This window comes from Calypte anna, chromosome 1 (assembly GCF_003957555.1).
Source record: "Calypte anna isolate BGI_N300 chromosome 1, bCalAnn1_v1.p, whole genome shotgun sequence".
NCBI lineage: Eukaryota > Metazoa > Chordata > Aves > Apodiformes > Trochilidae > Calypte > Calypte anna.
This window is the reverse complement of record NC_044244.1, coordinates 115,732,423-115,804,511: the sequence shown is the minus strand read 5'-3', so window position 1 is coordinate 115,804,511 and position 72,089 is coordinate 115,732,423. Positions and strand designations below refer to the sequence as shown.

The 72,089-nt window shown below is 37.9% G+C and overlaps 1 long non-coding RNA gene across 1 annotated transcript; it reads right to left on the bottom strand.

Annotated features, from left to right (window-relative positions):
• Window positions 1-31,689: 31,689 nt before the first annotated feature.
• Window positions 31,690-55,514, bottom strand: LOC115600435. Its single transcript, XR_003988957.1, has 3 exons — window positions 55,438-55,514; window positions 48,150-48,265; window positions 31,690-31,929 (listed from the first exon to the last, which is right to left on the bottom strand). It is a non-coding gene; the product is annotated as an uncharacterized LOC115600435 (long non-coding RNA).
• Window positions 55,515-72,089: the final 16,575 nt, after the last annotated feature.

Genomic DNA, 72,089 nt, shown 5'->3' with positions numbered 1-72,089 from the left:
ACCATGCTTATAAGTTTCCCTCCTGCTGGGGTCTGATTGCTTCAGTTTTTTGGCATAACTCAGCATGGCCTGCCAGATGGCTTGCTCACAGAGGGAATTTCCTCTGTACCTTCAGACAGATTCTGGGATTTTTATAATGACAACCCTCTTTTAGTTCTGGGTATTTCTGAGGCCTTCCAGTTCACTTTATAAATATGAAAAAAAAAACAAACCAACCCTGTTAAATCATAGAATCATAGAATTGGCTAGGTTGGAAGGGACCTCAGAGATCATCCAGTCCAACCCTTGAACCACCATTGTGGTTGCTAGACCATGGCACTGAGTGCCACATCCAGTCTCTTTTTAAATATCTCCAGGGACAGAGAATCCACTACTTCCCTGGGCAGCCCATTCCAATGCTTGATCACCCTCTCCGTAAAGAAATTCTTTCTAATATCCAACCTAAACCTCCCCTGGCACAACTTAAGACCATGCCCTCTTGTCTTGCTGAGAGTTGCCTGGGAAAAGAGCCCAACCCCCACCTGGCTCCAACCTCCTTTCAGGGAGTTGTAGAGAGTGATGAGGTCTCCCCTGAGCTGCCTCTTCTTTAGGCTGAACAACCCCAGCTCTCTCAGCTTCTCCTCATAGGGTCTGTGGTGTGCAGTGTTGTCTTTTGCAATCAGCTAATATGAGTTTCTTTTTAAAAGAATTATCCACCACCCCCAAAAAATTAAATAATAATAAAAAAACCCCACAGATAATTTGCACGCTACTCCAATTATCTACATTAACAATTAAGAAATGAAAAAACTTAGCTTTCCTCTAAACCTGTTTCTGCAGAGATAATTAAAACATTTTCTCTAGCAAACTTTAGAAAATTGACTTCTGTCAGAATGTCTGCCTGCATTTCCTTAGAACTCACATCTCTCTAAAGATTTCTCATTTACTTCTCTGTCCAAAGCCCACTATCCTTTATGTTTTGTAGATATTCTTTGATGATTGTAAGGGGATGTCTGTAGTTTCTTATGAGTAGACTTCTGGGCCACAGGGAATACTAACTTTGTACATTCCCTGTATTTGGAAAGCACTTCTTTTACAGTTGCTGTGCAGTTTTGGGTTCTGTCTCAAAATATGGATTTTGAGGTTTTTAATTATTTTCTTCTTTCACATATAATTAAGATAGTTATGCATGATTATATCAATCATAGTGCTTACTTTAAAAAGTCTTTTTATCTGAACATTAACTTTTCAAACATTTACACAAGATGAATGTGCAAGTGGGAGCAAGATTTTAAGAAAACAACTGAAAGATGAAGAAGCAAGAAAGAATCCCCTTGAGGATACTAAAATTTTAGTGCTCCATGGTTTGGTTCCCTAGTATTCCAAACCTTTTCTATTTGTTGGGTTTCCATTCAAAGTTGAAAGTTGCATTCCTTGGTTTTTTTTTTTTTAAAACCAAGCAACCAACCGAAAAATATCTAAATCAGGCTGCTCAAAAACCTTGGGAAATACCAAGGTTCTTCTAGTGCCTTTTCTGGTACACAAGGTGAAGAAAAAAGAAGTTTAATTTCCTGCTGGGAGATGGAGAACACTAGATCATAGTTCTTGATTGTGGGCTAAGTCATCTGAATGTGCTAGTCTGATGTTGTGACCACACTGAGCAGCATCACAACTAGTGAAGATATTATGAAGGGAGAGTCCCTTAAAAAAAAATCTCTAGAAGATAGACTTAGAGCCCCCTACTTATCTGATATGTCTGTAGATTTGCTGGAGTTGAACAAGCTCTTCTAAAATTTCAAATTTTTTAATGGATACCTTAGAAGTGTGCCATTATTTGCTTTAAAATTGCTTCTTTGCCATAGCTGTTACTGATCTTACAGAAAAATTCACTTTTTTTTGGTTAGGCACTTATTCTTTCTAGGAGAGTAACATCATTAAATGAATGGGTGATGGTAGGGATTGAAAACATAATTAATACTTAGTTCTGCAGCTCAACAGCACTGTCTGAATTATCTCCATTTTAGGCAATAATAACAATTACTCTCTATTCACAAATCTAGTGAGCAAAAATTGAAATGGAAATTACTTATGTAAGAAAAGTAGCATTAATAGTAATAATAATGTCTGTCAGTCACAAACAAGGCTCATAGTCACAAAAGTCAGAGTGAGCTCTTAATCATTAACTGTTAACAGGCTACTCTACAATTTCTTAACATTTATTCATATATATTAATTTTTACTTTATCAAATCATCATTCTACCTAAAGGAACTCATCTTTCCAAAATTAATATTTAATAAGGAAAAATGAATACCAACTCTCAGACTAAAATTACATCTCAGAGACTACAAATTGCATGTGTGGATATTCCCTCTGAAAATGGTTGCTTCTTTGTCATAATTTTCCTTGGTTCCCAAGGACCCAAGCAGACTTCATAGCAAAGACTTCTGAACACAGACTGGTTTTATCTGTGTGCTGCACAGTCTATTGAACTCCCGTTCCAGCTCTTGGCCTCCCATCTATTGGGCCTCTTGCTTCACAAATATGCCTGGAGCATTTTTTGGAAGGCACAAATAAATAGTCTGAGTCTTCCCTTGCTTCAGGGAGTCCATTGTGAACATAAACCTTTTGCTCAAGGACCCATGGTTTCAGTGAGGTAAAGGATAATATTTTCTCTTTCCTTTCCTGCAGTGTTTCATCTGTACAGCAGTGTGTCTTTAAACAAAGCAAGAAAGGTAAATAAGATTTGGAGTAGGGGCACACAAAAATTGTACCTGCATAAGCTTGGCAAACACATTTGCTTTTCCTGATCTAAAGAAACTCCAGATATTAAAATGTGATCATCACAGGACCACAGAAATAAATTAAACAGATAGCTGCTCTCTCTGTGAGTATCCAGATTCACACATACAAAAGAACAGTCACCTGCTAACAAGAGTGCTTGTCATTTGTCATTAATCTATCTTAAAATCTTGTATATACCCATCATGAAGAGTGAAGTTTATCCTGGAAGTTTAGGGACCAATGACACGTGAGTAAGTTTAGTTCAGGATCAGACATGAGCCTATTCTGCCTGAGCTCCAAGCCAAGCAGAAGCTGGGTAGTCAGTTTGCTGCAGTCCCAACTTTGAAACAGTATGTTCTGCTTCTCAAACTTTACAAGCTAAGAATGCTAACCTTGACTCTAGGTTTCTTTGAAGGATATGCAACATGATCTCTTGTCCTGCAAAAGGCTTAAGAAGTGCTTCCAGGTTGCCCAGTCTAGACATGATGTTAACAGCTCTGCTTTGGATCTGTCTCATCAAATCTGATTTACCACAAGAAGCTTTCTTTGAGTTTAATACTCCAAAAAATTAAGTGATAGCATCAGAATTGCCGTATGTCTTTGATAAGTATCTAAGATTATGTGATTGTTCTAGGAATGCTGGACTAATGCAGCAAATAGATTCCCTTGTTATGTCATAACCAACTAGCATGAGTACAGGAGAATTTCTGGACACTATTAATCCAGTGTATGACCTTAGTGTTAGATAGAGCACTAGAACACTAGTCCTTTTCTATTACTCTAGTATTCCAGATTATCTCATTTAATGTTCTAGCCCTTCTCTTCATTATCCACTGAGTCGTCCATCTGTCAAGTCCACATGTCTCCAATTTAGAGACAAGGATGTCATGTGGGAAAGTGTCAAATGCCTTCCACAAGTCCAGGTAGATGACATCAGTTGCTCCTCCATTCTTCCGCAATTCTGTGACCCTGTCATAGGAAGCCACCAATCTTGTCAGGCAAGTTTTGCCCTTAGTGTATCCACGTTGACTGTCAAAAATGACATCCCTATTTTCCATGTGCCTTAGCAGAGATTACAGGAGGATCTTCTTCATGGTCTGCTTGCTGTGCACATAAGTGATACTGATAAGCCTGTAGTTCTCTGGATCTTCCTTTTCCCCATTTTTGAAAACAAGGCTTACGTTTCCCCTTTTCCAGTCAGTGGGAACTTCACTGACTGTCATGTCTTCTCAAATATGATGAATAGTGACTCAGAATGTCATCCACCAGTTCCCTCAGGACCCATGGCTGTTTCTGACCAGGTCCCATTGTGTGCTTTCAGGTTCTTCAGATGGTCTCAAACCTAACCATAAAGAACCACAGATGGTTCTTCATTCTCCCAGTCCCTGCTTCTGCCTTCTGTGACATGGGAAGTTTGGCCTGAGAACTTGCCAGTGAAGATTGAGGCTAAAAAGTCACTGAGTATCTCAGCCCTCTCCAAATCCTGGGTAACAAGGTCTCATGTTTGTTTCTGGAGAGAGCTCACATTTTCCCTAGTCTTCATTTTATCAGTGGCTTTTCTTTATCAGTGACTATCAGAAACTTTTCTTGTTGCCCTTGAAGTTCCTGACCCAGATTTAATTCTAACAGGGGTTTAGCTTCCCTAACCTGATCACTGGTTGCTCAAACAATTTCACTGTATTTCTTTCAGACTCCTTGTCCTTGCTTCCAACCTTTGTAGGTTTCCTTTTTGTGTTTGAGTTTGTCCAGGAGCTTCTTTTTTATCCATGAAGGCCTCTTGGTGCTTTTACCTGACTACCTCTTTGTTGGGGTGTATTGCTCCTGAGCTTGGAGGAAGAGATCCTTGAATATTAACCAGCTTGCTTGGGATCCTTTTCCTTCCAGGGTTTTATCCCAGGATACTCTACCAAGGAGGTGCCTGAAGAGTCCAAAGTCTGATAACCTAAAGACCAGGGTAACAAGCTTGCTATGTGGCCTCTTAGATGCCCTAAGGATCTTGACCATCTTGACCATTTCATGGTCACGGCAGCCAAGGCTGCCTTTTAGTTTCACATGCCAAGCCCCATCCGATCTGGCCTTGAACACTTCCACAGACAGCACTTTCCTGGGCCCACATTTTCAAGTGTCTCACCACCCCATAGAAAAGAACTTCTTCCTAAAAAGAGTGTCTGTTGTCCATCTCTCATCTGCATTTGAAACACAGATAAGGGCATTCAGGATCTGATAAAATGAACAGGCGACTCTCAGCAAGACAAGAGGGCACAGTCTTAAGTTGTGCCGGGGGAAGTTTAGGTTGGAGATTAGAAAGAATTTCTTTGCGGAGAGGGTGATTAGGCATTGGAATGGGCTGCCCAGGGAAGTAGTGGATTCTCCATCCCTGGAGATATTTAAAAAGAGACTGGATGTGGCACTCAGTGCCATGGTCTAGTAACTGCAGCAGTAATGGATCAAGGGTTGAACTTGATGATCTCTGAGGTCCCTTCCAACCCAGCCAATTCTCTGATTCTCTGATTCTATGAACATCTGAGTTCTGGGTGGTGGGAAGCAGGGGGTGCTCTGAAGCCACTGTGCCCCTCAGGCAATGAACAGAGAACTGCACCAGCAGTGCCTCTATAGCCACATCCCAAGAGTGGATGAGCTGGGAAAAATGAACACCATCAGGAGAGGACTTCTTGTCAGGTATCTCATTGATGGTAACCCCCTGATCCTTCTGTGCAGCTCAGTGCAGTAGGGAGTATGGGAGGGAGTGTAGGGACACCTCTGAGGAAATGGCAGAGCTGATACTACTTCATAGAAGAGCAGCAACCCAAAAGCTGGTTACTGGGAAGGACCCTTTACTCATCCATTCAGCTGAGGGTGGCACAGAGCTTCTGGGTTTACAGTGTCATGTAGAGATGGGCCTGGAGCTAGGGCCAGAGTGGAAGTATCTAGGGAAACACATTGCCCCATTCCCTTCTCAAGACTGGAAGAAGACCGATGTGAAGTCTGTTGCCAGGACATCCTGGAGTTAGAGTCTTCAAATGAGAAGTTCCTCATCTACTCAGTACTGTTCAATGCTATATGTCCTGACTTGACTTTGCTTTTCTGTCCCCTGTCCCTGCCCATCCTTCAATCCTGACCCATAAGCTCCTCCTTGGGGCACCCAAGCAGAACTCCATGCACTGGTCCAGCTCGTCATCGACTTAAGAGGGAAACATCCCCTCTTTCGCTCTCCTACCTGTCCTTCCTAAAGAGCTTAGGTCCTTCCATTCCAACTCTCCAGCCATAGGAGCCATCCCACCAGATCTCCATGATGCCAACAAGATGCAGGAATGTTCATGTCTCTAACTCCTGTATCAAAAGCTTTTTTCCCCAGATAGTAAACATAGCCTTTTAATGTAACTAAAGAGAAGCATTTTCTCCATGACTTGGAATGCTCATAAAAACCGCTGGCCCTGGCAACACTCTCAAGTTTAGTAAGTACATTTACATGCCCTCTGGGTGTGGGTGATGGTGGTTTAGTTAATATTTATATTATAGATAAACAACACCTGCAAAAAGTGAAATAAAATCTTCCACTGTGTGTAAGAGTGTGAGGACTAGCGCCCAGACCAAAGAGCACTTTAAAAATGGCACTATTCCAATTTTATTTTTGCAGTATTTCATAAAGTGGAATCACGATGGTCAATTCATTACTTGAGCAGTAGTCACAAATGAGACAAGACAGAAAAAGCTTTTTTTGGAAAAAAAAAATCAGTATTTTCATATATTCTTTATTCAAATATGACACATAGCCTGTCTCCTTGCAAAAATTCACAAATCATTATTATTACTCTTTCAGTAATCAATCCCAAGAAAGTGGCACTGAAAAAATGAGGGGCCTGCTATAAGCAGGGACTAGGACTAATAAAATTTCCCCTTGTAGATCTGTTATTGTACTTTACCTTTAGTCATGTCTCATATTATTTCTCTTCCTGGTTGCTCAGAAGTCCAAGGGAGACAAATCGCTGCTGCAGACCCATGTTTCAGGGCCTCTAACAGATTTTTTTGTGCTTCAATTAAAACCTGGAATTTTCTTTAAAATAAAAGTAATATATTAATCTGTTTTACCAGAAAGAATTTTTTCTGGTGGAATCCTTCATTTAATGTCAATTTTTAGTTTTTCTGTGCTTTGATAAATGCAAACACATTTCTCTTACTACTTAATCCTTCTTTAGATTCACTTCAATGGCTTTTTCTACAAATTGAGTATCTTTCACACTACTGCAGCACTATGACACCTCTTTCTGTCCACTATGTCCAGTAAACAAAACATTGTAGAAGAACTAGCTATAGTTATGTGAAATTGACTGAATCAAGGATTTGGTCTCATTGTTATGTATAAAAAAGACAAAATATGTGTTGCTGTACACAGAATGAATTTTCTGATAATTTGTATGTAAATCCTTTAATTAGTTTATGATTAAAATTAATGGTAAATATTGCCTTTTAGAAAATTAACACCTGCTGTGCTTTTCCTCATATCAACATCACTGGAAACATTCTTCAGGCCATAACTTCTTATTAATGTCAAAAAACCCCCATATAGGAATCCTTTTTTAAGCAAGTTTTCCTCCTTTCCTTTTTCTTTTCCTCTCCTTTCTTCTCCTCTCCTTTCCCAGACATAATTTGGCCACCACTGTTGTATCACAGTAATGTCCTCTCTTCCTTTTGAAGGCTGGGGAGTGCTGTTTTTCTCAACAGCAGATGATTTTCTCACCTTTTTGGGGAACAACAAAAGGCTACTGTTTTTTTGGAAATAAAATTTGGTAAGCAATATTTTTGAGAGAGGTCAGCACAGCCCAGGTTTCCCTCAAGGAGGATTCTTTATCCTATTGCAATTACAGGACATCTATATACAACAACTGACAGACAGCATAACCTCACTGTAGATCTTAACTGTTTAGTTTTAGAAATTTTTATTGACAGTTCAGCCCCCCAGTGTGGCTCATTGTATCTTTATCATGATTGAGTGCATCCTTACTAAGCTTGCACATGACACCAAGCCGGGCAGGACTCTTCATATGCTTGAGGGTAGGAAGGCTCAGCAGAGGGATCAGGACAGGCTGGACCAATGGGCCAAGGCCAATTCTATGAAGTTCAGAAAGTCCAAGTGCCAGGTCCTGCACTTGGGTCACAAGAGCCCCACACAAAACTACAGGCTTGGGTAAGAGTGGCTGAAAAGCTACCCAGAGGAAAAGGGCTTGGGGGTGTTAGTTGGCAGGTGAACGAATATTAGCCAGCAGTGTGACCAGGTGTCCAAGAAAGCCAACAGCATCCTGGTTTGTATCAGAAATAGTGTGGCCAGCAGGACTAGGGAAGTGATCATCCCTCTGCTCTTAGCACTGATGAGGCTGCGCCTTGAATCCTGTGTTCAGTTTTGGGCCCCTCACTACAAGAAGGACATGGAGGTGCAGGAGCATGTCCAAAGAAGGGCAATATAGCTGGTGAAGGGTTTGGAGAGTAAGTCGTGTGAGGAGTGTCTGAAGGCACTGGGGTTGCTGAGTGTGGAGAAAAAGAGGCTGAGGGGAAACCTCACCCCTCTCTACAACTGCCTAAAGCAGGTTGTGGCAAGGAGGGTGTTGGACTCTTCTCCCAAGTAATAAGCAACAGAACAAGAGAAAATTTCCTCAAGGTGTGCCAGGGGAGGTTTAGATTGGATATTAGGAAAGATTTCTTCACCAAAGGGTTGTGAAGCCTTGGAACAGAATGCCCAGGGAAATGGTGGCGTCACTGCCCCTGGAGTGCAAGCAAATAACCAGGGAAATTTTGGAAAAAAAGACTCTCAAGGTATTCACCATTACACATTATTGACAAAGATCCACTGAGAAGCTAAATCTGCCAATCAAACTAATTGGATTTAGCAGCAAATGATGGATTGAAGATGTATGAAAATAACCATCAGCATGACTGAAAAATGAAATGCCAAGTAAATTTACAGTAGCAGTAACAGTTAGTGTATTAGCTTCCTGTCTGCCTAACCCAGAGAGCATAAATCATGAGTTTTGAGCTCGTCTGCCAAGACAGGAACACCAACTACATATAGCCTGGAGGTCCTGTTATGAGTAAATGTAACTTCTGACATAATTTTTGGTAAACTCTGCAAAATTGTGTATTCCAGTATTAGATTGGTAGCCAATGTTCATGTCATTGAAATGATAAAATTATGTTAAACTGCTCTGTCAATCAAACAACCTAATTTTGTAATATCTGGGAGGTTTTGAGTTTCTGCTGCTCGTTCACCATGCTGTTGCATATTTTAATGTGCTCAGAGCAAAGGAATATCTTAGTATCATTATGAAGTTAATTTTATTTTAAAAATGGTAATTATCAATTTTATTGTGGCAACCATTGCATATTTTTATGTTGTGTTTCTTGTAGAGATTCATTAGAGCAGCCTTAATTATTACACCATCTTTTAGTTTTCATTAGAAAACTGAAATGAGACATGCAATTGTTTCTTTAAAAGAAAAATTGTAGTTCAATGATTGTTGAAGTATCAGCCCAAAACAACCCATGTGGTTCATTCTCTTTGTGTACAAGGCAATAGGTGCTCATTCCACAGTTACATTTTATGATCAGTGTAGGTATAGCAACTCATTTTTCCTGAGTTTCCAGCCCAGAATTAGTATCAGGGTGCCTTCAGTATTAAGACTAATCTAGCTTTTAGCTCCTAGTTCTTCCATCAGCTTTCTTTGATTTTTTACAACACAAGAGAAGACTCTCAGAATTTGACTTAATTAACCCACTACAACTAAAAAATTTAAGCAAGAATTGCATATATATAGTTGCTAGCACTGAAAGTCTTTGTTTCCATTAAGCTAATATTTTTTTTACTTTATTTTTCAAGACCTGCATTCCACTGGAAAAGAAACTTCCCAAATGTTGGGCAGAACACTGAGCTTTTCTCTGAACTGTCATACCACAATATTTCTGAATAAAAATGCTTTTTCTTACCAAAGAAATCTTAAAATTGACTTTCATAATTCTGCTTGGAACCCAACATGTTCATTTTCACTAAAATAACTACTTTAAAAATCCTTACACACTCATTAGCAAATCAAGGTTGCAGAATGCTTGTACTGCTTTTTTTATACCAACCTTGATAATACATTCAAGTAGTTGTTATGTATATGTTGCTTATAAATTGTGTTTTCTTACAAAAAAAGCCAAACAAGAATAATCTATATTATCATGTAGACAAAGTTAGTTCTATATAGATGCTATATAGCAGATATATACTGTAACAGTATATGCATAGGTGAATATTATAGGTTTTACGATGTGTAGCATGCATCTCTAGGATAGTATATATACTATAGTATGCATATAGTATGTATCTATACATATATAATACACATAAAGTGCTTATGCATTATATAGTGTACATAGTGTATTACATACATGTAATGCATTTATGCACATTCTACTTGAATAACCATTTATGCTTTCTTTCTATTTTTTAGAATAGGAAGAGGTAGAATCGACCAAGCTAAATCAAACCAAACCAACAGAAAGTCTGCCAGTAAACCCATGCCTACAGCCAAGAGCTACCAAGTAACTCCAATTTCGAATTTTTTGCATGGCTTTGCACTCACAAAGCAACAGCACTGCAAATGATGATATTGAGAAGGTGGTCACATATTTAGTGAAACATGCTGATTATAAAGTGTACACATTATCTAAACATTGCGATTTATGTAGTAATTACTGACCACATCACCAGTCAACAGCAAATTAAATGCTAGGAGAAAGAGAAAAATATTCGAGGCACTGTTACTGAATTTAGTTCTTACGGTGCTGTATTAAATCTAATGGCACTCTCATGGCACCAGAATGATGAACTGTGATTGCCCATGACAGACCTACAGTTCTCTTAATGGACATGAAAGTAGCAATGACAGTAATGATTGTTTCAAGAAAATAATTCTACCCCATAGGCCAAGTCATCAGGAGAATTACTGCCAGGTCAGTCACAGCTATGTAAGGTGTTGGGAGATTCAAACATCAGAAACACAAAAAGGAGCAGCTATACTTGCACTTCTCTCTGCTCTTCTACTTCTCCACATGCTCTGAAGGAATTTAAGATCATGATCTATCCATCTTGGAATGAGTTCATCTAAATTTTTCTTGTCATGCATCAGATGACTTTTCCTGTACTTGAATGGAACCACAGTGAGATCAAGAGGAGAGACAGTAAACCACAGGCAAACATGCTTTAAATTTAGTGAGACAGATGGTCTCAATTACCATATCTTGTTACTTGTGCCCTATGTTCTCCATTTACTCTTAGACAGTTTGTGTATTTCCAATGAGAAAGTTGGGTTGATTTTAAATTTTATTTTGGTAACTTTTCTGAAAGTTTTGTTTTAATAGATGGCTTTAAATTCCTTTTTATAGGAAGAAAAAACAATATGAAACAAAGGCATTTTTTTGGACAACTGGAAAATATGTCTGTGAAACAAGCCAGTATCCTACTGTTAATGAGCAAAGTTTACACTTGATCTGAAGCAGGTTTTTTTCTTCTGTAGAAAAAATCCTGAGCTTTTGACTAACATCTAAATGTAGCAGTGGATGAGAAATAGATTTTGTAACATGAAGGATTTTCTCTCTAGATACTTGAAAGTTATGTAGCACTTGAGAAGCTCTAGTTGATTATAGAACAATAGCTTCACTAAGAGCTTCAGAAAAGGTTTTACCCAGATTAATTTGGATGTATGTGTCTGTATTTTGTATAGCACTGGTTTTGTCAAAGCATTTTGACTGACTCTAGACCACGAAGAATTACATTAGTGTTGCATTTATTAGCATTAAATTGTATGCAATTAATATAAAAGGTTAAAATAATAATACTAGTTCCTGGATATGACACTGCTCTGCTCCTATATAAATTGCTGTCTGTAAATGCATACGTGGTATCACAGTTCTGCCACTTATAAATCATTTAGCATTGCCTCATTTAGAAAACCACAGCATCTTGTATATTTTTTTAAGTACAAAAATGTAATTTTCAATCACATGAAGGTATAAAATAGTACCTTCATGAGATTATGTAGTTATCCATTATACTGTAAGTCCATTGTCAGAAAATGTTATGCACAATTTATTAAAGGTTTGTTTATGCACAATTTATTAAAGGTTTGTTTAAAAAAATTAATCAATCAACTTGCGGAAGAAATGCATTTATGACTTCTTTTTTGGCATTACATTTAATTTGCTGAAAAATGATGTAATTTACTGGCTGCTACAATGTCTTTTATTTCTTTAAACTGAATATAATGAATGTAAAATACCATAAAACCAGGTGTGTGTGCATGTTGTGGTAAGTTTTTTATGGTTTGTCACTTCTGTTTCTTCTTGTTTTGTTTTTTCTTTGTAAGTCATAAGCAGTGCTGTGCCTAACTTCATCAAATGGAACAGAAAGTAGAGGTATTTCTACTTTATTATTTTGCAATAGAAAAAGCAAATTAGTGGCATGAAATGGATCTCTTATTGAATAAGTAAGAACTTTCAGAAATCTGTAATGATGGAACTCGTATCAAATGTTCATAAAAATATTTGCAAGGTTCTGTCATGAATAATCATATCAGCTTGTTTTGTAGTTTGGTGGGATTTTTTGCTTAGTATTTTTGTTTTGTTTTGTTTGGGATTTTTGTTTGTTTGTTTTGTTTGTTGTTGTTGGTTTTTTTAATCTCTGTAAAATTAATCTCTGTTCTCCCTGCCCCTTTTCTTATTTTATCATTTGGGGGTTCAATGCGGATGTATTTCCCAATATGCCAGATTGTAGAAGAAATGAAGGTACTATCACCTTTCCTGAAACTTACAAAAAAATGAATGCACAAACTGAGATCAAACTAAAATCAAAGGGAAAAAACCTCACAATAGCCTTCGTAAACACGCAAAATGCAAAAAAGGGGAGAATTGGTAGAAAGAAAAAGTGTTGCAAGAGGAATGGTAAAGTCTCCTACTGTTTATGACATTTCAAGAATTATTTTATTTTTATTTGTGGTGTTCAAATGTGATGTTTCTTAGGGAGGTAAAGAACAGAGCCCGAGATGCAAATATAGGCTTATTCCTGAGATATAACCTTTCAGTTAAACTATTAAGGAAATAGGTATCCTGCTTCTTTTGCTTTCCATTGTTTTTAAGCTATGGTTCTCACCTTCCTCAAATTTATTGTAATACACATTTCACAGAACTTGTCTTCATTTTGACTTAATTGCACAGAATAATTTGGAAGAACACAGGGTACCTCACCAGAGCTCTGCTCTGTTATAGTTCAGTAGCATTCAATATTTAATACCTTCTGTTTTTTAGAAGTTTTCTTCAGAAGATGAAGATGAGAGCTTAGGGAATCAAATAGAATATAGAAACTCAAGGCTTCAAGCCACAGTCAGAAAAAATCCCTAACTGTAATTAGTAGTTGTCATTTTTTGCTGAGCAGTTGAGGACTCTTTGTGAAATGATCAAAATAGTTCAGATCTGGCCTTTAGTTATTAATACTTACTGTTACTGCTGCTATTTCATAATTAAAATAGTTGGAAGTGTACAACAAAAAAGGACAATATCTGAGTCTAGAAAACCTACTTTGAAGCCACATAACATTTGTTAGATCTTTAAATTTTATTACTGATCAAACATAGTACAGCTACTTATATCTCAAGGTTGGTTTTCTGCTTTGGGAGAACCAGGACTCTTTATGAATCTGATGGATATTTGCTCATGCTGTTTAAAACCTGAATCTAAAGCAGACCTCAACAGTACCATTTTTTTCTTAAGTAAAGAGTCCTTTGTGTCTCTTACCTCACTATTAGAGGAGGTTCTTGAGGGCATGCAGAGATACATGGTGAAGGTAGTTTTCTAAAGGTTATGTTGCTTCTGCTGTGTTTCATTTTGCATATGGATAAAATTAAAAGGCTGCAACTCCCAGTCACTCAGGGTATGATGTACTAACAACACTTTAAAAAGTTCACTTTAACAGTTGCAAACTTTCACTTGAGATGTGGCATTTTTGTGTGAAGTTCGAGAAAGTTCACAGCAACTGTTGAAGACAGTAAGAAAATGAACAGTATGTAATTTTAAAGCCTCAGCTTCATTTGACAGCTATATACTTCAGGAATCAACACTTCTTCCCCCCCCCCCCTGTAGGCAACACACAGTCTATGAATTCACTAGTTCTAGACCTGACACTTATTCATTGCATTGCTCTTCTTCAATTATGTATTTGGCAATTGCTCATTCTCAGCTTTGGAAATGGGAGACATTGTGTGAGAGCAAATAAATGTAAGTTAGGAAATGAAGGTTATCTCCTGTGGCTTTTAAAATACATGTAATAGAATCTTTATCTTCCCACCGGACAGGCAGAATCTCATTCAGAGAAAAAAACTCCCTAAAATGCTACATTTCCCATTTGAAGCACCATCAAATGGAATCAGAGATGGGACATAACAGTTACTTCAGAAGTGGTTCATCAAATCCAGATTTGGCTGTCAGTGAGGTCGTTATATATGTTTCAGAAGAATGCCAAATGGCAGGAGAGGCAATGGGAACCATTTTTTATGTACTTGTGTCTCTTCTTTACCTCTTTCTGAGGCTGGTTTGTGCCATAAGCATGATGTGTATTTTTTTTCAAATTTAAGGTTGCGGACTAATAAAACATATCTTTTGCTAGGAAAATTAATGTCCAGTATATGCTTTTCACAGGGACAAATAACACAGTCTATTTTTCTAATACTTTCTAAGAGTGAATAGACATATTGTGTTAGATAATTACTTTTTATTGTTTCTATTAGTATTGCTTTCAGTCTCACTAAATCTTCCTTTCCTTTTTTTCCTTAGGAAACATAAAGTAAGTACAACAAAAGGAACATTACGAAGTTTCAACTGTTACTGATTATAATATGTTCTAAACAGCACCTCCAGTAACATATCTGTCCAGCTCTAAGATGCTGAAGAAACTCAGTTCTCATAGGGACTCTCTAAGCTGAATGGGAAAATGTAATGGGATTATAGGAGAAGATTGTCATGAGGATTAGCAGCCTGGTAACAGTTACAAAGGATAAACCTAACTGAAAAATAAACAGTATACCTGTGTTGGATACTCAAGCAGTAGGAACTGAATAAGAAGAGAGAGTCTTTATCAAAAGCAGTGTGACTTTTCTTTCATCATTAGTAACATGGGAACAGAAGTGTAGGGCTGCATTTGTAAACATTACCTGAGAGCAACTTGTGCAGAAATCTTGGTTTGGATTTTCTTGGAAGAGCAAACTAGACTTCTGATTCAGTGGTGCTAGCGACCACAAAAGGTGATTCACTCAATAGGTGTCTATTAAGGATGAATGAATTCTAGATATATTGTTGGCATCACACCTGGATATTCTGTCCTGAGCTATTAGGAAAGACTTAGAGCTACAGTACATCTGATGTAATTTTGGGAAGGAAAAGTAGGACTCAAAGATACTATGGCTATTTTTTTTGTTTTGTTTTGTTTTGTTTTTCCCAGACAAGAGTATTTGAGCATTTGATTTTGCTTTAATAAGTTTTTCAATAATTTATTTTTTTCTTTTTCTATTTTTTGAATGGTTAAATTTTTGTCAAGACCTATTTTAGATGGAAATGTTCTTTGCTAGCTCTAGTTAACTAAAAATTGACAACAAAAATGTTTTACCAATTCCTTTCCCTGTGATTTTCCTTACTGGTAAGAATTAGCTTACTAGTGTGTTGATGTCTTTCTAGCTAAGCTGCTTAAATACAGTTTTATTGATTTGTTGAAGGTCAATTTCATTATTGCTCAATTTATCTTTAAAACAAACAGTATGCTTGAGAAAACTTAAATTCTTTAATGGATCTTGTGTTCATTTTCTTGCCCAATGTTTTTACCACACGAAACTTCTTCTTCTAGGAGTTATTTCAAGATGCACAAGAAGACAAAATTTAAGCAGCTGAATGTCTATTTGACATGTGAGCTGAAATGCTAAATCCTCTGCTATCAGCTGTAAGCAGTTGGGCTCACAAGTGAGTCAGGAGCATAGTTAAATGGGATTCCAAGCGGCTGGATGGAATTACTTATTGGAGTAGTTACTCAGATAGAGGAATAGGCATCATATGCTGGATGATAATGAAGAGTATCAGGACAAACTTGAGGCTGGATCTTCGAAGTTATTCATACTTTTTCAATGGACTTCTATGAATTTTCCTGCCTGGACTGATGCATGACAACTTTCTAAAAATTAAAGGAGGAGGATGTGATCTCAGTTACTTTTGATCATTTCTTAATGGGTGCTAAAATACATATCCATAAAGAAGCAGCTCATTACTCTTGAATCTATGCAATGCTTATCCATGCACTTAAAAAATTAAGAAAAATGCATATTACAGTAGCTGGTACAATAAAAGCAGTGTGAAAACCATATTTAGAAATATCAACTATTCATCCATCACTGAGCTCCTCTGTATCTAACATTGAGAAAACCCAGAAGAGAAATACATAAAAGGAAATTCCAGATTAACACCTGGAACTGCTTTCTTCAGTTTTTCTATCACTATATAATTTCAGATATATGTTTATGTTGCAAGTAGTCCTTCTTCTCCATGAGATGGACCTGGCAATCCTCCCTATTCCTATTTATTCCCTGTTCTTTTTCAAGCTATTGCCCTTTAATAATTCAGCTTTTCTTTTTCTGCCTTTTAATATACCATAGTTTCATTCTTCCAAAAATTATGTAATTACCCTGCTTCTCCTTGCTTCTTATGCCCTTTTCCATCATGAGGTATATTGAACACATCACCAATTTGCCTTCCTGAGCTTGCTGTTCTGGATGTTTTGCAAGTCTGCTTTTCATAGACTTTGCCTCCCTGTCCCCAGTAACACAGTTGTCATAATGGCCATCAGTTCTCCCTTCAGGTTTGTTGTCCTTGATTATTCTTCTATCTTGTTCAAATGCTTACTCTGCTTTGTTGGCATGGAACATATGATCATCCTACTGTCATTTACTGTTCTTTGGTAGCTGCAATTGTAATTTAATTGTATCATTTGTTAGCAGTTCTTCAGTTTCTCTTCTCCCCAGTTAGTCAAAACCCTACTCTGCTAAACCAGATTTGATCTTCTGTCTTCAATGCAATGTAATTATCTACAAGACACAGGGTTTTCAGGTTTGGGGTTTTGTTTTTGTTTTGAAAAAAGCATCTACTTTATTTTTTTATCACTGAAAGACTTGCCTGACTGAAAACATATAAAGTTATTTCTGAATTCTAAAGAAGAAAACCCAAAACAATCTTTAGATGAAGTCTGACTAGCAGAACATTTCAGGTAATATTCCTGTACTGAAACTGCTTGGCATGAATATAATTTTCTTCATAGCAGCCTATGTGTTGCTCTGTTTTGTATTTGTGACCAAAACAGTGTTGATAACATGGGGATGGTTTAGCTGTTGTTGAGTAGTGCTCACCTAGCATTAAGGCCTCTTCTGTTTCTCATGCTGTCCCACCAGTGAGTTGGTCTGGGATAAGCAAAAAGTTAGGAGGGGACACACCTGGGGTAGCTTATCCCAAAAGACCAAAACCATATCCCATATTCATCAACAAAACTGGGTAGAGGAAAATGAAGTTTTTCCAATGTAGCTGTTGGTTGAAGACATGTATTGGTCTGTAGGTGAGAGGTGGTGAATGCCTTTGCATCACAGTTTTGGTTTTTGTTGGTTGTTTTTTGGGTTTTTTTCCCCTTTCTTGGCTTATTAAACTGTCTTGTACTGATCTATGAGTTTTATTTCTTTTTGCCATTCTGATCCTCTCCTCCATCCTGCTGTGATGGAGTGGACAAATTACTAGGGGAGAGATTAGCTGCTGGTCGTGGTCAACGCACCACACTCATTTTCCACACACAGGGTGGAGTATGAGGGATTCATAATGACAACAGATTTGATCAGAGTGTGCTAGACTGAATTTAAAATTGTGAGATCTCTTTAGCTGTTGCTTGGCAAGCTGTTACTGGCCACTGATGGCTGCAATATTGACTTATTTGTCTTTGATACCATTTTGTTCCTTCCCTCACCTGATTTGTGGTGTGCTCACTGTCTTATTGTATATCAAACTTCAGGGCTTGTTAATGGCTTCTGCAGCTTGCTATGCTGTTTATCATTTTGTTTTCTTTTTCCTGGGAATGCTATGATAAAAGCACTGGCCTTGAGCCTAATCTGGTATTTGGACCCTGCACTGCTGCTGCCTCATTACTTTGGGAACCATCTCACAGAGACAATTAAAAATTATACCTCTTCCTCTGGAAGCCACTCTGTAGGTGAGTTGCAGAAAATGACCCTACAGCTTGGAAAGCTATAGAGAGGGGTTATATAGAGTTTATTCAGCACTGGGCACATGAGGGGATAATTCCTCTGAAATCTGTGTGCACCAAACTTGCAATTAGGCTTTTGTTATAAACACTGAAGTTTTACATGTTCATTAGATTTCACAATACACCTATACATATGCATCACCTGCTCCTGCTTCGTATTCAAATTAATCCCAAGAGGTCATGTTCATAATCTCCTCCCTGCTGTGCTTGCACAGTGTCTCCTGGTGGTGGCTGTGGGGGGTTGTGGGGATGAAGTAAAAATGAAGCAAAGGGATTTCTCTGGGAAAACTTTTCACCTCTTCTTCTCTGGGCATGTGCATTTCTTCAGTCTTCATCCAAGCCGACAGCAAGTTCTCTTTCTTATCTCAAGGTTGCTATAGTTATCTGTTTAGCACATATATTTCCCTTCTTAGGTGATGACTACCTAAACAATTTCTTAGCTTGTATTGAACAACCATTCTGTGTTAGCTTCTATCAGGTCAATGTGATCCATAGACAATTGCTAGCAGGCATTTTATATTAACCCCTACATCATAGGCAAATGAGGAATGACATCTCCCCCGCCTCCTTCTCTGGGGTAGATGTTTTCTGCCACGGTACAATGGCTCTGCAGAATCTTAAACATGCCAGAATATACTTAATAGTGTGTGTTGTGAATCTAATTTTGGCTTTTTATAAGGTTAACCACTTGGCTGGGAATGCCACAAAGGGATGTGCCCTGAGTCAGTTGAGTTGGTATTGACAAGGTATTTGTGAGAATTCTGGAAGGTTCTTAGAACAATTTTCCAACAGTCTGGGACTTCACACCTCAGCAGGTGCACAATCCTGTTGAAGTAGCACAGCACTTGACACAAGGATGCCTTGTGTAAGCCAAAAAGACACAATGTTGCGGGAGGAGCCATTCTTGCTCCTGAAGCTCGACCAGCTGCTGGTCTCTTCCAGGACTCCAGCCACCACACAGCGCTTCCACGGTAGAAGTGTAGCGGGAAGAGCCCTTCTTGCTCCAGAGGCTCGACGAGCTGCTGGCCTCTCCATGCCTCTCACCAGAGTGAGCTTCCTCTGTGGGTGTGTGTCCCACCTTTATTGGCCCCCTGGTAAGAGGGGGCCTGCCCTAACCAGGCACAGGTGGACTCACACCCACTCTGGCAACTCGAGGCACCTGGTTTATCTTGTTTCTCTACAACACAACTTCTAGCACAATTCTGGGTCCTGGCCTATGCTCTCTGAGCTTTTGCTCAGCACCCTCAAGGTGACTGGTGAAGAGACTTTTGTTTTGCAGCTCTAGGAATTAGGTAACAAAGATTCTTGCAGGAATAGAAGGGTCCTTAGAAGAAATTAGAAGAAATGGATTACCAGTTTTATTGGACCGCACAGATATACTGGTACATCAGACCCATATGATGACAACACTCTGGTGTATACCAGCACACAGTACGTCCTAATGCTATCAGGCTAAAAGAGGGCAGAACACATCTGGATTTTTCGAGTGAGGGAGGACCCCAAGAGTTGACTCTGTGGGGTGCCAAGTTGAGCTTAACAGGGAATGAGTAGTAGAAGTATCCTGCTGTGACTGGCCCAGAGGCTCCATGTATTCTTGTCATAGACTACCTCAGAAGAAGATACTCTAAGGACCCAAAAGGGTACTGATGGACTTTTGGTGTAGCATTGTGGCTGTAGATTAAATGATTGTATACTCTGTCTTACATCTCAGAGGATTATTCTGCTGAGAGGTTGCTATGTGTGAAAGATCAGCAGGTGCTGAGTGCTGCCATGGTGGTTCAGCAGCAGCAATGTCAAAAGAAACAAGACTCTCTGGTTCCAGATGTCTGGAACTGTTTGGGAAAGACTGCTACTCCTTCAAGAAAAAAAGCAGAGTAATAAGATTGCTTTTAGTCAGGAATATGGATGTACTTAGTGGATAATGAAGAAGTTTGGAGAAATCCGAGGTGAATCTCAAGATTTATCCTTTGGCAAAAATAACTCATTATTTGAGTTACATGATGCCACGGTTGTATGTCAAAAATAACACAGCAGGAGCTACCCTGACTAATAGAGGATGAAACTTATAAAGAATCAGGCAAGTGCAAGAATGGTCCAACCTGAGCTGGTTTTGACATCTAAACACACCTTACTGTCCTGAATGATCATTACAACAGATCATGCCCAAGTCATGGACTAAATTAACTGAATGACCATTTGAATGGGGATGACCAGTAGACTGAGGGAAAACTATCTCTGCCTATGTTAAAGGACAGGGAAGGGGGTGGTGGAGGCTGCTGATAATTCATTGAATATTTTAGGATGTGAGGAAACAGTATGGAATAAGAAGAAATGGAGATGGTACTGGGTCTGGTTGAGATGGACTTAATTTTCCTCAGAGCAGCCAAGATGGTTCTGTGTTTTAAATCTATGAAAAATAGTGTTGATAATGGATGAATATTTTAGCTGTTGGTGAACAGTTCTTGTACAGCATCAAGGTCTTGTCTGGGGTGGGGATGGGAAAAGTTTTTCCAAAGTAGCTGTTTCTTGGACATAGGTTGGGCATCAGTCTGTTGGTGGAAGGTGGTGATTGCCTTTCTATCACTCAAATGTTTGGAGGGGTTTTGTTGTTTTTGTTTGGGTTTTTTTCTTTGACTTTTAAAGCTGTCTTTCTCTCATTTCATGAGTTTTTTCTTGTTTTTACCCTTCTGATTCTCTCCCCGACTCACTGAGATGGGGAAGTGAATGCGTGAAGGCAGGGCCCTATCTTCTGTCTGGGGTCGACCCATCTCAATTACAAACAGATGAGATACAAATCTCATAAAGAAAGCTGTTGACTGGTACCTTTTGTAATAAGAGATGTGTCATTACACATCATGATTAGCAGTGTTGTTATTTCCTTTCCATGTAGCCCATCCCATCTAGACTGTAAAAACAATACAACCAAAACAAATTAATTTTTTTTATTACTATCTAGATCAATTTTGTCATGTATAAACTAGCAAAGAAAAAAACAACAACAAAAAACCCCCCACATCCACACAGAATTCATCCTGCTAAAGAAGATGGCATTGTAAAATATATTAAAGAATTAAAAAATTTAGATTATGAATGAGTACTGAAGGTCATTTCAATTAAATATTATGCTTAAGGTCAAATCAGCCTTCTTCTTGCCTAATAGATCTTGTAATTATGGATTTCCTGTTCTCCTGTGGGTAGGATCCCTCAAAGACTTTATTTCCAAGTAAACAGATTTGGTTACTTATCTGGGATGGTGGTATGTTACAATATTCACCATATTACGAGGTACAATATTCCATGAGATGCCAGTCCAAAAGACTCATATTAAAACTTATCAAAAACAAAGTTCTAAGAAATGTGATTAATGTATTTTTTAAACAATGCAAAATATAGATGGAATAAAGCAAAATATTTCAATTAAAATTCAATTAATGTGGTATAAATTTGTTTTTATTTTCCATATACAGTCTCTTTTGATCAGTAAATTGAATTTTAAAATATATTTTTTAATTGTCAGAAACTTGATTTTCTATAACAAGATATTACTAATGTAAAACTCTAAGCAAACCTTTATTCATATCTCTGACTATGGTGACATGGCAAACTTTAATTCTTCAAACAGTAAGACTTAATTTTTAGATTAGGAAATAACAGCCTTGCATTATGATTTAAGTTATATTTTTATGATTTTCAATCAAACTTCATACACATATATTTTTTTCCTGTGTATATATGTTCTCAGATTAGAATTAGGATGAGGAGTAGTCACAATCAGTAACTTAAACAACTTAATGTTAGGTAACATTACTTCTTGTATTACAAAATTTTATGTCAAGTAGAAAATGTTAGCAAATGTTTCGTTATTGAGTTCACACTCTGTTGAAGTTAAACACAAAAATTTGCTGAGTTCAATTAGTTTTTATGGACAGAATGTAGCAGCTTTTTTGATGTTCTTATATCAGTTTCTGTAATTTCTCTATCTCAGCTACGCTAAAAGGTAACAGTGTTTCTTGCTCTCACTTTGCCTCTAATCTGTATTTTAATTCATTGGGGTACTCTTTGATCAGTTGCTATTCTTTTTACAATAGTAGCATCTGGGCTTCTTTGATCATGCCAAATAGTTTTTATTCTGTATTGTACCCTTTAGAGAAATAATTAGAAACCAGAAGCAGACCTTACAACCTTCAAGAAAAGTTATCTCTGCACAATGGTAACAAAAAGATTTAGGATAGACATCAGGAAAAAAATTTTTCCTGTGAGGGTGGTGAGACACTGGCAGGGGTTGCCCAGGGAAGTTTTGGAGCCGCCTCCTCCCTGGCAGTGTTCAAGGCCAGGTTGGATGGGTCCTTGAACAACCTGGTCCTGTGGGAGGTGTCCCTGCCATGTAGGGGAGTTGAAACTAGGTGATCTTCCAGGTTCCTTCCAACCCAAATCATTCTATGATTCTAAGAATGGCTTACAGCTTCCTCCCTGATGTTCACCGATAGGCTATTATACGAGAATTTTTATCTCATCTTGTGAAGAAAAGTAGCTCTGCTTTCCTCATTTTATAAGCAGTGTCATAATCATTTCCCAAATGTCCATGGTTGCTTACAAGATTACTTTGGGGGAACCTGTGTTCCAATTCTCACAAGTTAGGAGCCTCTCATCAGAATCATTCACCTCTATTTAAAAATCCTTTGAGCCTGGAAAAGGACAGTCATAGAAAATAAGTCAGGGGTATTGATCTGAAAGCTTGTTTACAGAAGGACAGGAGCCATGGTTAAGCTGCTGACTGGGCTGCTTGTGTCTCTTGTGCTGTAATGTCAGTAGGAAATCTTGTCCCACATGGATACTGGGGACATAATCTGCAATCAAAGTGAACATCTCAATATCAACCAGCCAAAGGCAATGTCTCAAATTTTATAGGAAAATAGGAGTTATTTTAAATTGTTTCCATGTAGATGATATGTAGTTTTTCATAAGATTCAGAAATATGTTTTATACCATTGTTCTCTGGCAATTCCTCATCTACTTCTTACAAGTGCCTAACTACTATCCAATTTGTGTTTTTATTTTCTCTGGCTAAACACTGTTACAGTTTTCTTCCCTCCTTCAGCAATGACAGACTTAGTAACTAAGAGGGAAATCATCAGCAGCTACAACATAATTTAGGAACTATGTGGAGGTCATTTTTTTTCTTAGTAGCTGGGGCTATTTTTTCCAAGTCTTATAGTAAAAATGAAATATACAGCAACCTAGAAGCTTACACTGTAGTTAACAGGCTTAAGTTATACTGTAGTCTGAAGCAAAAGAAGCATTTAAAGCTCTGTAAAAAAATAGAAAAGAAAAACCAAGATGATACTCATCAGTAGTCAAATAGTATCTAGTTTGTTTTGGTTTTTTTTTAAGAGGCCAAATCTCAAAGCTTGTATGACTATAGTATAGGTTATGTTTATCTGGTTTTAAATGTTTTTCCTGAAACACTGGTTACTTCATACTGAATACAATACCAGAGTTTGCCCAGGCAACTCCAGTAACTTCTTTGGCAAAGAAATGTGAGAATTATCAAGAAGACTCTGGTTCCAGTTTAGCACTGGCATTTAGGGGGTGCTCTGTGACTCTAAGAACTGCCTGAGCAGCTAGGAGGCTGTAAAAAAGTACTTACCACTGTAGGGAACAAAGGCAGCAATGTCTGAAAGCTACGAAGACGTTAGCTACTATAAAGCAGAATTTACTGGCCTCTGATGATGTTTATGCTGCCCCATTATTTCTAGAGGGCCACTTCTAAGCTCATTCTGCTACTGAGACAGCTTTGTATGAACAGGAAGACACCCAGAACAGCCTAAGTACATTTTCATTGAAATAGATAACAAAAGCAACAAAGGTGCTTTTGCCAAGTTCACAGAGCAAGCCAGGGCAACTGAGTGGAGCCTCTCTTGTCCAACTGCTTCACAGCTGCTCTGGTCTCTGTAGGCATAATGGATCATGACTATAGGGGGCTGGGGTGGATTTTTCTGCTTTGTTAGAAAACCTAGACACCTATGCCATCACAAACATTGTTGGAAGACCATTGTAATTTCCTTATCCAGTGAGTTATAGCACAAGATGACCTGTGAGGACAGTCTCAGCTGTGCTGATTCTGTTCTTCCTTGCTGTGAAATGAAGAACCATCAGAAGCCATGGTTCAGCACAAGACAACATTATAAAATGTCCCAAGTGATCCTCTGTTAAGAAAACAGCTTCTATCCTAGCACATCTCCAGCAAACATAAGCAGGCCCATCTTCAGCCATAGGGCTGATCTAGGCCAGGGACTTCCCAGCCATGGTGTTTTGAACATTCCTAGTGCCCTTGAAGGTAGGACAAATGTAGGCCTGGTAGCAGTGATGCAACATCACCCACATCTTGGGACTTCTGTGTGTGGCCTTTTATGTGTCTCATGGAGTAACTGTGTTTGGATTTACTGTCCTTCAGCAATACCTGCTTGTTGTATGTGTGTGAAGAAACCTGTGTAGATGAATGCTACCAGCAGCAAGAGATGCTCAAGTAGCCAAGAACGTGCAGTTGTAAGGTAGATTGTCTTAAGTGAATGCGGTGAAGGAAGACAGAATAATTGTGCTGAGACGCTACAGGAGTAGAATATAGACATGGACAGTCAAAGAAAATGGGCCTGTATTAGGAATCCAAACATGGAAGACAAATGAGAATATACTGAGCTGGGCAAATGCAAAGCAGAAATCAATGATGAATAGTATGTGCTTGCATCTTTGGCCAAAGCCAACCTTCAAACCCTTCAATCTCATCTTTCATGAAAACAAATAATTGAGAATACCACAAGCATTGTCACTTCCCCAGTCTGGCTCCACATAGGGAATTAAAATTCTGAAAGCTATTATCTGGTTAGCTTGGATGGTATGGGCTTCACATTTGTAGATGACCTGTGTGAATGACAAGAAAACATCATGATGGAGTTGCTGTTTCCTTCTTTCTACCAGACTCAGTAAATAATGCACACACGTGCACAGACACACACACACCCTCACTCACTCAATCACTCAAGTAAGTCCAAATCATTACTGTAAAAGCATAAATTAAAAAATGAGGAAATGCTGGAATGAATGCTATTGTAGAACTTAGATTCACACTCTACATGTAAACATTCTGTTCAACAGCAAAGAGTGTGCACTCATAAAATTAATCATAATGTTGAGGAAATCATAAGTAAGTAGAATTAAGGTTTCATGGGCAGTCTTCTTTCAGACATATATACACACATAGCATTTTGCCATTGCAGTCAGCATAATTTTTGTTTGCTAATATAGCATGTATTAGTAAAGTAAATGCAGCATGAAGCTCTTTAGATAAAACTGCTTGCAAGACATGAAATATATTGAAAGGTATTGGAAAATGCATCAAACTTTTTTCTTTCCCAACTGCACATTTTTAAGTTATTTTCAGTTGGGTTTTTTCATTTTTTGGAGTCATCAAGATATTAAGTGCTAGCTTTAAAAGCATAATTTTTCAGACTAAGTCATGACAGCTAGAAAAAAATTACAAACTACTTTAGTGATACAGCATATTTTGTATGTGACTATGTCCACGATGGCAGCATATTCTGCTTATAATAATAAGTACATATAATAGGGGGAAATGTTGCTGTTCAAGCATACCTTTTGAACACACCATTGTATTAACTTATTAAAAGCTCTACAACATGTCTAAAATCTGTAATTCTTGAGCTGCCATGTAGTGAACAAATATTTTTAAAGTACAGTAACAAACCTACTTGCTGTACAGGATACATGCTGTATTTGAATTAAATCCACCTTCTCATAACTTTTTCTTCATGCATCACTTCTTCTCTCCCCACAGACGAAATGATCACATTTCACTCTCCCTGCACCTCAGTTGCTCCATCCTTGACTTTTCTAAAATGCTGGAATGGCATCTGAAGAAGCCTGCTGTTTTCTTGCTCTTTGGTATCAGTAGCAACAGAAATGAAACTTGCCTCAAGAATGGCAAGAATTGAGAGGTAATTACTTGCACACAAAATTAAATTAAATTTTATTTCCCATTTTAGAAGTATAGTTTCATGCTGTTTGCTGCCATTTTTTCCACTGTTGAATGATTATAGATTATTTTTCACTACTCAGCTACCTTTTATTTTAGATAGACACTGGTTGGTTGAAAGGAGAGTTAATTAAAATCTTCTTTTGATAAGAATAAAAGCCCAGCATGGCATAATAGTTGGTAATGCTAACTGCAAATTTGGTTATACTCAGTATAGCTCATCTGTCCTATCAGGCTGTAGTGCTCTGTAGTAATATAGTTTGTCTTTCACAAGACCCAAATAATATATGGTGGTAAAGCACACTCATTATCAATCAAGTGTGAACAAATTAAGGCTGAGACAGAGGAAGCTCAGTTTCAGGCTCATGTCAGCAAGACAGTTTAATTAGAAATGGAGCATAAGAGCAAGGCACCTAGAAGCAGAAAATTAAGCTCAGGCTGAAAACACCAGTCTGATGCTTCCTGCTATACTTAAATGTCCTATTCTCCCTTGGTGCCTGCTGATCATTATTGGAGCACAGATGGTGAAAATACATACTGTTCAAATTTACTATGTTCATTTACAAGGGTGTTAGTTAAGAAGATAGTGTTAATCTAAACATTAAAGCTTCGTTTATTCTCTTCTTCCTTTTTTTTTTCACTTTTCAACACTAAAATAAATAAACCTGAATTTGTAATTACCAAAACATTACATATAATTTCTAATCATAGGAGGTACATGATGGCTGGTTTGCAGTCTATTACAGAACAAAGGAGTTAAAATTACAAACTTTTGAAAATGTGTGTAGTTTCCTCAGTAATTCCTGATGTCCCCTTTAGAGACATTACAAGCATTGTTTAAATATATGATTATAGAATGTGATCTTTATTATATATTTATTATACATTTATTGTAGATGTGATCTTTACTTGATCATCTCAAACTACTCTTCACTGACAAGTCAAGTTTGCTGTTGCAAAATTCTCTTACTGAAAATGTTTGGTGATTCACTGTTTTCACGGATGCTAAAAGCTACAAAAGAGTTTTGTGGTCCAAGTTAACAATAGGAGTATAATATCTTTTTATTAATCATTCAGGAGATGGATAAGTGCTATATTAATAAATATTGCAGATGTTATTAAACATTAGGCCTAAAAAGACAGCATGAAGTAATCAAAATATAACTGTATCTTATTTTATAAAAGGAACCAGCAGAGCAGCTGGACACAAAGTAAAATAATATCCCATAAAAACAATGAGCAAAGGCTCCTGAACTTTCACTTTTGGACTTTCACTTAGCATACCATGGCCATATTTTCTTCAGTGATTAATACCAACAGAAAGCACTATTTGTATTTAAACTTAAACTGAGAATTAATTGAAGGCCCATGTATTTGAAATCCTCATTATATTAATCTCATTCTAAGTCTGTATTTTACCAGGTTGTAGACAAGCTTTTAACCCATGTTACATCTGATGAATTTATTGCCTCAATCTCTCTAATTTATTGCCTCATTCTCTCTCTGGTGTGTGGGTGTCTGTGTGCATGTGTACTCCTGTACCCTCTAATCAGCTTTTTGCATCTGTCTTTTCCTCTGTGTCATCTCCTGCAAACTGATAAGCTATTAATTGGAAAGTGTTAACTTAGGTTTGAATTCAATTATAGTCTTTCTGTTTCTACACTATATACTGACAAACATTTGACACCAATTCAGCTTTTGTCTTCCCCTTCAGAATTATCTTTTTTTCCCGCCTCAAACTGAATAAGGTTGTTTTTGGCTTTTTTGTCAGATCTTCCCCACTCTTCTCTTATCTATGTGTTTTTCTCATATGCTGTCCAAGTCATGTATATCCCATTTAATTTTTGCAGTCTTTTTACTATTTACAAAGTCTTTGCAAAGGTTTTTTAATAAAAATGGGAGACGTTCAAAAGACACATGTAAGAGAACATGATTTCTCATTTAATTCTTGCTATTGGTTGTACCATCTACTTTCCCTTGAACATTTACCATACCATAACAACATTGCAAACCAACCCTGAGCATGGGCTAATTGGCTGCAGAAACCTAATGGCACATAACTTGTTTTGGACTAGCATCATTTTACCTATTCCATTCCTTCTCCATTATTGGTATATTTACCTGTAAGAGAGCATCTTAACACATGGATGGGTGGTCCATCTAGTCCAGTGCCACGTCCTCAACAGTGCTTCATAAGAGCAGCTGACGTAAGAGGAGTACAGAAGAATGCAAAGATGCAGCCACACTTTCATATAACCTGGCAGCTTGTACCTCATAGGTGAGGCAGTTGTGGTTCTTTGTGTGGATGAGCAAGTCTCTCCTGAGAAATTTTTCAGGGGTCCTTTTACTGTGCATCTATAATCCTCCTGATATGCAAGACATGCTGGGTAAGATGTTCCACAGGTTACTTATGCAAAGTGTGAATTTTTTTGTTTGTTTCTAGAGGATCTCCAATGTAATTCAGTCGACTTCCCCAGTTTCAGTATTATAAAGCCAGTTTGTATTAAATACACAACTGCATAGTTGCTTTCTCCTAGTCAGTCACATTTTTATGACTCTCCCTTGTATCTCTCACAAATATTATTTCTTCAAGTTGCAGAGCTCTTAATCCTAACTCAAGTAAGTTGCCTCTTGCTCTACCTCTCTAGCCATTCTCCATGTATTTTCAGACTCTAATGTCTCTGTTTTCTTGCTTGACAGATGCAGGCACATGAAAGATTTTTGCAGCAGATTAATGATATTTTTATTTTGTTCCTCAGAGCTTTGCTAATAATCTTAGATGTCTTTAGAGTACAGAGAAATGAATGAAAGCCAAATGCAGATAATCTGTGAACCAAACAGAGCTCTGAATTTGGCTTACTGCATGTAAAAACTAATGCATGCAATTAATTTGTAATAATTTGTAATAAAGAACTAACTATATGACATTTTGAAATTTAGAAAACCTATCAGAGCTATGGACTGCTCTCATGTTTCCTCTTCTTTAATTGAAAATATCCACAACCTTAGCCACTTTCATCCTTCAGACTAATTTAAATATTCTGCAAACTACAATGGCAAACCCATGAGTTGCTGAGAAGTAAACCTGCAGAAACAGAGATATTGATTAATCATGTGGAGCAGATCAATGGAGGCTTAGTACACACTCGTGCACAGTTGTTACAGCAGAACTCAAGATTTACCCAGGCTACATGGCAAAGCAGCTCAGTGTTGGCAAATGGATGTAAATAAATCCATTTCAGCAGAAGTGCTGACTCACAGACATTACACACCATATTATGTCAACACTATCAGTACCACATTTTTCATTGTTTCCTACATTCTTCCCTAATGGGTAGGATATTCACTTGTAAGCCAAGGATGATGAGCTGCCAAATCAGATTTGCAACTTTTACCACAGTTAATCAAAGGGAGACTCTGGGCCCATGGGAAGCTCCACAGATTCTCCTTCAAATGCACCATGCTTTGAAGATAGATTGCATTTCATCATTCAAATAATCCTGGTGTTTTTGATAAACAGAAGCTTTGTTCTGTATTCTCTGTGTCTTGTGTCCTTCCTTTCTCAGTCTCATGAGCAGCAGCTGAGAGAAAAGAGGTCACTGAATCCCTTTAATTACAGAACCGGAACTGCACTGCTTTCATACTCCCAAAATAGCAAAGCTTACATAAAAACATTAACAGCATGAAGTTATATAATATTGGAAACAGCTAGCATGACAAAGATGCCATAAAGGTAAACAAAAACTGCATTTAGACAACTTTACATAAAGGCAAAATGTTTGACTGCAGACAATTCAGTAATTAGCAAGAGAACCAACCTCTCTCTTACTGGTAATGTTGCCTCAAAATCAAACCTCTTGGAAACAGGCCATCTTCTTTAAAACTATGGGCTATTGTTACTGACATTCTACTAGTGCTGCTCTTTCTTATTGTACTGAAATGTTGCTATGTGGAGCTTTCCCACCTCACATGAAAACCCAAAGCAATACAATTCTCTGTTAAATCAGTTTTCATCTGTAGCAGAGTTAAAAGAACCCAAGTAACAACAGCAACAACAACAAAACCTTAAGGTAAAAGTACCCTCTTGGGTACCTAAGGTAACCTAAACCCTTCAAATGTTTCAGATAAACCTTGCAGTACAAGGTAACAGTAAATCAGAGGAAATATTGGAGTAACTTAATGTGATGTCCCTGAACAAGTTTGAAATCAATACAAGTTGGATATCTTTAAATACAAAACAAATATATATTAAATGAGTTTTGCCTAATAAACTAATTATTAGTTTAATAAACTAATAATTTGAATTATTAGTTCTAATAATAAAACTAATAAATTTGAATTTTGCGTATTTGAAGAGTAGACCACAACTGATAACTTTGATGTTGAGGCACTGTACTACCACCATTACTAACTTTTCGGTGTCTGTCTTGGCATAGTGATAAGAGGAACTGTTCTGCTGCAGTCATTACTGTTGTAAAGGAGCAAATGGAGCTACTGGACAAGGTGGTAATCAGAAATCCTATGGCACTTATTAGAAGTGTAGGAGCATTAACATCAGAGCTCCATTCCCATAGTGATGATTATTGTTAGCTCAGTTTTGACCTTTTACCATTTCATCTGGCTGTCACATTTCTCATACAACCTCTTGAAGACTATCAGGATCATTACTGTTGTGATCCAGTCACTGCTCAGGTGCTGACTGCATACAACCTGCAAAAACCATTGCTGCCATCTTTCAGTACGAAAGGTTGGGTCAGTATTTTCATAGCCTTTATGTTTTGAAACTCCTGTTTCCAAATGCCCTCAGTGATTCTCATCCGAAATCGACAACCTGGCTGCTGTCACACAGCCCCTAAACCCCGCACCATGTCCCCGTACTAAACCCCGTACTTCATGTCCCTGCAGCCCAGGAATGAAGCTGCCTCCTATCCCTGCGTGCAGCTGCTGGGGGGGAGGAAGCCTCCGGCCACTCCTCAGTGTCTAATGCAGGTCTCCCTGTGCCCTGTCACTCAGCAGAGTGGCCATCTGATACCAGACACACGCATGGCATCTTACCTCAGCTGCACCCTAACACACTGGGTATATGGTGTCCCCATAGGGTTGCATAGCATCTCCCTGCCAGAGAGCCGTGGGTGCTGCATGCCTGCAGCTGCCCTAGCACTGCATCAGCACTATCACTTACATTTTAAAGACATGAAGAAAACAGCCCAGATTTCCAACCAAATAAGCCCTACTCTGCTAATGTGCATATAGATATACTGTGCATACACTGAATATAGATCAAACCCTCCCCTTTCCTGCATATCAAATGTAACTGCTGGTTACTGGCGCTGTCTTGTCAGGGGATATAGAGTCCACTCCTGCAGATTTACTTGCACAAGTAATAATGAAAATATAATAATGAAAAGTTGAGATCAGCAATAACAATTAAAAAGGAGTTGTACCACACAACTGATACGCTGTTGATTTTTTATTCACATGCATATACATGAAATATATTTCTAAATAATCTCTGGCCTGTTTGCATCTTAAATACAAAATGTGCACCTAGCTGCGTGTTCAGGTTTTGGTACTGAAGGCCTCTGTCACCACCTCAACAAAACAGTTTCTGTATTTTGTAGAAACAGAAGAACCTGAGGGCATTTTCCCTCATACAGGGAGCTGTAATTTTGAGTGTACTGCTTGGGGAGCGCCTTCAGGTTGCTGCATCTCTGCTCCAAGCTGACAGCCAAACCACACGTGACTCATTGCAGCTGCTGGACAAAAGGAAAACATGAGTGCTGTGTCTCTGGTTCTTCAGTGACAGGCATCTGCTTCAGAGGATCAGTTGAAAATTGAGGCGTATACAATGAAAAAAACAATTCCATCCTTCCCCCAAGGGAGGAGGAAGCTCATCTGTCTTTTTTCTCAGAAGTTTGTCAACTGCTCTGTTCCTGGCTGTCGAGAATCTTTCATAATGTTGGTGCTTTATGCTGAGATAGGGAGCTCTGTCTTGTAGTTGCAAACATGTATAATATTCCATTTATAAGCTTTAAATCAAGATCCACATTTCCCCAGGAGCTGGAACCCTGACACTGATTCTCAGATTATGAAATATTAATCCTGACATAATAAGGAAATTGTCAAAGGTGGGAAGGTCACATTAGCTAACTAAACAGCTAAAATAACATTAGCTTGACTCTGTCTGGGTTATCTTTGACACTATCATCTAACATTATCTTTCTAGAGGCTTGTGAAGATTTTACTTAGAAGGGTTATTTTAGGTCTCTTGACATGTTTAGATTAATATATAAATTTTTTTGTAGGAAATGCTTTATCAAACAAAAGTAATTGGGTTAAATGAAGAAAGAAGTGGATGTACTGCCAACAGTCTGTGATACAGAGATCAGTCCACATCATTTCATGTGCTCTTTGTGCCTCAGCTAGCCTGGAAGAAAACAAGACCTGAATTTCTCTCATCATTTAGCGAGCATTTTTACTTGGGTATTACAGAGTAAGAGTGACCCAAATATTCCAGTTTCCTTTGTAAGTAGCTTGGCTAGAAGCCTGTGTGATAGAAACAGCGTTTTTCAATCCATGCCACACACATGCATAAACTTCAGTGAATGCAGGGACAGTGAACTTTATCATGCAGTGAAATACATTTTCCAGTATAGGGTAAGCAGCACACCACAGAGGGAAGGGTGAAAGAATTAATTCTTGAATTCTTTGGATATTATTTGACCTCAAGCAGTTACACTGTAGATCTCTAACTATACTTAATACCCCACAGCACTGGATGATGAATATCAGGGTTATACAAGTTACATGTTATTTCTTAATTTCTTTAACTGAAAAATAATGCTAGCAACTTGTTTTAGGAATAGCAATTTAGCTGAATTACATATTTTTATAGAACTAGGTATTATATTATTTAAACACAGATACCTGCATGTACATTAGTAAGCCAAGATGGGGTGCATAAAGGAACAATCTCTGTTATAACACTGCACCTCTCTGCAGTATATTTTTGGTTACTGCTTTGGTAATTAAAAACTTTATGAGCAGAACATTGCAGAATGGTAGAAATCTGTTAAAATCCATTAGCACAGATTGAATATATTCATTAAATGCTTCTCTGATACAATAATGAAATTCACTTAAATTTTTTCATTTCCTTTTAGTGAGAAATTATTCCATTGGAAAGAAAAAATAAACCAAGTAAGTTGTGAATAAAATGCAGTAAAAATAAAAATAGTTATTTAAAACCAAATCATGTGAGCTTTTTACTTATGCAACAACAGTTATCTAATAAAAAAATCTGTGCCATTTTTGACTCTACGGGAGAAATCCCAGCAACATAGGAAATGGGAGCTAGATAAACTTATGTTCCCACAGAAGTATCTGGAAATCTACTATTGTGAATTCTTGTACTACTAAAAAGCTATCGTAGTGGGAAATAAGGAATCTACAGAATAGAATTCAATAAATTTATGTTGTTCATTTCTTTCATTGTTGGTTTCACATGCATTTTTAAGTCAGCTTCTTTTTCTCTTGCTCATGAACAGGCCAGAATACACATATAACAAAGTCATTGCTAAGGGTAAATAATACAGTGGTTTCTAACAGGAACACAGATACAGACCTAGAAAAGAGGGAGAGCTACTGTAATGAAACATTGTTACTTGCACTCTGAATTTTTAAAATTTCCTCAAATTTTAATAAGTAGCATGGTCTGGCTAGAATTTATAATTTTGCCCTAGCTCAAAGGGCAAAATTATCTGTCATGGAGACTTGGTATATTTGAAATCAAACTGGCACAAACACTACTATAAATATGTTATTATTGAGGTCAAGCATAATTGTATGAAATGCATGTGAATAAAGGAATAGCTGCCTTTCCATCAACTGGGGGTGTTGATGGCTTCTCTTTTTAAAAGAAAACCAATTAAATATGTAATATTAATTTTCTTCCTAGGCCTCCAAATTAGTTCTGAGGGACTCCAAAGGTTTACCTAACCTTAATTTGTAACTATATTAATTTGTAACTTTCCTCCTCAGTGTTTCTGAACGGTTTATTCCTTCTCAATTATGACATTTTTCCTGGATCAAGCAGCATGTCTCCATTTGTATACAAGTTGTGGCTTCTGGCAGAGCTGGTGGACCAGTCAATCAGCATACAATACACAAGGTTATACCTGGAAAGTGTGAGAACATCTGTGTGGAGATTTACCTCCTCAGGACTAATTGTCCTGTATTTTTCTTTCAGTGATGCCAAATGTATATAGGGTATTGTCTGGAAGCATACAGTGTTCATAGTTCTTGTTTACTCATGGGTTGTACACGATTCCTGGGCAGACTGTGCTTATTGCAGTGAGAAAAAAATTAATACAGGATCGAAAGCGGAGGACCAAAGAGTAGGATTGTATCTAGGGGTGACCCCTCTCTTTGAATATATGATACTTCGTGTGAAAGACAAACTGAAACATCTTTTTGTTAAAGTGATCTAAAACTCCAGTGTATTGTTACATTCCCTGAAACTGTGCAGACATTAAGCAGAAAGGAAAAGATTTAAAGCTAGGAGCTCCCTGTTGCTTGCTGCTGCTTTGGTGGGTATGTCCAGATCAATGTGGGTAAGAGCTTCTAACAAGAGGAAAACTTTGGAGAAATCCCAGTAAGTGAAACTGCTACATTAATAAGGAAACTGTTGTGCTTAGAAACCTAGGAAAAAAATTAATTTTAGGCTTCAGTCCATGGTGCATATATGTACCACATAGCTATTTTTTACACAACTATTCTGTTTCTGTTTAGCATCTTTGAGAATGTTATAGGAGGCAGAACACACACTGTTTCTCAAAACTTTGTCAGGACTCTGAACACTTCCTTGTGCCAGCTTGGACTATGTTTTCTCTATATAATAAGATTCCCATATACCACACAAAAACTATTTTAAAATATAATTGCAGAGAAAAAGAAAACCTCAGTTCTTCCCTATATCACACCTTCATTGAGGTCAAAGAGTTGAATGGAAAAATAAGTAGGGACAAATATCACCTGCACTGTTTACAGCCTCATTTTACTTCTGTGTCAAATGGATTTGTCTTTCCTCCCTCACATTTTTATGCTATGTGTTTAGATGCTAGATGGCAAAGATTTAATTAAATTACTTTTCTTACATAAAGAGATAAACAGTAGCTCTAATATTGCCTCATGTAAGTATACAAAGCCAAACGTAAATTGCCCCTGGGATTTATTTAATTTTTCCATAACTGTATATAAGGATTACACTACGGAATCAAGTAACTTCATTTTAGGAGACTCACAAAGCTTCATTTGCTGCTCAAAATACAAGAATTATGTAAATCACTTTTTACTTTGGATTAAATCATACCTATTTTCAATTGAAAAAGAAAAATTGATGCACTGAATTCTGGAAGTTATGGCATCAGGAATAATGCGATGCTTCAGCACAGATAAAGATTTCTTGAAATTTTCTGAAAAAGAGATGCCAAAAGTCAAGACTGCTCTTCAGTGCTGTGACTTTTCATTATTAAAAATATGTATTATGTATCTCCCATTTTTGGATAGAAGATCATCCGTGAATCAGTATTTGTCATTCAAGAGAATTTGCTGAGTACACAGGGCAAAAAATTTATTAGTTCTTCAAAATCAGTGTGTTTGTTATTTGCTGTTGGCATTGCTTGGTTACTCACCATATAAGTCATGGACTTCTAGTAGGAGCCTCTAGTGGCTAAAAATTGAATTTAGAAAGATTACCTGTTGATATTCAGCTTGCTGACAGAGGACACTGGGTGCCTGGGGACTAATTTTGAAGTCTTTGAAAGGTAACTAAAGAGAAACAAAATTTTTTTTAGTATTACTATTACAAACTTAGACATCAAAAAATTTATTTTTTAAGGGAAGAAAATGTCTGGTTAAACATGTGGCAACCTAGTGTATAATTAGCAAAATAATACTTAATTGAATTTATAGCAGTGTTTGAAAAGCAGCTTATAGGTTTCCTTCATTTTACTGGTTGAATTCTGCACCATTAATAGCTTCAGTATATTTTAACTTGTTTTAACACTTCAATAAATTTCCTCTTGTATACCTAATATGTTTAAATGCATTTTCAAAATATGCTCATTTTTAGAAATGAAGAATAGCTCCTTTTAGAAAGCCTTTCCCTTTACACTGTATCTGAACCTGATGCTTTCCATCATTTCCCAGCATAAGTTGGTGACTTCTCTTTGCTCCTTTTCAAAAGCAGCCAGTCATGTAGATAATAGCAATGAAAAGTACTGTAGTAAGCCACAGCTATTAAGTATTCCAAGTATTTTTCATTAAAAATATGTTTAATATATGTGTGAGTAAAAGAATAGCATGTAAGTATCAGTAAGACACTAAATATAGCTAAAATACCCATGGGAAAGTATTGTATGGAAGAGTAAATTCCACGGAGGTAACTTAATAGTTACTTTATACTTTCTTCTAGGGTTTCAGCAATAAAATATTTAATGAATTATACCTAAAGAAAATAAGTTTATCATAGGTAAGAAAGGATTGGAATTTCACATATAATAGTTACTAGGTTTTTACACCTCTGTATTTGTATTATTGAGAGGATAATGGGAAGCTGCCTTAGTGAAGTGTTGACTAAGTAACATTTTTCTGTAAATGAAAAAATATCACTTTTTTTGAAATACCTCATAAATTATAATCATAAGAATGTAACTTTGAATAGCTAATAAAAGCCAGCAGCTGTATAGATGTAAACCACTGGTCAGAGTGGTTTCCTGATCTAAAATCCACAGACAAAGTTCTGCCCTGAGTAATGGCGGAAGGAACAAGATGGGATGAAGAGAAGGGATGTGGCATTTCAGGAATATGGCCTGACTCTGCAAGTTATCTCTTAAAGGCAGAATTCAATTAAATAGGACCTTCAAGAAATCTCTTACTGGCCTTGACAATCAAACTGCATGGCACTACTATTTATAATTGGAATTGTAGGTATGGAAAGAAAGAGATGAATACACAGTACTGACAGAACTGTTGGGCAACCGAGACCAGAGATTTATGATTATGAATGAGAAAACTCCAGTCCTCCTGTACATGAAATAATCTCCCATACATCACTTTAAAACTTCAGATGGTACAGAAGATGTTTTTTTTTTTGCTTTTCTCACTTGATGACTTACTTCTCTGGGGAGATTAAGGATTAAATTCCTGCTGCTCTCTTTGGGAAAGAACATCACTGTCTTTATAGCCAGGCAAGCCAAAGGCCCAGTCAAACACGACAAAGGAAAACGTTCCAAACCTCACATTATTTCTGATTCTGCCATGTGTTACAGTTTTATTTTCTGAAATGGATTTTTGAGTCTGTTAGACACCTAAATAAAGTAATATTTTTAAAACATTTGTAAAGCCCAGAGATTTTTCCTAGCACAGCACACATAGACTTGGTGGGATGTATGAGAAAGTTCCTTTTTCTTCCTCCTGCTATCTTTTGTGTTTCCAAAGCAAATCTTCCATGAGGTTATTGTAAATATTTAAGTGGATGGAGTTTCATAGTCACACCTCAAATGAAATAAGTACGGTCTTTAGTTATTTCACTGCCAAAATCAGTTCTGCTATCCACAAGCAGAAGGAGCAGGGAAGAACTCTAGCAGAATAAGCCTAGCACCATAAAAATAACATGTGAGCATATGGAACCAGCTGTTGTTTTATAAAGTATCAAAACAATGCAGACAGTAGGGAACACCAATCTATTAATACCTGACTCTAATCTTAGAGGATACTTTAAAAATCTTTCTACTCCTCTCCTCAGTAGGCATGGTACTGCTTGCTACTTAAATAATTAATGTGCTACAACAAATGAAAGAAACTGCTGCTGTATGTTAAAGTTGCATATTTTGCAAGAAGTTGCAGATCTGATTCTTAAGCACCGTTATCAAATATATTAATAGAAGTACTGTTGGTTATGCATAATGGTCAAAACTTCCTCTGAAGTATTACAGGTTGACACAAATGGGTTTTCCTCCTTGTAAGAGAACAAATTTCTTAAATCTCAGGCTGGACTGGTTACAGCGGACTGCTTCCCTAAAGGATATTCTGTGTAACTGAACTTGGTGTGGATAAAAATACAGCTTCTGCCAGCATTCCAGGAAAAAGGCAGTCAGTGGGGTATGCTTCAGCTGTGCTGCTCTTGTTGCTTTGAGCAACTCTGCCTCTGCCAAAGAAGTATTCAGTGATGTGGCTGCTGATGTTCCTTGCACTCACAGCTGCTTAGAAACTTAGAAACTTAGAAAAACATCAAAGAAAACTTGTACTTTCAACAGTTTTATGAGTCTTGATTAGCTGATGTTTGCCACTCTTTCACTTCAGCCCTCCAGCATCCTTAACATCTGTAAGACTTGTCCTTGTGTTTTCTGGACTTCTGTTTTCCCCCAGTCCCTTGTAATTCCAGAGATCTCATGGCCTTTTCAGCCATGGGAGTTTGTGTGTCTTTCCTTTTAGTGGATATAAGTCCTGATTTGAAATGCACTGTCATGTCTCCTGAGCATTTCTTGAAGCTGTACCAAGATACTGATACCACAGTAGGACAAGCAAGTAATTTGTCTTTGTGGAAAGATGATGAGAAAGAGGGAGAAGTGCAACAAGACAGAAAATGGAGAGATTATTATTTCAGATTCTGTCTTAAGACTGAGAGGTAATGATTTGTTAAGCTGAATGTTTGGAAATCTGCTTAGACTGTTCATATCTTCAGCAAATTATTCACGGCCAATTTGGAAAAAAATGTTATGATCCCACTGACTTTATGCTACATATGAAACTTGTTTTAGGCATGATTCTAACATCTGAAAATACCTGCACAAAGTGTGCCTGGACATCAGCAAAAAAAGTTGTGCCACAAGGTCTCAGTTTTTCTTAACCTTTCAATCGCAAACTTTGTGTAAATTGAAGGAATTTAAAACAACAATTTATTCTTGCAGCAAGTAAAATTCACTACACCACCAGTTCTGTACAGTGTGGTGAAACTTTATCCTTTCATCTTGCAGAAATTACAGCTGGTAGCATGCACTCTTTGATGAGAGTGAAGGATCATTTGGGAAATAAAGGACCCTCTATCTCTCATAAATTTTGCTTTTTACTACCAAAAGAAAAAAAAATCCTATTATTAAAATATAAACTTTGAAAAAAATTGGAGTGCAAGCCACATTTCTGTGACTTCTAAAGCTCCTTTTTAAATCTAGCAATGCTTTACTCGCTAAAAGCAGTAAAGGATACAAAGCTCCCTACCTATCACTGTATGTTCCCTGAGATAGAAATTTTTTCAATTTTAATGTACTACGACAGAGTAGACACAAGGTAATGCCACTATCCAGTGACAGAAACTCAGCAGTGGACATAGATATTCTTGCAGTATGCAATACTGTTGAAATCAGGAACCTTCTTTTTTTTTAGGATGCATTACTTCTTCCTCCAAGAATCCAGGGAAACAGCTGCACGCAAGTCTTGAATCAACTTTTATAAGAGAGGAGAGGACACAGAAAAAGGAATTTCGAGTAAGTAGTCAATAAAAGGTAAGAAGCAACCTTGAAGTGAAATAAAAAGCCAAAAGGATGTTAGAACTTCAAAACAAAATCAACTCTCCTCTTCAATGTGTGCAAGTGAAAAGGATATTTGATCCTTTCTACAACCTTGAAGTACCATGGCTTAAAGTAGTGCTTTACATTGTAATGCTTCATTAGTTCAAAGCACTGTGTAAACATTAGCTAACAAAATCTCACAGTATCTCTGCAAGGCAAGCTCTGTTTTTCTTACATGGCAGACAGAGAAACAGAGATGCATTTTCTTGTCCAAGGACACACTCCAAGACATATACAGTGCTGGAACCCTTATTTTCTAGTCCATAATAATTTTCTTTACCCCACAGTGGTTTTTTAGTCTCTACTTCAAGTACAGAGGAAGAATGCATAAACTGTCCACAAATTAAAGGTAGAAAAATAACTGCTTTTATTGAAAGTATTATATAACATTTAGAACTATGTCACAGCAGTTTAGGAGGTTTTGACCCATTAAAAATTTATTCTTTTCTTTCTTCATTCCAATACATGCAAAACCAGAAATGTAGAGTCACAAATCAAATTGCTATAATAATATTATTGTTGTGTAAATATTATATATAATATTAAAATATACATTATATATATTTATACATATGGGCTGATACCATAAAGTGTGAATTCAAGTGTTAAACTGGGTGGACGAATACTTTAAAACAAAGTTCCAAACTCTGCAAGAAAGCAGCTCTGGATCCAGCCCAGTTCTGGGAAGTTTCCATATACACTTCAGTGAACTTGGTTTTTGAAGGAAACTTAAAGTTAGGGAGGTGGGCCTGAATAATAAGTTTGCTTTGCAGAATTTAGGTATGCTAAGGCATGGTTAATTCTGAGAAAGACTACAAAAATTATTTCTCCCCTTCTTAATCCCTATTATATGAATGTTTCAGATGATCAAATATTACTATATTGAAAGGAATCACTGTGTTTGCTTTATTTGCAGTATAGTCATATCTTGAGCTATGTGCATGTGGCCTCAGGCTTTATTAGGCAAATATGTCAGTATTTCTGGGCTAGGAGAGTAGAAGTTAATTCCTTATATGAAAGTATTGCAGTGTTGGCTTTGTCCTTTTCTCTTGTGAATTACTTTTATGGAGATGGTTTTCTGTAATGATAATTCACACAGTCCCCTGCAATGAAGCACCAGTGACAGTCCCCACTCTTTCTGCACCTTGCTGGAGACAGAGCAAGAACTGAACTGGTGTACCAGTAAAACCACACCTTGCACCCCTCACCTACCTCACAAGGGCCACGGTTCAGGCAGGGAAGAGCATGAACACAGCTTCCAGCAGCAGTCAGCTGCCACTGGGTAATGTGCCCAGCATTTGTCCTGAGCTAAAAACATGCCCAGAGACTTAGAAATCTCTATGGGTATCCTGGTTTCATGTAAAAATTCTGAGTTAAGCTAAGCCAAAGCACACTGCAGTCTCCTGCAGTACCTGGCAGTTCTGGAAAGGGCTGCAGGTGGGGAATCAGATGCTCATTGTCCCCTTCATCATCCCTGGGCTCTGGCAGGGGTGGAAGCTGACAAGAGGACACTTTCCCACCTTAGAGAAATGCCCACACTGCCTTGTGTCCTCCCAGTCTCATGCCAGTGGCAGAAATAGAGTATGCCCCAGCCTTGGGGGTCCATCTGCACCTGTGTGTGAGGATGTCCATACAAGTATCTCAGGTATATATAACACACATACATTTATATGCGTATGCACACATACACAAACACTTAAAAAACTCAATAATTCAATGCTGAAAGATACTCCACAGAGAATATTGACTGAAGTACTCTGTAGCACGCTAGATTTAAAAAAAAAAACAACAAAAAACACCTTTTAAAACTCCCTAATATAGATACTCCTGTGGGATTTGTTGAGAGAAACATCATTAAAGGCTGATAGGAAGCTGAAGCTGAACACCTTGAAGAGAAAACAAATTGGAATTTCAGCACTGAGAACAGTCAAGTGATAGTCAAGTGATAAGAAAGTAGAATGAAAACAAAACACAGGAATAAATACAAAACATTCGTTCTTTTCTCAGGACTCATCTAAGCTTCATATAAAGCATGTGAAACAGGTCAGAATTCCTCAACACTTAGAATTCTTTTCATCTATTTTATTTTCTTGCTTTGCTTTATTTTATTTATGCCTGATAGGATTTTTTTCTAAGTGGGATTTTTAGGAGATCCCATTGCACATATAAATAACAGTGACTAGTAAAACTTCTGATGAAAGCAGGCCTTCTAAAAATAACTATATTTATAAAACTTGTGAATCTTTAAGATGAAAAAGAAGAGACTTGGCAGAAGAATGAAAAACAATTAATTGTGAATGAAAACATTAAACTTTTAAAAGCAGCTTTTATGCAGCAAAAATGAAGACTAAACCTGAAGTTGAAAAAATTAGCAACTCTGCTTTCAGAGAGTTTTATTTACAGATAGATGTGAGGACTTCTGTCATGAACTTTGTTACTCCACCACAAACTTCCACAGTTTCACTCCTTACTTCAGGTTTAAACTATCTTTAAAGTAAAAATGTTAGTTTAGCATGGTTTACATATTAATAGGACTTCTATTAACTTCCCGAGGGTGACCTTTTATAGTCCTTTCAAAACTGGCCATATTTACCACCTCCTTTGGACCCTCTGGCCCTCTGAGCTGCTGCATGCATGCATCTCCCTGATTTTTCTGCACAATATGAATGATTTCTGCTAGTTACCATGGGGATGTGAACAAGGACCATGAGATGCATAGCAACAATGCTCTTATTTTTCCTGTTTTTTCTTTCATGACAAGGAAAAAGGGACATCAAGACATGCGAAAGCTTTTTCATTCTGTTTATCTTTTTCTCACATGCACACACAAAACATTTGCTCTCTTTTAGCTAACATATCATAGATATAGGTTGGAACTTTAAAGCAAAATCTGAAATAAGACTGCTATGTTCTCAGCTGACCAAAGGAAAACCAAAAATTATTACAAGAACTATTATACTTTTAAAATACAAACTTCAACAATATAGAGGCTTTAAGATGTCTTCACTTGTTCCACCTGTTCACAAAAGTGAGACAAAACCAAACTTTGCATAAAATCAAGTATTTATGCACACATGCATATCTTGAGAAAGAATAAGCTAGTCTTTAAAAGAACAAAAACTCTTCTACACTACAGTTGTACAAATTGGACAAACGTCAGTGGAATGGATCAAGGGTAGTAATCTTAATTTGGGTAATTATAAAATATAGGCAACTCTTAGCTTAATATTTTGTGAGAAGTTACCAACTCTGCTTCCCAGATTCTGCTTCTCTCCCCCTCCCTCCTTTTCTAAACTTACTCTTGTCAGCTTACTAAACTTACTCTTGTAAACTTACTTTTGTCTTACTCTCTCAGCTCCTTTCTCTATCAGTAGTAATGAATTTAAGTATTGTTAAAACTGCAGTTTTGCAGGGAGATACATCCGTCACTCAGTAATAAGACAGAAATCGATGTTATTTCATCATATGCTATTTCTTCATTCTTTCATAAAATGAGAAACTTTTTTTATTAGATCTCCTTTTAATAGGTATATTTAATTATATTCTCAAAGGATGAAGACAACAAAGACTTAAACTCTGCTACTCGTTCAATTAAAGCTGTCATAGCTTGCTATGCTCACTGTCCCTCCTACACCGCATCGTTAGATGACCAAATGCTCTGTCATTACTTTATTTTGGTGCCACTATTCAACTGTTAGCATTTTTTAAAAGTATTTCATTCTTCAAAGACTGAATTGCTCTAAAAGTCTTTCAGACACAAAAGCAGTAAATAACTAATTAGGTCAATGATAAGACACAGCAACTTTTGACTGCCTACATGAATGAGGACACTGACGGAGAAATAGCCTGACTTCACATTTCCAGGACAGCAGGAGTTGTTTAAGCAAAAGAGATAAATTTCTCATTGTGTTTGAGAAGTGCACAGAGGAAAGAGCAGGTACCTGAGACACTCCTGTGGAAAACTGTAAAGGACATAACCCCAGACACCAGCCCTTTGAGCATCTCACTCTCATGTATGGATGAGGCAGAGCCCTGTTCAGCAGACAAGCAGCACAAGGCAAGAGCCTGTAGCTGTCTGAAAAGATGTGGCAGCAGAGGACAGTGTGGATACTTAATGTCAGACTGAATCTGAATTTTCTTGTCTAATAGTGAAATTTTCTTTTCTAATAGCGTTTGATGAATACTCAGCAACAGAAGTAGTACTACTACTCTGTACTACTACTACTAGTGGTAATAGTAGTAGTAGTACTAGTACTCTGTAGTAGTAGGCTACTACTACAGGAGTAGACTGCGACTAAAATTGTAAGAGTACTTGCTGGACAATCTGTTTCTGAGTTGGGACTACTAGCTAGGTGCAGAATCACATCTTTGTAGCTGTCTGTGCCATACTTTAGGGTTAAAACAATCATTTCCCATCACATTACCATATCAACTGTCCTTCTTGTTCCCTTCCAGCCCTAAGCACCCAATCAAGAGGTTCCCTGCCAGCAAGCAGATGATGGATATTTTCAAAGCCAACCAAAGAAGTTAGTAGTTATGTAGTGCCCAGTAAAACTAGCAGCTCAACATTTCAAGAACACTATGCCAAGTAAAACATTTTACTTCCTAATGCTCTTGGATTTTATCTCACTGTCCTTCAAAGTGGGAGATTAAACCCTGGAAGTAAACTAGCTGAAAATCCACAAATATCAAGGAGGGGGTGGTCAAAAAGCAAATGAGTGGAATGATAGAAATTAATCTGAATCTATTGGATAACTCAGTTTCATTGCAATTACATGAACGCCAGCAAACTCTGCACATATTGCAGATTTTCCACCTATTTATTTAAAGAGGAGCTATGTTTATGATAACACAGAAGATCATAAATATTCAAGGACATAAATTTTCATTAGTACACTAGCAAGCAAATTTTCGAAGTGATGCATAGGGATTTAAGTTCATGAGTCCCATTAATGTCATTACTTTGAAAATTTACTTCCTATGAAATTCTGAAGAGAGGATGGGAGAAAATGGAAAAGACTCTGTCTTAATTTTAAGAAGATGACAGGGAAAAGCTTGTCATCACTTTGGCACTCTGGTACTTTAATCGGTAAAAGAATAATTTAAAGCACATCTTCAAAAGTAAGCTCCATTTTAGGCACTGACACAGATGGTGATATTCCATCAAAAATTTCTGCTGCACATTACTAGACAATGTACTAATAGGCCTTTTCCTTTCTTGTAAATATTAACAGTAGGTCAATCCTACTTTTCTTCTGGGAAAAGTTTAATGGGAGCTCTTTATCTTAAAATTAGAAAGCAGACTCTGTATTTAGGATCTGGAATTTCAGACTGTGGCAGTGGATTGCCTGGAGTTTTTTTGAGATCTCAGTTCCCTTTTGGCCAGCTATAAAGTTACATTAATGATACCAGAAAATAGTCTTTCTGTCTTTGACTTAAAAAAAAAAAAAATTAAGTATTTATTTTGGGGTGATATAATTTTAATTCAGTTAATTAAATTCAAACATTTTTTAACATGCATAGTATTAATAATATGCTTTCTCTTTCCCTGAGATATGTTTATAACAAATTTTATATCCATGTGGAATTTTTTCATTATGTTTATAGATAACATCTGAGATCAATCACAGTTTAGTGTAACATGCATATTTTTTCTGAAAGATTTCATCAGAGGATGTGGCAATTTATGCCTCACTGCTAATTTTGTGGGTTTGGAGTTAATCTGGAAGGAACATGGACAATTCTGAGAGAGGCCCTTGCACTGATGAAAAACTTACAGACTTGAGCTCATAAAAGAGGACCGTGTTGATCACTATATACTTTGCATAAGCATCACTAGAGAAAAGAGTCAAGGTGAAACGACCTTATAGGCCTGATTTCATTATATGGACATGTGTGAAAATGCAAAGTCACAGTTGCTGGTTCAGTTGGGCATAGGTCCTTGGAGATAAAAAGAGCAATTAAAGAAGATGCAGATAGCTCTAACACAGTTGTTTCTTTGCATCAGTCTCTGCCGTAGAAAATGAGTGGCATTTTCTGCATCAGGCTTGCTTTGCCTGTCAGTTATGATGAGGATCCCTTAATGACTGAGTTATCATGAGAAAAGACACTGAACAAAACTGATAACTGCAAAGCTTCAGTCAGCAGACCTAAATTATAGACACCATAGAATTCAGAAGAAGCTCAAGTTTGAGAGGATGGAGCAGCTAGTAAAGGGCACAGGCTCTAATTAAAAATGTCTACTATATCAGTAGCTTAGAGGGTGGCACATTTTATGTCTCTAATTAAAAAGGCTTCAGAAGTGATCCAAGAAGTTACAGATGAATAAACATCATGTTTGTATCAGGAAAGGAGAAGAGTAAACACCTGAAAGACCAGGACGTAATAAAGTCTAGCCTGCAGAGTTTTCTGAAGACTAGCAAGCAGGTTGCAGAAGTTATGTAGGTTACAGCAGAGGAGAGAAGACTGTGAGGAACTTCAGGGAGATCAGACATTGAGCTCACAGAGACCAGCATTAGGTTCAATACTGCTGACACTCAGAAAACATGCACGAGTGTCCTGGTTTGGGCCAGGATAAAGGTGATTTTCTGTCTTGTACTTTTGCTTTTAGCTGAGTCTCTTTAAGTAGCTGCACTTGCTGAAATTAACTGCAAGTTTCTCAGACAGTGTCTGCGTCTAGAACTGATAACACTTGATGTTTATAGTTACTGCTAGAAACTGGTATGCAGAGCCAAGGACACTGCTCAGCTCTGATGAGAACATTTTACCATCCAGGAGGCTAAAGAGGTCCCACCTGAGCCCTCCTTTGGGAGGAACAGACAAGATAGATGCCAGAATTGACCAAACAGAGTATTCCATCCCATTTACGTCATACTCAGTATAAATTTGAGGGATCACGAGGGCCAAGCCATGATTTCCTGCTTCCAGCTTCTGGCTGCCTGCCCTTCCTGCCCTTCCTGCTTCCCTTCCTTCACCCGGCATCCTGGAAGGATTCTGTCCGTTCATTTGCCTGTGGTCCTGCTCCGTGCCAGCCCATAGCTGTGTGTTCCTGCCTCCAGTTCCCGACTGCTGCTGACTCCAGGAGTCCAGCCTGGACTTTCCCAGGGCTGCCCTGCAGCCTCGGTGGTGACGTGAGAGTTATTGGGGGAAAGGAGGGAGGAATGTGGTATCCATTTTCCTGTATATTTGTATATATTTAGTAATTTTTCCTATTTATAATTACTGTTTCATTAAAGTTGTGTAGTTTAGTTTCCAACCCATAAGTCTCTCTCCCTTATTCTCTCTCCTTTCTCTATCAAGGAGAGAGAGAGATTAATAGAGAGCGTCTGTTATTCGGTTTAATTGCCGGGCCAGTGTTAAACTGTGACAACAAGGGAAAAAATTTAGATTTCTCATATACTTTAAAAATTTGATATTATCTTTCCTCCTGATTCAGGGAAGAGGCATACTAATGCAAGGAAAATGAGAGATGGCAGATCATGAATTGAATGCTGGGAATGTCTGCTCGGAGTATTTTTCAATAAACTATGGAACTCATCGCTGCTGCATGTCATCAAGGCTGAGAATTTATGATAATTAAAGAGGTTCTGACATGAATTTAAAAAAAAAATTATAAACAACCTTCATACAGAACTACATACAGTGGGCAATTCTAAGAAAAAGGAAGCAAAGAGACAAAAGGGATATAAGCTTACATTGGTTTGCATTCGTCTTTAAAGTTGTAAATCTGCCTGCAATTGAGTCTTAGGTTCTTCACAGCAGTAACCAGATGTGCAAGCAGAATGGTGTTTCTTGATCCAGGAGATATTTTCTGTAATCTGATACATTTTTTTTTTCTTAGCTTCTCTTCTGGTTTCTCAGATTCCTATGTTCAAATTGCAGAGGAGGGAGTGGCAAAGTCAAAAAAAGTTTAGAAAATTAAGACACTTTTTATTTTTTTCCTTTTTTACCATCTGATTGAAGCACAATCAGCACCTGTTATCACGGTTGTGGCGACAACTGGGAAACTGGCAGAGCGGGGAAGGTAAGGAAGATTAGTTTTAAATTTGATCTCTGATGAAATAGGAATATCACCCATGGGGTCTGGGTCTAGAGTTCAATGGATAATCATAAAATATTCTAAGTCTGGAGAGGCTCTAAGCCTGTGCAAGCAAGGATGTTTAGACATAGGACGTAAGGGGCAACAAAAGAGCAACGTATGACAGGGAAGGACCCAAGATGTGACATAAAATGTAATTAAAATGTTCCCAAGATAATGGTAAGTAGATGTACAGATTGGCAGAAGGTGAGAGCTGGATAGAAATATAGCCGCAAGAAAACAAGTCTTTTAAAGAGTTCCTTCTTACTTGTGTCTTTTGGAGCCTTGATTTGTTTTGTTTTCATGTGCCTGCTTGCCACCTGAATGTTCCTCTACACCTTCTGTTCTGTTCTGTTCTGACTAGAACATTTCAGGAACCCAAACCTGGGGAAGATGGGAAAAATGAAAAGATGCGTTAAAAGGATGCAGAGAGAATCAGAACTGTCCTAGACAAGCACAGGAAAATTTCCTAACATTAATCTACACAGCAAAGAAGATTATTTTGCCAGTTAAGTTCTAAGTGCAAAATCTTTCATACACCTCCAGAGAGGCTTCTTACTGGCAGAACAGTAATATAAAGATGCTAATGTGTCGAATCAAAATGTCACTCCCCCTACTCCTTATACAGATTCATTTCTCTCCCTCTCTTTGGCTGCCTCTAGCTGCATTCTTGAAGTTTCATCTTACTTCAAATTTAATAATTCTCTAGCTCCAGACATGTGCTTAAAGGACTGCATATAATTGCTATTCTAAAGAGATTAATACCTTTTATTGATCCCCTATTTCTTCATCTACCTTGGCAGCATGCAGTATTTTTTAAGAAAAGGAAAAATGATTTGTTTTCAGGAGTCCTGGTTTACTGCCTATTCGTACAGCTGTTAGAGCTCATGGCTTCTCCTAAAAACACTGTGGTAGAGCACATAGAGTAAATATATGTTTGAATTTACTGTTAACAGTTGACAGCATATGGAAAAAGCTATAATCTAGAATTAAAGCCTGCAGAAGTGTGTATTGATTTGAAAAGACAGGCTTTATCTATTAAAAATAACCCTTGCTGTGCACGTGCACTTTGTGTTGCAGTTCAATGGCTTACAAGCCACATGGACATCTCCCATACCATAAACTGTGCTGGTGTTTATTAAATGAACACCACATTTTTTGAATGTATAGCATGTCCTAGCAGAAGTGAATTATGTTTTAATTTGGTAAACAGTTCTTATCACTGTGGTCATTTATTTGGTCATTAGATTAATGTTTGTGGGGTTTTTTTAAATAAACACTTAAAATGAAAATGAAAAACTAATATAAAACCATAGGCTTCATATTCTTCTGGATGTAGAGAAAGAAACTGACTTAAAAAATATGGGATAGGATAATACATTCACATACTTACAATATGCAAAAAACTAGACACAATAGTGTGAAACTAGGAGCTAGGTAAACCATTAAGGGAAGCACGTTCCAAAAGGGTTCCTTCCATTCTAAGAAATGCTGAATGTCTGAAACTCCTATTTATTTAAATGAGAGCTAATGTGATGCAAGACCTTGTGGTATATCTCAGTCTTTTTCTCATAAACAGAAAATGGCTCTTTACTTACCTAGCATTAATCTGGGCTGTTTTTGCAAAAATACGTATTGCAGCCTTTGATGAAGCAAGACATATTTAAAGGCACAAACATATGCAACATAGATTTAAAATGTTGATTATTCCAGACCTGGGACTTTAGGAATATATCAATAGATGTAGGCATACAAATAGAAACGGCCACCACTTAATATGGTCTTCTAAATCATTTTAAAGATGTAAAAGAAAGTCTACTATTTGAAAAAAAAAATGGCAGCACAATAATGAAAATATTTTGATTATTACAATATCAAAAATCAAATAACCTCTATGGAAATTTACAATATGCAGTCTCGCACTGCATTCAAAATTCACTCAACCACACCATAAATAACTTGCTTTATGTGCATTTGAAGTGAATTTCTGGAGCTCTATTGCATTGATTGTGAATACCATCCCCTTGACTATGTGTTATATACTAAATTAATCCACCCTTTGGTTAGAATATTGAGGCAATATGATGTTGGTCTAAGATTTATGCATAGAATACGTATGTATATATTACTGCTAGTTCAAAATATATTCAGAAAAGAACATAATCTGAAATATCTTTGGTTTTTTAAATGTAAAGTAGAAGCTTGTGAAGCTTTCCAGTTAGCATGATACTTGCAGAAAGACAGGAGAAAGTATACATTTTGTTGGCTGCAACAGTGTGTGTCTGTGTTAGTGTTTTAGACCATCGTAAAGCAGCAATCATGGAATGTAAGAACTGGATTTCTTTTGGATTAAATCAACCAGGAATCCCTGATTCAGCTGCAGATCTAATGAAGTACAAACCCTAATGGGCTTTAACCACCCATATGGCTTCAGGACAGTTTCAAACGTTCATGGCAAGGATGTTCAGTTCTGCAGACCAGGCTAAATGCAGCCTAAAAGAAAGAAGAGCAAATTGCATGTAAAATTGGCGACACATCATCAACTGCTTTGATCTAATGATATGCTCCTACTGAGCTAACCTGCTTCCTAATGTAGGTGTAGCCATATATTCACTTTCACATCATCAGTGGTTTCCCTATTAAAGCCACAAGGATAAATAAAATGAAAATAGCATATTCAGGAATTACAGAAAAGCTGTCATGGTTTTAGTTATCTTTTTCATTTCGTCAAAACTTCACGGAAGCAAGACCAGGTATAATTAATGAAAAAGTCTTTTCTCAGCCAGGATTATTCAGAGGTATAAGCCTGATTAGTTTTCATCCATTCTTTTACACATTTGTCAGTTATGTGAAGACAATGTAAAAAAATTTAGTTTTTCCTTTCCATTGAAAATGTTAACTACTGAAATGAGAAAACATAGGTTATCCAGACTCAGAATTTTACATTCAATGAAGTGTTTTATTGCTGAAAGAAAAGGGGAAGGTGGTGGTTTTGGGAAAGTATTAATATGAATTTTTCTATTGTTGCCATATTGCAAGCTTAAATGAGAATGATAGAACGGACCACAGAAACTTTTCAATGCAACACTGCACCAAGAACATTTTCTGTATAAGCCAATCAGTAACACAAAATAAGAGAAAGATGGAGATGTCTCGAGGCAGTAAATTGGATTTTTCTGGTTGTTTCTTCTATGTACAGAACATTGCTAGTGTCAAAAGCCATGAGGCTTTTAAACATTAAAGCACTGCAACCCCCATTGACAGCATTATTGTGTACATTTTCAAAAGACAGATGCCTGCATGATAAAAGGCTGTCTTTTATTTCTAATTTCACTTCACTTGGTGCGATTATATGAACTGGGGAACTAAATTTCAAAGATGCTAATAGTGATGAGCTCAGGTGTAAGAATACATTACTTGCTTCTCTTCACAAATAATTTATACAGGCTGTAATTTAGCATGACACTGCTGGTTAGTTGATGAATATGCAAGAACTGACAGTTTTTCAGTCTTTAACAAATAAAAGTTTTTCCATCCAGTGATTCAGCAGTGATACTTTAAGACTTCAATTTAACTATTCTTTAAATGCTGGTCACTTAAACATAACTGTATTTTTCCTTTCCATCAACATTTTGCAGTCAGCCCCTTTTCCAGATCCCGAAGCTAGCAATGTAACTCCACAAATAATGTTGCAGTTTGAGTTGTCCTAATGCAGATTTTACTTTCTAGTCTCTTCAGTGTTGTGGCCCAACCTTAGCTTCTGTAAACAATCTCCATGAAAGTTTCTAAACTATCCCTGTATCTCTGTGGCTTAATCTGCTTTACTATAAACTTTATAGCTATGCATTCCATTACTCCATTGATTTAAATCAATCTGGTGTATTTCTGCAGGACTCACCACGTCAAGACTCTTTTCCTGTGTGTGGTAGCACATCTGTCTTTCATATCAGACATTTCACACTCCCGAGAAAGCATTTATGGCCCACTCTGTCTTGTAGAGGACTTTTTTCTTTTTAAAAAAATTTCCTACGGATGAAAAAGTCATATAGAAATTACAGAAGTACCCAACACTGTTCCACTTCTTATTGTACAGAAAACGAAGTGCAAAATGTGAGGCCCATGTTTTATATCTGAGTTTTGAAAATTTGAAAGCCATTTTAGGAATGGCTTAGAAACTGCTGAACCCTACATGGTACATGAGTGAGGAGACTAAAAATGTGTTGAGACACTTTGAACCACACTGAGGTGCTTTGCAAAAACAATACAAAAGATAAAAAAAAAACCCAGCCTTATTTGACATGGGAATAATCAGATCTAGGTTTGTCAGATTAGTATCTGTTTTCAAGGCTTCTGTCTCAAAAAACAGATAAAAGGTTTATGAGTTTTCTCTAAATGTAATATGAGATAATAGTTATTTTATCAGCTCTCAGCATTTTGTGCAACAAATACAAAGGCAGCAGGCTACCAAGAACCACTGGGATTTAATGTAAACAGCATGGCACTATGAGTAAGGAAACCTAAATTCTCCTCCTGACCTTGCTCAGTAGCTTTGGCAAAATCATTTCTTTGCTTCTCTTTGTTTTGAAAACTACACAGTGCTAGCTAATACTAGTAACAGACAGGAACAGTAAAAACAGTCCTGTATTACATTTGAAGAGTGGGAGGGGAAAATGTTTTACTTTCCTCAGTACACTGAGAGAAAATAATCTGCTTCTACTTCCATGTTCTCCAGAGAAACAGCAGGAAAAAAATTCTTACAAACATCTATGAAATATATCCCATAAAAGTGTTTAACAAGTATTAAAGAGTATTAGGTGTATATTTTTAAATGGCTGTTGCTATAGAAAAGATTTTATCTGTTTTCTAAATGACAGCAACCTAATCACATAATTATGTGCAAGGAGAAGTACCACACTTATTGATTAGAAAACCATAGCTGAGTAATAACCTCTTTAGATTAAAGTCTCTTTTCAGCAGGTAGTTACTTCTTGAAGCTCTGTCTTCCTTTCTCATCTTTGCCTGTGCAGGCTGCAGGCTGCACAGGTGGAAGCAGTCGAAGTGTTATATATTTCCCTTGTTTAGAATTCATCCATGTTCTAAACCTTTAGGAAGATGCAGTGAAGCTTTATGTCACAGAAGCCAAACAAACATATTACCAGATCCACTGTCAGAATCACCTGTAAGCAAACTGATAGCTCATTGTCTAGAGGAGTCTTCTGAAGGGAGTTAAAGCCTTGGGTTTCCCAGTTTGGTTTTTTTTTTCCAGGATTTTGAGAAACTCATTTTCTCTGCTCTTCTTAAAAGGTCAGAAATTTCATACAACACATAGGCAAAACCTTATGTGTTTGATTCTAATTTGTACTCTACAAATCCCTATATTTTGACAGCTAGCATATCTGCCATTATGATACCAGAAGGACTGTTGTAAAATGAATATAAGGACACTTAGTTTAGCAATGAACAATGAAGCAAAGGAGTAGTGTTTGTCGACAGAGATACTCAATGCTTCTTTAAAGGTGGCAGAGATCTTTGGGCTTTCCTAAGCCCTGCACTTGAGGGAAAATCACAATCAAAGCAGATAGCTTATAAGAAAGATCTGCAATATTTTATCTATCACTCAAAATTTAAAAAGAAAAATAGGAAAGAAAAGTCGCTGTCTCTCACCGTGTTGAAAAGGATGGGTTTGCCAATTTCTGCATCCACCAACAAACAATAAAAAAGCTTTCTGCATCTTCTTCATTGTTATTAAAATAATTAATTTTTAAATAATTGAAAATGAATAATTAAAAAATACTCTTATTAAAATACTCTATGTTACATTTCTGTTAGCACAGCTATTTTGTATTCTTATATGTGAAAAATTAGCATATGACAATGGAGGAGATAAACTGAACTTTTTCATTCTTGGACTGAGTAAATCTCCTCACATTGTTTGAAAAGAAATCAGATCAGCCAAAACCACACAGCTGAGAAAGTGTTTCTAAAGCAGAGGTCATTAAGACATGGCCTCAGCAAAAAAAGAATAAATACATAGGAACATGAAACACAATGACCTCTAGGTCCGGAACATAAATCACAGCCATACTAGACCCTGCTTAAAACTGATGAGCTATGGTCAGTGGAGTCCAATTGTTTGCTTTGCTTTGTAAAGGTCAGTAATGGAGTAAAACTGAAGGAGGATGAAGCTGTAAGAATTTGGCTTTTTGAGATTAAATTTGTGAAGCTGTTTAGTTATTTACAGGAATTCATAAGAGTGGCTGATTGCTTTTTTCCTGTTTTAAATTGAACAGCATGCATCTCCTGTCTCAAGGTAAGAGCCAACTCAGAGGTTTGTGAGAATGGGTGTGTTATAAAAGATCTTGCTGTTAGAAAGACTTTTCTTTGTCCTGCTTACTTCTGCCCATCAGTGAAGCGAAATTCATGCACACAAAAATCCCTCTGAAAGGTTGGAAGCTACAAGGGTTTCACAGTTGTATGGAAACAAGTGAGAAAAACAGAGTGAAGCAAAGTAGAAGTTTTTCCTATGTATCAGTCAGCAAAATGCATCAGCAGGGCTCCCAAGTTTCTGGTACTGTGACAACTGTGAGGTGTTAAAAATGGCCCTGTTGGAATAGTGTCTGCATGAGACAGCTTCCCTCCCTGGCACTAGGAGACTCCAGAGTTGCTCTCAGCTGCACCCAGTAAGTACATCCACAGGATTCAAGTCCCATCTCTCAGTCACAGCCATTCCTGCTGCAGTTTTACCAGTGCCAGTAGCCCTGCAGGCTCTGCCTTCAAGCTGGCTCCCAGCTGAGATTGCTGATGCCATCTAGAAGCTGCATCAAGATTCTGAATGTACAGGCAGAGTAAATGCCATGCACACCTTCATGGAGCTTTCCACAGTCACACAGGAGTGCAAGAGACAGTCCTGATTCCCACAGTATGGGAAGAAAAATACAAAGCAGATAAGATTTTTTCCCATTTCTGAGCTTTTCTATAGGCAGGAGTAGAGGAAAGGAAGGCCTTGAGGATCATCACTGGGCCATGGGATCACAACACACTGAATCAGTGGTACTGCACAATGATTCAAATGCCCCATTCCCATTGCAAGGCTTGATACTGAATTACTGCAGACTGTGAAGCTAGCCACAGCAAACTCAATGCATGTCAAGCCATGATCAGTGCTTCTTCCTGCCTGGCAGCAAAGAGATTCTCCAGACATTTTGTTTGACTGTCTCAGTCTGCTCTACAGGTATTACAGAGATGACAACTCCTTTATGAATATATGATTTTGCCTTAAACCATCTAGCCCAGGCACTGAGAGCAGAGGAGAGTGATTGAAGTGTAGACATTTGCTAAATTAGATTTACTTTAACAGGCAAATTTGCTGCCACGACTGTCAAAGCCCTTGCTGAAAGCTCATTGGACAGAGGCTCCCTACTGCCTATTCCCTTCAAAAAATGAGTCTTTGGAATTTTTATAAGATATGTTTTACCTGTTTAGAGAGCACCACAACATAATAGAAATAATAAATAAATATACACATAGGAAGCATAACGAGGAAACATAAGCCTTACCTTAGGACAGAATCATAAGATTGTATTCTCACCAGGTGAGTCACTGAAAGCTCACTGCCATGACAAATCATTTGGGCAGGTGATGTCCAAAGAAAGCTTAGCATTCCTCAAATTCTGAAATGTATATGCCAGCTATTACTTAAATAGTAGCTGGGATTTATTTTGAATAGAGGCAGCCAGAGACTTATATTGGCAAGAACAGCTGCAGAAATATCTGAGGCTTTGACTTTCAATGCTGGTGATGACACACCACTGCTTTCTGTAGTACTCATGCTGAATGCTGTCTTTTTTACTTAGCTGCTAGCTGCAGCCATTCCTTCTGTTTTCTCATGTCAAGCCTAACACATTTTCTTGATAATTCTCTTCATATTCTTTTCTCTTATATCCGATCTTTCCTCCTTTCTTTCTTTTTTAAAAGGTAAATCTGTTTTTTTCCTTTTTGCTGTCCCACTTTAAAAACACATAATTCACTCTGGGAGTTGCACTGTAACACCCCACATGCATATTACAGTTTTTACTATCCTAAAAGCATAAGCTTTGGGGAATTTGAAGTGTCTCCTCTCGTTCTTGGTATTATACAGGGCTGGCATCAGTGCTTATAGTATCATGAGTAATAATAGCATATTCTGTAGCTTTTCAGATGCCAATGAGATAAACACAATTTTCACAAATTCTAATTCACTTAACTAGATATTACCTGTGGCTATGCAGAACTAAAAAGTACAATAATGGATGCTATAAATGGCAGATTCCATTAAGGTCTTTGCATATTTATCTATACCAAAGGTACATCTTCTCCTTTGTATCACTATACAAAATCATTAGGTGCTTTAAAAAAATTTGCCGTTGAATCAACATTCTTTCTTTATTGACCTTAACTCATCAGACTTCCTGGCATTCTACTTGCTAATGGTAGGTATTCACAGGTCTTGCTTTACCATAGTTTGTTCACCACTACTCATAACACTGGTGCTTTTTTTGCTCTCCATAATCTCCCCACCAGGTCAGCAGCACCCGTGCTCTTCCACAGGGACCACTTGTCCATCTGCACAGGTCTCACTGTGGGGGGTAACAGATGAGCTACAGCATTAAGAAGGTAGAATGTAAAGAACAAGACAGCTACATGCAAGTTTAGTTGCTACATGCACACAGCTTTGCTAACAGCCTCCCCAAGCCTTACTCCCTAATAGCACTTTAGAGATGTGTTACATCATTACTATTACAGTGGTTCATCCTGCATCCTTGCAGTGCAACTCCCCAGCATCACCAGTGCCAGGCTGGCAGGCCAATGGCTTGACAGAATGGCCACCAGAGAAGAGCTGTTTGACTCCTGGGGCTGCAGCTGTGGGCATTTTAAAAGGTACATAGGACATGCCACAGGCAAGAAGTGCTGGAGGTGGCACTGGTGGAGGCTGGCCCCACAGCCTCTCAGGGAGAGCTGGGAGCAGAGCCCTGGGGGTGGAGGAGATGCACCCACACTGGCTGAGTGCCCTGGCACCCAGTGCTCCAAGGAACAAGCTGTGCTTGTGGTCAGACCAGCCTGGCATCCAGCTGTGACCTGAGAATTTCCCCAGCAGAATGCCTTCCAAATCTGACTGCCAGTCACTAGGAGACTGGGCAGTGACAAGCAATGAGACTAAATCTTTGTTCTGTATCAACTAGGCAAGCACTTGAGAACACCATTTTAAGACACAAGAAATGGCAATAGCAGAAAATTCATCCACTGAAGGAAAAGAATAGCACTGGGGTGTTTTTATGGAAGGACAAAGTATTTCACTGTATATTTTTACAGTCTCTGAATAATTTAGGAATGCAAACTCTTTCAACCTTGCCTTAATATTCCAATACTCTGCCAAGGTTGTCCATACTACATGGTGGTTTATCACGCATAGAAAATCTGTGGTTTGGATTGAAAAAATATATTGTAGCAGCCAGAAGCCCCCTGAATTATATGTGCCCTTAAAAATTATTTGCAGTAGTTTTTATTGGATTTTTTCTTGCATTTAAACTTTGTATCAGTTTTGGACATTTCAGAAGTCAGGTAATGGAATGCATCAAGTGTAGAAAGAAAACGTCAGCATTGTGCTAAGCTCATGTTACTTAAAAAATTTAGTGTTAAAAAGTTAGTGAATTTGAAGAAATGGGAAATTAGGGTCAGTACCAGGCAATTGGCAAGTATAAACTGAATACCACTAAGCAAATATAGAGGTCAGCTGCACAGAGCTTAAAGGTCTGTTGTGCTACATAATATTGCAGACTGTTTCTAAGTTGGTCCTTCAGGGTACAGTGAAATGCTCTCCAGTACAGTTCCCTGGAAACTGGTAGGAGATTCTTCATTCTTTGATGCTTAAAAAGCTATTGACTAATATGTGATTCATACAGCCTTTTCTGGTGCTGATTCTTGGAGAGGGATGTGGACTGATCGTGGCTTTGCATATATTTTCCAGATGCAAAAATATCAGATCATCCCCATCTGCATCCACCTCAACAAACATCATTGTGAGCAGAATAGGAACTCGTCCTCTGAGAGGTCTCCTTCTGGGAAGATAAATCTGGCAGAGTACAAACTGGAAGACAGAATAATGCTGATTGTACACAAAAGAGACAAAAGAAAGCTATCTAGAGAAAGAGGAGAAAAAGAAGGGGAAAAAAAAGGTATCATGAGGTGAATGATCAAGGTGTGTGGGAAGGATAGGTGCATGGATGAGAGGCTTAGAAAATGATGAGCTTTTTATTCCCAGTAATTTTTATTCACAAGGCACTTGAAGAAATTCAACACTTCCTTGATTCAGTTTGCTTGACTCACAGCATCAAGGGGAAGCACAAGTCTTTCCTGAGGTTTGACAATCTCATTTTATAAACAGGGAAGTCTATGTAGCAAGAGTACAAGCTGCACATATTTCAAGTTTTATGTTCAGTTTTCTCAAAACAAAAAAGACTTTTCAGGCTTTTCCAGGTAACAGCAGACAAAACTATGCATATATGTATATATATGCATGTATAGAGAGCGATGAGACTTCATCGCTCTCTACAACTACCTGAAAGGAGGGTGTAGCCAGGTGGGGGTTGGGCTCTTTTGCCAAACGACTTTCAACAAGACAAGAGGGCATGGTCTCAAGTTGTGCCAGGGGAAGTTTAGGTTAGATATTAGAAAGAATTTCTTTACGGAGAGGGTGATCCGGCATTGGAATGGGCTGCCCAGGGAAGGAGTGGATTCTCCATCCCTGGAGGTATTTAAAAAGCAACTGGATGTGGCACTCAGTGCCATGGTCTAGCAACCGCAACGTTGGTTCAAGGGTTGGACTCGATGATCTCTGAGGTCCCTTCCAACCCAGCCAATTCTATCATTCTATGATTCTATGATATAAATGTGTGCACCCACAAACACTGAGGACCAAAAAAAAGATAAAATATGAATCTAACTTACATGACTACAGAGCAATTACAGGAAAATGCTTGCACCTTTGCTACCAGCCTCCCCAAACCTTACTCCCCAACACCAATTTAGAAATTTATGATGTCATTATTATTACAGTTGTTCATCCTACATACTTCAGTAACCTACAGTGCATTATTTTGAGTCTCCAGAAATAAACCTCTGCCTTTTATTATATGCAACAGCCCAAACAGTGGAAATTCCATTCCAAATTGTGCAAATTCATAGGTGCTTTACCTTATGCAACATATAGGAGTTTAACAGATTTACAGTGCAATATTAAAAATAAAAGCCAAGAGCAAACCACCAATCTGTTATAAACCATACAGACAAGCAAACATGTATGCTTCCCAGGCTATTGTTTGCACAGCCCTTCTGCCTAGCCACCATCTTCCCAGCTTTGTACCTATCCTGCCTCTTCATGCTACCCAAAATCATGTTTGCTGATCATAATATGAATAATGTTGAAAACAGAAGATCTTGCAAATGGTTGCAATTTGGGATTCTTTATACTTCTTTTTTCCTTTCCAAACATCAAGAGGGCTCATTCCCACCTTTCTGAAGTGCAGATTCTTCCTCTTTTAAGATCAGCATTTGGGACCACAGTCTTCCAGCAGTTTACCTACCTCCAACAAGTCCAATCTTTGTTCAGCACTGAAGTTTTGCTCTTTTTTGAGGCAAGAAAGGTTCCTGTGCTTCCTAGATTCAATGTTAAGGGAAAACCTATAGCAAGACTTTCATGGACATCTGTGAATGAGTTTTCATTTGCTGATCACATGAAAAAATTTAAAGAAAGGACACAGTTTCTCCCAAATCATGACCCTAGTTCTCTAAAAGTGAAAGTCCTTTCTTTGGAGTATGTACTCCATCCACCTGTGTTCCTTTACACACACAAAAAATGTTTGCCCAGGTCTTTGCTTAAGTGATTCTAAACCTTGTGCCTCACCTGGGGCTTTTTCTTTCAATCTGATAGTTTTTCTATACTCCTGAATAAATTATTCCAGGGAAGAGCCAAAGATGAAGAAAATCCTCCATGGCTGGAGGCTGATTTATCTGATTAAAGGCTAATTAAATAGCTAATAAGCAGAGTATCATTGACAGGTGGAGAAATTGAAGCAACCAACCCAGTGAAGAACAGAAAACACCAAGTTTTTGCACAGCAAGGAATCATTAGGCCATCATCCCTGGTGTGAAAACCACGAAAGAAACTCTGCCTGACAAAGGCAGTTCCTTTTATATGGGTATAGGATCAATGGTGGAATGCAGGGGAAAGGAAACTTTTGAGTTAGAGCAGATGAGATGTTTAGAGTCATAAAATACCTACTGAATATTTAGGGGAGGGAAGGCAGGTTAAAAGGAACCGGTCACATGTATGCACTCAGCAGATCCGTTCATTTTTCAGAGCACTACCCTTGATGTCTACAGTCTGATCTATTTTCTTATTAATTACCACTTCTGACTTAGTGCTGGGTGAGTGTGCCCCTTCATCAGAGCTGGTGCCAAGCGCCAACTTCCAGGGATTTCAAAGTAGGGCAGGCCAGTGGTAGAATATGAGCAGCAATGCCCCCACCTCAGAGAGCATCCTTGGGGTGCAGCACAGGCCAGAGCCAGCTGTTGGAACCACCCACAGTATGTGCATGTGTGTGAACAACCAGCAAACTTCAGGTCTGAATAGCAGTCGAGTGGAAGAGACCAGGAAAGTGGTTTCCCTTCCCTGAGGATGGGAAGGGTTCAGTCTCAGCCAGAGCTGGGATCTGGGATGAAATGACCAACACTGATTCTGGTGCAGGAGGCAGGGATGATCTCCTGCGTTCCATAGTCCACCAGGCTCAGCTCCTCAGACTCTCCAGTAGATAACCTGTTTAGTCATCTTTATTGGTAACCACGGGTGAGGTAGGGACAAAGGGCTGTGTCACATCCAGATGCTCGGCCATGCTGGCTGCAGTGACTGAGCACCATCACTTTGCTTCTACTTTCCTATAGTAAAGAAACAACAGGATCAAGAAGACTGTCCAAACTGCCACATCAGCAATGTTTCATGTCTTGTCCCTCAATCCTGTGACAATTCCTTTGGTCGCAAAGCACAGGTGTTTAAGAGAGACACTGAATCACATGACAGTCAATAAACTACCTAATGACTGTGATGGAAATAGCTGAAGAGAGTTTCTGCAATTCTGAGAAACAGCAGACTCACTGGCTTGAGAAAGCAATCAACACAGGAAGGTAAGTCTAACATTTTCTATTTTTCATTAACTGACTTCAAGTTCTAACAAACCTCTTCAGTTTTTCTTCTATGAAAAATAGCACTTTTCAAGTAGCAATATAATCTCAGCTTCAGGAGTACAGTTATTCCAGAAGAGACTATTTTTTTTCTTAATTCAAAGTGAGGTAAAGATATATCTAACCAAGGGCTCCAGAGATATAAAATCAGGGTATACATTTTTATAAAACCTACAGAGCAGACAACAAAATACACACTACATGAATATACATACAAGCGTAAATATATATTTTATATATATATATATATGATACAAAATATTTCTAGTACACTAATACTAAGATTTTCTCTCCAATTCACCACTTCCATTTCTGTTAAAGAAGTTTGGAACAACAAATCAAATTTGCTGAGCAACTGGAAGGCCAACTATTTTTGACAGTGATAGTCCAAGCGGAAGGAAGCAAGTTTCAGAGATGATCTTCCATCCTTTAAAACATCTTTTCCAATCAGATTAGGAAGCCATTAGAGTAAGTGCCTCTGTCAATTTCAGTCATTATGGTGTCTTGCAGAAAGACTGCTGAACTTGGAAGAATCCAGGATTTAAAAGCTCTGGAGAATCATTGTACATTCTGCATAAGACTACCCAACAATGTGATTCCCATTAAGTATTAATGGCTCTAGTCCGTTATATCTAATAAAAGAAAATCTGACTATTGCCTTCCATTACATGATAGTCCTACAGCCCTGTAGAACAGAAGAGTCAGAATCCTAGCAGCTTCTCTGCCTTCATTTAAATTCATGTAAAATGGAGGCCAAGCTGAGAAAAGGATTTCTCTAACACTGAGACTGACAGACTTATAAATGTGATTCACAGGTAGCACCTTCTGGGCCTGACTGCAAGTGCAAATGGTTTGTTTGCATGCTCTATCCATCTCAGCAGAGGGACACCCAAGGCTAAGCACAAGTGTAAGATTGCAGGTAAGACTGAAAACTGCTGTTCAGAATTAGAGCAGGAAAGGCACTGTTAGAGTGGCAGGAGGAAGTAGAAGGGATTGACTAGATGCTCCTGGAGAAACTCCTTATAGGGAAAAACTCTTCCTACAGTTTGTCTTTCATGCAGTCTCTCCCTGTCTCACATACAAAATTCATGGGCTGAAGAACACTATCTCTGCCCACTTTTGCTCCTCTGGGTGAGGACAAAAGGGAAACTGAAGGCTTTGTGAAGAACAAGTGGCCATCCACTGCAGGTTCCACATGCACAGCACACTTGGGAGTCCCTTCTTTTGTCTGACAAGCAGATGCTTTTATTCACCTGTGCTGCTAAGTACCTAGCAAACATTTTCATAGATCATGACCTCACTGCATTAAACCACTGTACAGTCATAGAACAACAAAGACAATATCTTTCCCCAAGCAACTGCAGGAGATAATAGATGGATTAAGACAGAGTAAGTCTACAAGTCCCATTTACAAAAGAAGTTGTAATTCTGATGACTCCAGACTGGACGCTTCTTCTCCCTCTACATCTTAATGTTCAAACTCCAAGCTGACTCTACCAACAGTGAAAATACATCCATGATCAGCACAGCCTGACATAAGCATTAGAATTCTTCACTATAATGAATCTCCATTATTTAAAAACATCAGCAAAACAAAAGTGGAGCAGTATTAAATAAATCCATTCACAAAAGTTATTAGTCAATTTAATAAGTCTGCAAACTAATCTGTGCCAAAAATAATCACAGCAAAATAAAACCCAAGCTGACATATGTCAGGACAAAGTATGTGTTACTAGATAACTACCACTGATATTGAATCATATAACAAGAACGGAAATTAAAGTTTTTGTTAACTTCAAGAGGTGTCATGACTGCTTCTGATTCTAATCTGGATGATATTGAGCTTCCAGTTTAATGAACTCAGACAACAAACAGACACACTAAAAGGCTGACGTTCACAGAAGCAATGCAATTTAATTATTTGTTTGCTTTCCATACTCCACTGTACATCTGTGAAAGAAAGGAAAAGACAGAAAAAAAAAAGCCAGTTCCATATGCCATGTAGTTATTTAAGCACCCCTTACTACACCTTCTAAGAAGACTTGTATGTCTTTTCCACCCAAAGCCTGATCTTGCTGATTATTGTTTCTAAAAGAAGCCAAGAGGGATAACCTGGCACTAGGCTGAGGTAGGTATCCAATAGGCAGATTAGTATTCATTTTTTTAATTAATATAAATCAAGAAACCCACCTCCTCATAATATTTCTTTTTCTGTAGCAGTGATCCTCAGCCAGCTGGCAGCTGGAAGCTCACTACTTACATGTCCCTTGGAAGCTGCTCGGTGATCTACTGCCTTCCAAGAAAGGAAGAGCATCATGCTGTTGCCCAAAGGGCACTCAGTCATCACTCTGCTTGCTTGTGGGCCAGAACAGGTTTGGAGCTACTGAAAACTAACATGTAAGTCTAAGACATATCTGGTCCCTGTATCCAGTTATCCCCATGATAGCTTCACTTTTTCCCCCAAATTCTGGGGATGCCCACACAACTGAAGCCTGGGGAGGGCTCTCCCCAATGGTCTGTATAGAAATAGGTTTGCCAGATAAGACCAAAAGGCAAACTGCCACCAGCTCTGCAGCATTCTCATTTTTTGGATGGTCACTGCAGACATCAGGATGCACTTTCAATGCAGTCTGTGCTGTTCTTGGAAGAAAGCTGTGATCCCAAGTGCTTGCTTGTTGCCCAGAAAACAGACAGCATCCTAACATCTCCTTTATTCTCACCAAGTCCTGATGAACCTGCACTGTGCTGTCCTCAGGAAGAAACATAAAGCAGGACTGGTTAGTATCAATAACTCAGCAGTACTCTGGCTTTGACAGCTTCTCCAAATTCTCGCATCAAACAAGCCACTAAGCCTCACTTTGCATTCAGAGGCTCATTTTTCAGTTCATTCCCAATGCCTCTCAAAAAAGCTGCACAGTGAACTCATAATGAAATCATACTTTTATGTTGATATGACTAAAACACAATTAGGACAGTACTGAGAATGTATTCAGAAAACCCCATATTTGTTATTCTGCAGAAACCAACATGTCAGAAGCTGTCAGATTTTTTAGATATCAGGAAGGGAGTGAATATTAAGTTCATAATGATACCTGTTTACACAAACACAACGCTTGATAGTACTGCTGATGTTTAGCAATGCTTTGAGAATTCATTTTTATATGGAGACTTAATAATATTGGTACATGCACCTTCATAAACAAGTTGGTAAAATAATAACTCACTATGTATACTACTTGTTTCATGCACTGTGTCTGCCTTTAGTATTAAAAAACCCAGAAAATTAAAAACCTTCTTACATTTCAAAGTCCGCTGTGACTCTGAGTTGTTGCTTTGACTACATAGATTCTGGATGCAGGTCTTTTGCTTTGCATCATCCCTGATTTCAAAGGTTTGCAGTAGATGGTAGAAGTCCCAGTGTTGCCTTTCATTTTCAGGTTTATAACAAAGAGTGGAGATAAGTATTTAATAATTCTGACAGATCACTGAGACTTTATTGATAAAACCTGAATCCTAATTTGTCTCCTATACTGTTTTCTTCCACTGCATTTATCATTTCCTATTAATCCCTACTGAAGTTTAAACAGTGTTTGCTTACATACTAAAAGTGTTCACATCACATACTTTATCTTAAGAACTAGAAAAGCCAGTTTTGGCAACCTTAATTCTGTTATTAGGTCTGGCTTTCCAACAAAATCCTGCTAACCTAGAGAAGCCTCCCATCCCATCTTCTACTTCAAGCCATTTGAAAAAGAAATAATTTGCAAGTTGTGAAAGCACAATGTCATCTTCTCTCCTTCAAAATTTATCATAAATAATATACTACTTGTTATGATTCATATAGTGAAATGTAATGTATTTAAGTTTAAATATAAACTACAGCAATGTCTAACTTCCAGCAGAGCAGAACTAATAGAGAATTTGAGCTTCTTCTTTCTGTAGTTCTTTCCTTGATCAAGTCTAACCACCATTTTTCTTGCATCTAAAAAACTCTCAGATAGATAGATATTTAATGGCCTATCTTGAGACATGATTCTTAATCCTCAGAGGGAGAGACCAGAAAATCCTCAAATACAAAGAAAACCTCCAGAGTTGATTTATAGATTACCCCTCACTTCATAACTCTGATAGATGAGAAAATACATTTTTTGCATTGTAAGGAATTTAAATGAGCATAGCTTTATGACAGATTCTAAACTGTGCAGGAGTGGATGAGATGAGAATGCATTTAGCTATCTAGCTCACTCTTATTCTCACCCAGGCTTGCAGATTAGAAGGGGCAGGTTTAGTTATTCTAACTCAAGGCAATAACATCTGTGAAAAGCTGTAGTGTAAATATAGACAACACATTAAAAAATAAAAAAAATAAAAATGGGATTATAATTCCTGTTTGGAAGGTCAAGGGATTAGCTTCACATCTAGGTAATACATACTAAAAATTAGTAGTGACAGGAAAAGGGGGATGGGTTTCAAACTGAAATAGGGTACATTTAGGGCAGACATTAAGAAAAAATTACTCACTATGAGGGTGGGGAGACACTGGCACAGGTTGCCCAGAGAGGCTGTGGATGCCCCACCCTGGCAGCGCTCAAGGTCAGGTTGCATGTGGCTTTGAGCAACCTGGTCTAGTGGGAGGTGTCCCTGCCCATGCAGAAGGGTTGGAACTGGATGATCTTTAAGGTTCCCATCCAACCCAAATCATTCTTGATCCTATCACTTTCAATTTTTCATTTTTAAGTGCCCTGGGATCCTTCCAAAGCCACCAGACCAGAGATCAAACGTGTGCCTTGGGGTAGACAGACTGCAAAAATGCCACCCTGCCAGTGGAAGGGGAGCTGCCCCACCTGACCTGACTGTTGGGTCCTGGGGTGGTGGCTGTTTTCTCCTGCTTCAGGCAGGGAGCAAGGAGTAACCAGCAACACCACTGACCCTGCATAACTGGCTTTGTGCACAACCAAAAAGGTGACTCTGATGTCGTCCCTCTCAGTGCTGGCAGCTGCATCACCTTTTACGGACCAGGAGACAACTTCTAAAGTGTCTAAAGTGCATCACCCTCACGTACTGCAGGTTGGTTCTCAGTGGGCAGGGATGTCAGAGCCTGCTGCTGGGGTTCTTTTTAGATGAAGCTGAACCAGAAATTGTGTCTCAGAGGTGTACCTAATGCCGTCCAACTGGTAATATGGTTTTGCTCTATGGGAGGACACCAGAGCAACTCTGAAATAAACCTCCCTCTGAAACTAAACTCACTAGGAGCAAGCATTGCTTGGCTTTGTAAATCAAATCTTACCAAGTTGCACAGTTTGCTGAAGCACACGGAGAAGCATGGCAACACCAGGGCAAGGTGGACTTTGGTCTACTAAGACAGCATTGAAAATTAGCTTTTTTTTTCATACCAGAAAAGGAAGTAACCTAAGTTGAATATGTGTTTTATTTTTGTGCAACTGACAGTGGATTAGATTCTTTAAGAATCTGGTATTTTAGAGATCCTTGCATTTCCTTGGGATCCTGACTGTGTTTAATCCTTAACACCCTCTAAAAAATTTGACCTCCTCCTAAAGATATTATTTCTCACTTGTGGCTAGCTGCAGACCAGCTCCATATAAACTCAGTTTTATGTTGCCTGGGTAGCTCAGGAACATTGATCTTCAAAGCACAGTTATGGAGTGGGCAGATAAGAATAACAGCGTACTAAATTGTGACACCTTGGAAATGTTTCCAAGTTTCTCTTCAGGTAACAAAAATACCAGCTAGCCTCACCTTACGAGGTCAGAAGGAGTCATGGGACAAAGTGGCTGAGCTGATGATATGGTGAATAACTGTCAGTTGTTTGTCTGGCATGATTATGCTGGCTCTCCAGGCTCCTGAGAGAAAGTAAATGTCAAAGGCATTTTTAATCCAGTAGCTGAACGTTATCAAGAACTGGTGTTCAATATATTCATGCCAGGATAAAAATGAAGGGCAAAGGAAGGGTGATATGGGTATCTGACTTCATCTGCTATGTCCAAGCACCATCTGGCAGTATAAGAAGGGCATGTTAAAACCAGATTACTTTCACCTGAAAAAAACCATCACTGAAGTTTAGACCAGGCATTAAAAGGCTAACACTTTGACTTCCAGCTAGAATGAGTTTATGAGCTGGCTTAATTTATATCACTTCCATTTCTTGTAATCAGGAAATAGAAACCAGCATCAAGTGAGAAATAAACATTTACTGTGATGTGCAGAGAGCTCTCTCCTCCTCTCTGCCCTCTCAAATATCTCTTGAAACACAATTAACTTGGCTCCTAGGATTCTATACATCTCCAGAAAAAGGTGCTACATCTCAGCAGGGCTGGAGAAGCTGGTACTGATGCAGGGGATAATTAGCAGTCCCTATGGACCCATAACCAGCATAGCACCCCAGTGCCCCTCTCTTCAGGAGTCTCACCCCTGAGAGGTGATAACAGAGGAAGAACAGGACTTGCTTCCCTTGAAGGTCCTCCAGTGGTCTCTTTTGATAACTGCCTGCAGGGGAAAGATCTAACTCCACACTGACTTTCAGCTATGTCTCACGCAACCTGTTAAGATTCCCTGAAATAATAAGGGTTTTGTGTGTAGGAAATTAGCTGTAAGCAGTACAAGCTGCTGTGAGTTCGATGAAAACTGTCAGGGTCATGTAGCACTGGCAGGAGAATCAACATTTGGAAATTCCATTACACTGAGAAAGCTTTTTTCCTTAATTTTGAAAGCTGTACTTAAAATGTAACATATCTAGATGGTGTAACTTGATCTGCTGAGTTTGAAACACGTTTTGTACAGTACATTCTCTGCATTCTCAGGGGCACTTTGAGAAGTGCTGGGAGGCAGCAACAGGCAAGAGAAAGTGAAAATAATGAGGAAGGTTTGCAGGATACCTTTACTCCTCACTGAGTAACACATGTCCTCACATGGACATTCACTGACTTTCTTTTGCTAGATTCTTGGGAAGAGAGATTTAGTCTCCTGAGTACAATGTTTTTTACAAGGCTGAATGCCCCACAATAGGGAAATCTTCATTCTGGAGACTAAGGAAAACCAATTATACTTTCCTGATATGATTCAGAAATAATATAATAGATCTAAGTGTGGAGACCAGCTAGAATAAAACTTACAGAAATAGAACTGATTCAGCACCCTTACCTCTTTTGTACTCCTTCATCTGAAGGAATTTTTAAAAGCTGAACCCTACTCCAGCTTCGGTTGCAGTGCAATCTAAGCATACAAAAAATATTTCTTCTGGTTTTTTTTCAACTAGGTATAATAAAACATAATTATGTTATCATCCAATATTCCATATATATTATATCAGTATGTTATATAATTTCAATCTATAACAAATATTACACAATAATGCCATCTATAATTATTAGGTTACAGAATATGCTATATACATATATGCTACACCCTTATGTAATAATGTTATTTTCACATACATAAATAAATTTGCCAAAACTATTGTTTAAGTTGTGTCTGAACTGGTTTCTACTTTAAATTGAGTAGTTGTGGAACTTGCGTACACTCCCACACATAAAGTATGATGGCTTACGCCCTAAATATCTCTTGGTTCCCAGATCTCAGCAATCATATTGAATACTCAGGTCATATATTTCTCTCTTAACTGTTTTTCTCCTTACCTTTTTCCTTCTTCTAAACCCTTTCAAGAGGCTGGCAAATGACTACAATCACCTGCTCCAGGCAGGTGGGCAGTAGTGTGGGAGAACATGTAGCCCATATGTTAGTTAAAGAAGGCAGGTCAGCTGCAATAATTATGGTTTCCTCATTGTCAAACCACTTGATCTAGGAACATGATTGTTAATGTCAGCTCTGTTAATGTCAGGGCTTAACTATTTAGCCCTTGACCTCTGTTTTTCAAGCCTGCCTGAAAATAACATTTTTCACTTTGCATTAGAAGTTTCATCATCAAAGTAAAGGAATGAAAAGATGGTTTAGCCTGGAGACATCTTCTCCCCCTCAGTGTTCTGATCTGGCTGATGAACTGGAAAACTAATCAATACTACCTGCAGCCTTGGTGAGGTATATAGCAAGTGCAACTGAAAAATGCAATGCCTCTGAAGAAGTCTGGATTTAAAAATAAATGTTACAGAGCAATGAAATTCTGTCTTCAAGGGTACATTTCACAAACAAGACCATAACTTCTAATCTAGGGAGACATCACAATCTTAAACCTATCCAAGTAAACACCCTAATCAGGGCAAGGAATATCAGAATTTCATTACACAAATAATCACCACACACAAGAAAAGAGAGCTTGTAATGCAGCATAAAGCACAGGTTGTAAAGACATATTCCACAATGTGCTTCATTTTCTAGATTAAAATCCAAAACCTAAATTTATTTACTGTTGTGTGATGTTGTTTCAAAACATGAATTGAAAGACAAACCAGAGGACTAAAAATCTAGAAAGTCCTTGTGCATATGGGCACATTGTCACTCACAGATGCACTCATATTCTCAGAATATACATTACAGTATGTGCATATGTATGAAGGAAACAATATATATATAGTTACATCTTCTTTGTAGCTGCCCTTAAAGTACCAGAAGATCTTAATAAGGTCTCCTCTAACCCTTCTCTTCTCAAGGCTGAACAAACCCAGTTTTCTCAGCCTGTCCGCATATGGCAGGAGCTCCAGTCCTCTGATCATCCTTGTGGCTCTTCTCTGGACCCTCTATAGCCTGTCTGCATCCTTATTGTTCAGTGGGAACCAAAACTGAACTTTCATCTCAACTAGTGAACATTCAGCCTTTCCCTTAGCAGATGCAGCAAATGCAATAGGAATTGTGTGTTAAAGGAAAAAAAAAATGTTACTAAGCAAGAACAGAATAAAACCAGTTTGTTATTTTCCTCAGAATTGCTTGAAAGCCCTTTTCTGAGCTTTCTTTGAAAAGTCCAAATCTGAAGGACAAGGAATGTGGCAGTAAAATTGCTGGCTGTGCATAATGCTTACTCATATATAAAATTTACATTTTCACTCAAGGAACAAATTTCTGATGGTTGTATGTAACCTAAAATGCAGGAAGTCTTAGTCTGCAATTCTTTAGGAGATTTTAGAAAAAAAAAAAGTTGCTTCCAAAAACCTTTAAGTACTTCACACTTCTATAGGGAAAACATAACACTTTATACTACAGAAACCATTTTGAATAATTTTAAATTAATATTTTTATGTAACTTTTTTTAGTATTACATATGTATTTCTATTTTAAAATTTTCTCAGTTATTCTGACTAAAAAATCTAACAGCCCTGTTCTGTTGCATTCTAAGTCAAATTATTTCAGTCTTCTCTGTATGAATTATTCCTAAACAAGAATACATGGAGATGATTGAGTCATGACATGAACTGAAAACTAGGCAAACATATTGGAACAGGTTGCCCAGAGAAGCCCCATCCCTGAAAGTTTTTAAGGCCAGGCTGGACAGGGCCCTGAGCAACCTGATCTAGTGGGAGGTGTCATGGCAGGGGGGTGGAACTAGATGATCTTAAAGGTCCCTTCCAACCGGGAGAATTCTATGATTCTATATAAAACAAGGACATGTGGCATTATAGCAACTACTTTTGCTGGTTTTGGATGTGATAGAAGGAATTTTCTTCATAGTGATGTAAGGATTAATATAAAATGCCTGCTTGTAATTGTCTAGAGGTCACATTGAGCTGATAGAAGCTAACACAGAATGCTTGTTTAATAGAAGCTAAGAAATCATTTAGGAAATGAAGTTATAAGGGAAATATATGTGCTAAACTGATAACTATAGCAACCTTGAGATAAGAAACAGAACTTGCTGTCAGCTTGGCTGAAGACTGAAGAAATGCACATGCCCAGAGAAGAAGAGGTGAAAAGTTTTCCCAGAGAAAACCTTTTGCTTCATTTTTACTTCGTCCCCACGACCCCCCACAGCCACCATCAGGAGACACTGTGCAAGCACAGGAGGGATGAGATTATGAACATGACCTCTTGGGACTAATTTGAATACGAAGCAGGAGTAGGTGCTGCATATGTAAAGGTGTATTGTGAAATCTAATGAACATGTAAAACTTCAGTGTTTATAACAAAAGCCTAATTGCAAGATTGGTGCACACAGATTTCAGAGGAATTACCCCGTCGTGTGCCCATTGAATAAACTCTATATAACCCCTCTCGATAGCTTTCCCACCTGTAGGGTCATTTTCCACAAGTCAGTAGTGGCTAGTATAGGGCTACGGTTTGGATTTGTGCTGGACACAGTGTTGATAATACACAGATGTTTCAGTTATTGCTGAGCAGTGTTCATACAGGACCAGTCCTTTTCTGCTACTCACAGCAGCACACCAGTGAATAAGCTCAGGGTATGCAAAAAGATGTGAGGAGTCACAGCTGGCCTCAAATGACCAAAGAGATATTACATAACGTATAGCATTTTAATTTCACTATTTAAGAGGCATCAGCATATTTACTAATATAGTAAATATGCAATATTAATGTATGCAATAGCATGTATGATAATATTCATGACATACAGGCATTCAATATTGCTCCAGAATAAATTAACTGGTTTTGCTTTTCCCCTCCTAAGGTAGAATACAACTCTTGGTCTTTTGACCTCAGCACTGTGAAGTCCTTTAAACATATCCACTTACAGTATTTCCTCACCAATGAAAGGAGGACCCAAAAAAAAAAAAAAAATCTTTTATAAGCTGTGGGGGGAAAGGCTACATAACTTTCCTTGGATGATGACAGAAATAAATCTCTTCTATTTTACCAGCTGGAGTTGGACTAGAGCCTCTCTGATCAGAAGACAGTGAGGTCTATATAAAAAGTGCACAAAGAAGAAAAGAAAAAACACCCCAGAAATTCTAATCTTATCAGACACAGAAGACTCACAGACTTCAAATGGGCAGAAAGAGAAGTCAGCCAACAGCAG